Below are 72,089 nucleotides of genomic sequence, written 5' to 3' on the forward strand. Positions count from 1 at the left end.
ATGTTCGCCTCCTCAGCCATGAACTCTTTGGGAGTGGACTGGGATTATTTCTTTATCATGTTGCACTTAGATCTCACAAGGATTTCATTTTATGCCTGATGAATATTTCTTCAAGGAAACTAAGTAGGCTTGCTATTATATAATTGAAAGGGACCATCTGGTGATTTGAGCAATGCTACTTTTCTCTTCCATGATAAGGCAAAAGGAAAGACTAAATCCAAGTGTTAGCTACAGACAAGAAGGGAGAAGATAGTCCTTATGTGTACTCAGGAGGACTAGATAACTCAACAAAGTTCTTTATTTGTAAACCCACTGATGTGGACTGCAGTCAGCATATTCATTATATACATTATTATTAATTATTAATATAATAGTTATATTATTATTATCATTAGTATTATTATATCTTTTTGAAACTGAATCACCCTAAACTGGCCTTGAACTTGGGATCCTTCTGCCTGCCTCCACCTGGGATTATAGGCATGCAGGCCACTTTCAATAGATGCTTATTATTTATCTATCACAGACCTTTGTATATAATTGCTACTAGACAAATATATGTTTAATTAAGTCTGCTGAGAAACGTAATTTAGAAAGTTTGGAAGGGAAGGTCTGAAGTTTCCCTTTTTCTCTGTCTAAAATTTAAAAACATGCTACTGAACCACTGAACTCAAAATTGCTCTCACTCAAACCGAAGTGGTCTGGAATGTTTGGCAGGGAATGCTAGACTCTCTCTTCTCTCAGACTGAAACATGAAAATGTGTCAGGAAGCCATGGAACTCATTGACTTCAGCCAGAGCAGTACAAAAAAGTATCTAAGTACATGGGCAATGTCTTTCAGTGACAAGCTCCCCTTAGAACTTCCGAGTCTTGATTTACAATAACGAAGGTACCATGGTAGCATACTGTTTATTCCTTAAAGCAAAACAAACCAACACAGCAAATCCCACCTTCTTTTTCGCCCTCACAGGGTTTACTAGAAACTTCTACCAAGTCATTTGCGGGTACTGAAATTTAGGGTAAGATGTAAATAAAATAAGATTTTGATAGGATGACCTCTTATGATCAGTTTTCCCATTTAATTCAGTCTGTGATTTCTTCCTTCACAGTGTCTTCCATAGTCATCCTTTTTCTCTTATTTCCACTTCAAGCCTCGTAGGAACAAACTCTTATGATCTCACCCAGCAACACAACACATTTACAGCCAGCCTCCCTGTTTCCACTTTGTGTATCACATTGACCTGTCAGACTATCCTTCTGACTGCTGTTTCCATCATCATGTCAGTTCTTACCACAGAGAAACAAGAGATGTAGAGTGACTTCTCTGAGCTGAGCAACTGCCGACCTTGCTCCTCCTAATCTCCTCCCTCCTGGCTCCCAGCTTTGTATAGCAGGGATATTGGTATTCACTGTTGGACTCGCTTTTGATTGTCCCTTAAGGTATCTGAATTTGCATGCCATAGGACTTGGGATATAGTTTGCTGTAGTAGGAATCTTAAAGGTACTTACTAATAAAATCAAACCTGAGGCCAGTTATTGGGGTGAATGCTGGAAGATCAGAGAAGCAGAACAAGCCACAGCTTCCTCACCTCACCAGTTCCTCAGCTGGTCTTGTTTCCTCAGGCTGGAAGCTTCTGAGTCCTCCTCCATGTGAATCTCAGCTGAACTGTGATGCTCCAAAGCCTGAATGCTAAACCAGCCAAATGCTTAACTAACTCTGGTGCCTGGTTTTCACGTCTTATATATCTTTCTACTTTCTGCCTCCACTCCCTGGGATTAAAGGCTGGATTTCTGGGATTAAAGGCGTGGGTTACCATGCTTAGCTGTTTCTAAAGTGGCCTTGAACACACAGAGATCCACCTGGCTCTGCCTCCCAAGTGCTGGGATTAAAGGCGTGCACCACCACCGACCAACCTCTGCTACGGCTTGCTCTGACCCATTTTCTAGCCACCATTTCTGGCTCTGTTCTAGTGGCTGTCTGTTCTCTGACCCCAGATAAATTTATTTCAGGGAACATACAATATTTCGGGGGAACACAATACCACAGTTTGCTTTTGGATAAAACTAAAACTATTGTGTTGTATGCTGAAACAATTTAATCTTGACCCCCAACCAATGCTGCTTTTTGTTCATTTTTAGGGAACGGTGGCTGTTTACACTTAAAAAGAAGAAAGGAAGACAGGTAAATAGCAACTGGTAGTAAAAATAAACTTGAAACATTCCTGATAATAACTGTTATTTTTGAGAGCTTACTATGTTAGCACTACACAAATGTGTCTTATCTGCACAGTGGCCCAGGCCTATAATCCTAGTACTTTGGATGCTCAGGCAGGAGAATTGTGAGTTTGAAGCCTGAAAATCTGTCTCAAAAACACAAACAACATCATTATCATCATCATCAACAACAACAACAACAAAAAAGCTCATTGACTATCTGAACTCTAGAATAAATATCATTATTATTCCCATTTTGTAAGATCATATAGCTAGTAAGTTAAGACTGAAATCGAGGAATCTGGCTCCATACATTGGTTTTTAAACCACAAAACTAATAATTTGAGATGGAACCTAAAATCAATGTTCAGCCTGAAGACCTAAAAATGATTGATTGCTCTAAGACAGTAGTTCTCAACCTGTGGGTTTCGACTCTTTGGGGGATCAAAAGACCCTTCCAAAGTGGTTGCATATCAGAATTTATACCCAATTCATAACAGGAGTAAAATTACAGTTTTGAAGCAGCCACGAAAACAATTTTATAGTTGGGGTCACCACAACATGAGGAACTGTATTAAAGGGTCACAGCATTAAGAAGGTTGAGACCACTGGTCTAGAAAATAACCAAGGCTGTTCCAGACTTACGTACAAGAAGTAATTCCCTCTATTTGGAAGGGATTTTTTTTTTTTTTCTAACAGAATGATGTTCTAGCCCAAACATGAGGGCAACATGCTACGTAGCTAGCTCCTTCTCAATTGGCCTATTTCACAAAGAAAACCTACAGGTTAATAGGGTAACATTTCATCTCAAGGCAGATCATTCATTTCATCAATACACATTTGAAAGTGGTGTAGAATTAGTGAGGTGGGGGGTACTTGCTATGATCTTCTTGGGAATGTCTTAAGTAAACCAAACTTGAAGATTTCAGTGGTCTAAAATAATGGCCCAAGCCAGAAAGCCCATGAGAACAACCAAGTTCTCAGCATTTAAAAGAGAAGCTTTTGATAGAAATGCTACAATATATAAGTAGAGAACTGACCAGATACTCAAGAGAATACAGAAAATATCCATGCCTAGTGTTTCAAATGTAAAGTAACAATATATCTGGGTTGTTCCATATGTTATCTAGTACTATTGCAAACCAATAGTAAAACCTGTGCCCTACCTAGATTCAATGGCTCCATGGGTTGCCAGGCTAGTATTAGCCACAGTAAGAATACGTACCATAGCCAAATGGGAATGCTATCAATCAGGGACCCTGATTACTATACTAATGCATATTGTGACTCTTCAAATATACAGTGTTTTTAGATTTCTTTAGTCACATAAAGAGAAGGGTCTCTTCTATAATTAGTATCCCTGAGCTATTCTTCATAGAAACTGTTCCAAATGCAAACAAAGAAGGAAAAGGGTTCTTGACAGTGAATTAATTCTACTCATGCCAATCAGAATTAATTCCAGAAACAAGTGAAGCAGTGACCTTCCCACTTAAGAAAATGGGGATCCTTGGAGCAGACCTTCAAGACCCAACACGGCAGAACACTGATGGTGATTATTTTAAAAGTCAATAGTGCTTTGCATACAGAGGCTTAAAACACTTCAGGCAAAGATCTTTTATAACAGCTAATAATGCTTGAGATTTAATTATCTCAAATCATCAGTGATTGATTAGCTTAAGCAACAGATTCAAAATAAAGATCCAGAATAATTTCTTACCATTTTCCTCTCCAAACTAAGCCTAAAGTCCTTGGGAATTAGGGTATCGTTCAGCTTTCTGTTGCCATGAGAAGACACCTGAGAAATAAACTTAGGAGGAGGGAAATTTGGTTCTGACTCACAGTTGCAAGGTAGCCACTGGCGGTGTCACTTTGCTGATATGGAGCCTGTGGTGGGGAGGGTGTGTTGGGGCATACTGTTCATCTTGTGGGGCTAGGAAGCAGAGGGAGAGACAGGAGGGAGGGAGGGAGGGAGGGAGGGAGGGAGAGAGAGAGAGAGACTAGATAGATAGATAGATAGACAGACAGACAAATAGATATAGAGAGATCTGTGATTTCTCCTTCTGGGGCATACCACCACTAACTTCCATCAGTTAAAACTCTGTACCCTAATGTTTTACCACTTCCCAGAAGAGTCACAGGTTGATGACCAAGCTTTTAGCATATGAGCCACTGGGGGTGGGGTTTAGGATGCGAATCTTTAAAAGTACAACTAAGGTTATAGGTAATATTAGCATATTTATGGTAGATAGCTCCTAAGATGAGTTTTAATGGTCTACATCACCTAGTACACATGTCCTTGCATAATCTCCCTTTGAACTTGGACTAAACCTAATCACTTACTTGAGAAAAGTAAAGTAATGAGAAAACAATGGGTGTTACTTCCAACATTAGGTGACCTAAGACATTTGACTTGTGGGCCAGTGAGATCGCTCATCAGGTAAAGGTGCTTGCCATCAAGCCTAAAAACCCATATTTGATTAATCCCCAGGACCCACAGCAGGAGAGAACCGATTCCCAAAGACTGTCTTCTGAATCCACACTTGTGCTGTAGCATGCATAGGCTGCTTCCCAATAACTAGTATTAAAAAAGAAAATAAACTTTTCTAAAAAACTTCAGACTGACTTTTGGCTGATTTGTCCTCAATCTCTTGCTTGCTGACTCCTTGCTGTACACTTCAGGTCAGGCGGCCAGGAAGTGGGGAAATCCCCAGCCAGAACCTCTTGAGGGGTTGAATCCACTGTCTCTAAATGAGTATGGAAGTGATCCTTGCCCAGTTGACAACAGTACAGCCTTTGGAGAGACCTTGAGTTGAGAGGATCCAGCTAAGCCATGCCTAGGGAACTGACTCCCAGAAACTGAGAAACCCATTTGCTAATGAGCTGAGGGGGCCTTTTCTTGGGTATCAATGGATGATGACTACTGCAGTATTCAGAGAAGGCCAATGATGTCTTGCCTAAAAAGGCCTGAAAAGAACAAGGTTAAATCATGCGCGGAGTGCAACATTAGAAAGACAGTGGGTTAATTGTGACGAAAAACCAGATCTTTCCTATGAAATGTAGGTGACGAAAGTCTTTCAAGTTTTCACTGACACTTCTAAAGTAGATGCCCAAAATTTAAACTGTGGAAACTGATAATTCTGTGGTCACTGCAACAGGCCCGAGCGAGAGTTACGGTTTAGTGATGTCAACTGGTCTGAGATAAGAAGCAGCCTCCACATTTTTGAAAGCTGTTGCGGCAACATCATCATAGTGACCATAAGCAGAGGGATTATGGGTAGTAAAGCTAATGGGAATCTCCTAGCTAGCCATGGGGCCTCTAAAACTGACAAACCAAGTAATTGAAAACATGTGAAGTCAGTGGGGTTATTTAGGTCTTCCTTCAGTTTCAAATGCATCCATTCACACAGATGTGTATATCTGCAGATGTGGGTACAGCCTGGATTTTATAATACTTATATTTCTCAAAAAATCTGCATGTGAAACATAGACTAGGTAATTTCTGTTCTGTTCACATTTTCCAAAAATACTGATAAGAATCATATGAACTGGTTCCCTGCCAACAAAAGATGGCCGAGCGTTTGGAAGACATCAGTGAAGCCAAGTGTGGAGTACAGGGTGTGTGTCGTGAAGGAGTAGAGAGACAGTGTCCAGGGGACTATTCATCATCTGTTTCTTGAAGAAAGTGTCCTCTTGGGATTACTGAGGCCTGAGACAATGCTATGAACAAAGAAGGCTCAGAAGTTAGAGGAAAAATCAAGTTTGGGTGTTATGAGGAATAGAATTCTGACCCTGTCGTAAAATCATGGAAATAATAGAAAAACTGTAACTCAGAGACTGAAGAGATTTTGAGGCAAATGTTTGAGAACAACACTAGTATTACTGATTGAGAACAATCTTATGGGGTAACAGATTTGCCATTTAATAGTCAATGTGGTGTTTGCATTATCAATTCCATTAACATTCTTTTAAGGGGCTGGAGAGATGGCTCAGCAGTTAAAAGCGCTTCTGCTTTTCCAGAGGACCAGAGTGCATTTCCCAGCACCCACCACCACCTGTAACTCTAGCTCCAGAGGATCAGATGCTCTCTTCTTGCTCTCTTGGGCCTGCACATGCACACACACACACAGCATATATTCACACAGGTACACAACACACACATAAAAACATACACATACACAAAAACAGTATAAACAAATCTTAATTAAAAACAAATCACAATAGTTGACGTACTTCAAATACCTGCAGGTACAGAGGAGGCTTTCTTCAGAAGGCATTGATCACACAGATCATATACAGTATTCAAGGCATGTTCAGTGACTTTTAGCAGATCATTGTAGCACCTTGACCTTTGTGTACATTACCTCATGATCTCTAGAATTCTGAGTCTCTCTACAATCTATTGGACCAAGCTGTTTATTTTTTTTTAATACTCAGCTTATTTCTTGTTCTATTTATAAATATAGTTAACACACTTTCCTAGAGTCTAACCCTAGCCCAAATTTGGCTAACGGCAAGAGCTCAAAAGACAGACACAAAAGGCCAACAAAATTACAACATGGGAACAATGCCCTTTTATTCCAATCTAGTCCTGAAGATTTGTCCATTCTTTTTCTCAAAGGTATAAACTGCTTATCTTCAAAGGACTTGATTTATTTCTGTTTTTAAAACTATGTGCAGAGAACTGTATGACAAGGCCCATGATATTCAAGGGGAAAGGAAACGTGGAATGGGATTATGATTTTTGAAGCATATTTCAGAGCACCTGAGCTGATCAGGGAAGACAAAGATTAAAATGTCAGATGAGATGCATACAGCACAGCAACCTGGGGAGCTTTCAGTTTTTGTTTCTTTTTCTGAAAGCATCAAAAGGGAGGGATTTGCCTCCTCCTCCTCCCTTCTGGATGCAACCCCCACTGCTAGGCATGCTGGGAAAAGGGGAAAAGGCTGGGAATCCTGGTGAAATTCCACAGAAAATGGAATATCACCTGAATTGTTTCGAACATCTTGACTTTAGTGTCTTGCCAGTGTAGCAATAAAACCGGAACTGCAGCCTCTGTGTCACATTTGACTACGACTAAAATTAGGTGTGAAGGTTGAAGATGGCAATGCCCAGCTCCTCCTTCCTCTTTTTCATCTTCCTGCAGTTTATAGGAGAAGGTGGCTCACACAGCCAGAACCGCAACTGCCCGGGTGTCTGTGTGCTTTGAGCCAACTATATCTCTTCCGGGAAGTATCCAGTTCTGAAGTCTCAGTTATGTAGAGGTGGCAGCAGCTGGTGTGGATGCCTGTCTGCAGGGTATGTGAACGCTAACTCTGATGAACACAGCCCCACAGCAGAGCGCTTATTCAAGAAGTTAATTATCTCAATTTTCCTGTACTTTAGCCTAAAACTTCATCTTCACCAATTGTAGTTGGAGGTTTCTCCAAATGATGGAACTTGTTAGTTCTTAAACACTATATGTTAAAGGAAAGCAATCTTTTAAAAGGCCTAAATAATAGTTAAAATAGATGATAGGTAGGTATGTAGATAGATAGACAGATAGACAGACAGATAGACAGACAGACAGACAGACAGATAGATAGATAGATAGATAGACAGAAACATGTGTGCCAGAGATTGACATCAGCTGTCTTCCTTTATTCCTCTCCATCTTATTTTTTGAGGCAGGGTCTCTTATTGAACCCGGAGCTCACTGACAGATTGGCTGGCCAGCCAGTGAGCTCCAGGGATCCACCTGTTTCTGCCACTGCAGCTCTGGGACTATAGATATATGTCTGTGCGCCCAGTTTTGACATGGATGCTGGAGATCAAATTCAGTTTCTCGTGCTGGTCCAACAAGCACTTTACCAACTTAGGGATCTCCCCAGCTAGAGAATAGTTTGTGCTTATGTTTTCATGTCACATATTCACACACACACACACACACACACACACACACACTCACATACATCCTGTAAGTACTCGTGGAGCATTTCATAACTGTAACTTTGCTACTGTTATGAATTGTAATGCAAGTATCTGTGTTTCTGACGGTCTTAGGCAACTCCTGTGAAAGGGTCGTTTGACCCCCCAAAAGGGTTGTAACCCACAGGCTGAAAGCTGCTTCTCTAGACTTCTCAACACAGCCACAGTACCTTGATTCACAGCTTAGTTAATTAAAGATCACACTATGGGCCGGGCAGTGGTGGCACACACCTTTAATCCCAGCACTCGAGAGGCAGAGGCAGGCAGATCTCTGTGAGTTCAAGGCCAGTCTGGGCTACAGAGTGAGTTCTAGGAAAGATGCAAAGCTATACAGAGAAACCCTGTCTCGAAAAACCAAAAAAAGATCACACTATAGGAAGAGGATATTGTTAAAACAGTCTTTCTTCTGTAGTCATGGATCAAGAACTCTATACATTCGACAAGTTTATGTCAGTTGTTTCTTATGGTGCACAAGACAAAATCCCCTACCTATGGCAGTTTCATGTGAGGCAGACAGACAAGAAATACTTAAGCATACGCATACCAACATAATCAGGTGCAGACAAGCACAATTAACTGCAGTGCTCTGAGGAGATGACTCCATGAGATCATGCTGAAGAACATGAGGTATTTAAGCTGTGACCTGAAGGATGGAAGAGAGCAGCACAGAGCTTCAGAAAAGACCACCACATCAAATCTTCCCAGGAGTTTTCCTGTGTCCCGCAGTCATTTGGTCCCAAGTAAACACAGAGACTTACATTAATTACAAGCTGTTATGGCCCAGGCTTATTACTAACTAGCTCACTCATCTCAAATTAACCCATTTCTATTAATCTATGTATTGCGCGTGTCTCGTGCCTTTTCCTGTGTCTTCCTGTGTTCCATTCCATCTTGTTCCCCTGGCGCTCTCAGCATCTGTGATTCTACCTTCCTTCTCCCTGTGTCTCTCCTGGATTTCCCATCTGGCTATACCCTGTCTTACCATAGGCCAGAACAACTTCTTTGTTAACCAATGGTAGCAACACATATTCACAGCATACAGAGAGACCATCATCCCACAGTACTGTGCCCGCACATCTATTTCTTTCTATTGAAAATAGATTTCTTTTCATACAATATATTCTAATCTGGCTCCTCCTCCAACTCCTCCAAGGTCCTCACCACTTTCCTTCCCAGCCAAATCCACACCCTTTCTGTCTCTCCTTAGAAAAGAAACAAGCATCTAAATAATAATAGAATAAAATGAGATAAAATGAAAACAAACAGGATAAAACAGAAGAAAAAAGGGCCAACGAAAAAGCAAGAGAAACACATATAGATGCATGCACACACACACACACACACACACACACACACACACATACGTTCATATAGTCAGGAATCCCATAAAAACAAAATCGGAAGCCATAATATATACACAAAGGACTTGTAAGATTAAAAAAAGAAAAAGAAAGAAAAAAGAAAGAAAGAAAAAAAGGAAAGGAAAGGAAAAGCCCTGACAAATTTCCAGAACCTCCAGAGTCCATTGAGTTCGTTTTGAGTTCGTTTTGTGTTGGCGGTCTGCTGCTGGGCATGCCCATGCCCTCACATCTTCACCCGCTCCTGTCTTCTTCCCAACCCGGCCTCCCTCTGAAGACAACTTGGTGGTGGACTGTGTGCATCCCGGCTCCTCCAGGCTGGCTGTGCTGGGGACAGAACACTCGGGGTCTCTCCGGTGGGTAGGTCTGCGTCCAGTGAGCTCTCCACGCCAAGACCGAGGACGCCCCCCGCCGCAGCGCGGCTCACAGCACTGTCCAGGAACTCGCTGCGCCTGTCTCGCTCCGGAACCGCGGGAGCCACCGACCGGACCAACCACTAACCCGACGTGTTTCCCTTTTCCTGCTCTAGCCACCTGTTTGTTTTTCCAGACCGTGTCGGTAACCCTCAGTGCCAGGAAGGTCAGAAGGTCAGCTGACAACTCCACCCACACTCTTACCTGGCACGTCTCAGACACGGCTGGCAGCACGCTCGGGAAAGCGGAGAGCTTGGCTCAGCCCTCCACTCCGCCCTCCCCCCACCCCACCTTCCCGGCGGCCCGGATGACGTCACCCGGGCGGCGGGCTCCGCGCGGGGGCGTGACGTCACGGGGCGGGGCGGGCCCCCCGCCGTGAGGTCACCGGGTGGGCGGGGCCGGGCTCCAGCCCCAGTGTCGTCACGGGCGGGGGCGGGCCTGGAGCGTGTCAGCGCAGCCGAATCAAAACAAGCCCGAGACCCGCCTTTTCCCTCAGGCTCCCCGAGCGCCGCGCTCCGCACCGCTCCGCACCGCTCCGCTCGCGGGGCCCGTTGCGCCCCGCGCGGCTGCGAGCCTCGGGTGGCCGCGCCGGCTCCAGGAAAGGAAGCCGGTGGTCGGGGGAGAGGGCGCGGCGCCCGGGATGGCGCGGCGCGGGCCGCACGGCGGGGCGGGCGCCTGAGCCAGAGCGGCCGGCCCGCGCTCTCCCGGGGGCGCCGCGGGGGAGCCCAGCCTCGGTGGGCGCCGGGTCCTCCGGGACAGCCCTCGATCGGACCGGGGAGATGCCCAACCCCAAGAACAGCAAAGGCGGCCGCAAAAACAAGCGCGCCAACAGCAGCGGCGACGAGCAGGAAAATGGAGCCGGGGCCTTGGCGGCGGCGGCGGCGGGTGCGACAGGCGCGGCGGCCGGAGGGGCCCTGGCGGCGGCGGGGGGCGGCGGCGGCGGCGGCGGGCTGCGGGGCGGTGTCACCGGGCGCGGGAGGCAGCGGCGGCGCGGCGGGCCCCGGAGGTGCGGGCACGGGCGCCGCCAACGCCGCCGTCGCTGCGGGGGCTGCAGCGGCGGGAGACGCCAAGAACGGTAAGACGACCGTCGCGGCGGGGCGAGCGCCAACTTCCTCCCCGACGGGCGGGCAGGGTGGCGGGGCCCTGGGTGGCGCGGGCGGCGCGTGGACAATGCGAGTCAGGAAGTGCTCGCCCCGCCCCTCCGCCCCGCCGTGGCTGGCCCTTGGCGGTCCCCACGCGGAGCGGCGTGCCGGACGCTTCCGGGGTCCCCCGCCGCCGGGCTTCGGGGTTCCGAGGGGCGCCCGGGGCTCTGCGGCCGAGCGGTTAGTGCTTGCTCCCCTCCGTGGTGTGTCTTGCTGCGCCGGGCGGAGTCCCGGAGTGTCCCGGAGTGTCCCGGGCTAGGGCGAGCCAGCCAGCGAGCGTGCGGGCGAGGAAAGGTGACCAAGTTAGAGGGATCGGACTGAAAACTTCCTGCTCACCCCTGACCCACCCGCCTTTGCCTCCAAGGAGGAGAAGCCTCAGTTCCCAACAGATCTAGGCCCGTCGCCTTGATGGCCACAGGTGGAGAGAGTGCCAGAGATTTTGACTGCAAGAAGTGTGCGCCCTCCAGCTTGCTCTCTGGCTGTCTCTCTGTCCCTGTGTGTCTCTCTGTCTCGTGTGTGTGTGTATGTGTGTGTGTGTGTGTGTGTGTGTGTGTGTGTGAGATGAGGGGAGTGTTCTTCTAATTCTCTGTCTCGCTTGAGGAAGGAAGAGAATCTGAACTTGACTTCCGTTCCCAGCCTGGAGTTTAGAAAAAAAAGAAAAGAAAAGAAAGTCCCCTGTATAAATAGTTTCACATTTGTTTTCTGAAAGAAGCCTGATAGTATTAGGAGCGCCTGAATGATCCTTTCGAGGGAGGGGCATGTGGGTGATAGCTGAGATGGGGGCAGGATTTTCGGATATGGAGACACAGATTTCGTGACCTGGTGTTTGACATGCATTTGGACAGTTTTTAAACTTTTTCCTGTCAGGCAGGGAAGAGAGTGTATATTTTAATGTGAGTGGATGAGAATAGTTGTTAATAGCTACCTCTGTCCTGGAAGACAGTTTTCAGTTGCTGAAGCCATGCTCTGTATAGATGGTCTCCCTTTAAACAGAGCGCAGCACTCAGAAGAACTCCACAGGGCTTCCATAGGAGGCTACGGGCTGTTGGAAACAGCCCCACTGGCTGTGCCCCTGCAGTTTGGAAATAGGAAGTTTTATTTATTTATTACCAGCCGCAGACTTCCCTGTTTGTGCATGTCTGATAATACTCTTGGCTCGCCCGTGCCTGGTCTTGCTTCTAGTTCTAACCTCTTGATACCAGTGTGGCAGAGGGGAAAGTATTTAGACTTTGTGGATACTCTCGACTCTGCCCTAACCATTTAGAGCTCCGATTGCTGGGGAAAGGCCAGTTTTTCTGACCCTCAGTTTCCTCCTGTACAAACTTGATGGGGGTCGGGGAGCTCCGCTGGTCCCTTAGAGGGTTATTGTGCAGGATGCTTAGAGTGAGCCTTTACTATCAAGTTCCTGGTCCTTGTTATTTTTAAAGGCTTATCATGAAAAGGTCAGTAAAGCTCTTGCAAATACTAGATGATTGATGAATAGTAGCTATTGGTTATTCACTATTAATCATTTGAAGTGTTAACAGTACTGCACATTAACTAGGGACTACGCTGGTGGTTACAAGTTAGGGCATCCTTGGTTCTCACAAAGCCTTCCTTCCCATACTGGTTTACCACACTCTGACAGATTTAAGTGTTTTATAGAGTGATTGAGGAAGTTTTTATTTGGCAGGTGGTACCTCCTAGCTTGAAAACACGAAGCCAGTTATGATGCTCCTGTTATTCTTTAGAAGTAGTAAACTGGCAAATTTAGCAATACTGTGTAGACCTGTGTAAAGCTGTGCATTTCTGATAAGAACTTTGTTTTATTAGACGGAAAAAGGAAGAAATGGGGCCCCACGTTGCCATAACCAGAGTCTCAGAAGCTGCAGATTGAAGAACAGTGAGCTGAGTTTTATGGCACGCGTTGTTGGTTCTAATGTGGGTGATGCCTTGGTGAGTGGTTCACCTTACCTGGAAAAACCATCCCCGTGCTTCTGAAGACAGTACTATTAATGTGATTCTGAGGCCTGCACAAAATGAATAAAGAAATTGCAAATGTTTTTGAAATTTTATGTATATTATATTTTTATTAAAAATATCATATATTAAAAATATATATGACACATATATATGTGAATCTCTACAGGAAGGGGCAATAGACATGTGTGAACTATTAAGAATCAACAAAGGCTTACTTTTTTCCTTTTCTTTTTAACTTCCATGTGTGCTCAAATAGCATACCTGTCCAGGTCAGAAAACAACTTCCTGGAGTTGATTCTCTTCTTCCATCTTGTAGATTTCAGGTATTGAACTCAAGTTGTAAGGCTTAGTGCTCAATGCTCTTACCCACTGGGCCATCTCATCAGCTCAAGACTTAATTATTTTTAAATTTCAAAATTACATTAGTTGGACCACTTTAGTATTTCTAAGTATATTTCAAGTTTTTACTTGTGATACTAGATCTTATTATTATAAAAATTTCAAAGCAATTATTAAGCACGTGTTGATGAGCCAAAGCCTTAGCTGTATAGCTCTCAGGCTGGCCTGAGCATGTTTCATAGCTATTAAAATTTTAAATGGTTTGTTCTGATCAAGCCAGTTTTTAATATATTTGCATGTAAACTTAATGGCCAGCTAAAACTAGTAGTTGTTCAAATTTATAGAGTGGTTTTATGTCCTGTAGGTTAGGTGTAGGGCATTGTAGTTATACCAGAGCAGGGTAACATTATCTCTTAACTGTCCATTATAAGTATAAATAACTCCTTACTCTATAGAGTAGCTTGCTAGCCAGGGGAAGCTTGGGGAAACTGCTATGGCTGAGTCCAGGCAATTGAACTGGTCGCTGTTATGCATTTGACTAAAAATGCAAAGGATATCGTGCCCCTACTTTTTAGGTATGAATTTATGAAGCCTTTTGCAAGGATTGGAGAAAACAAGCTAATGTGAGGAAGTGCCATGGTCTTCCTACCTAATGAACATCTGTGTGCACATACTGGAACATTATGACTATAGGTGGACAACATTTGCCATTATTTTTAGAATCGAGCAATCAGGCAGTAGATCACAACTGGTTTCATTCTGAAATTCTGACTCCATTAGGCCTCTGCTTTTTTTTCTTCAGCTTTAAAAATATTTGAAACCTTGATCATAGTATATCCAATTTTCAGTGGGCCTGAGTTATACTTTTATAAATTTCTGTTTCGTGGCTGAACAAAGTTCACCACACAATTCATTCTGAATGCAACCTTTGAGCTAACTCTACCTTAAGTCACTTAACAAGTCTGTGTAGATGTAGTTAGGGTTTGCCTTGCATTTTAAATTAGTTCCTCAGATTTCCTTGAGCAAGTTATTTAAGTTCTCTAACTCTAGTTTCTGCATATGTAAAATGAGATTATAGTCCCGACCATAAACATGAAGCAAGATAGCTGTTAAAGAGGGTATATTAGGACAGTTCCAAGGAGTTTATAGTGGTAGTGATTTGTCTTAGATCCTGGAAAATAACCTCTTGAAAGAGATTTATGGGCAGCAGGTTTATTGTGGAGTGCTCTTCTTTAGTGAGAGGGGGAAGGAGGCGGGATTGGGCAGAGGGAGAGTTGACCTGTGCTGTAGGCACACCAGAGAGAGGGCGGCTTTCAGTGTATTTAAGTATTGAGCTGTGAGGACAGGGCTCTCTCTCTCTCTCTCTCATCATTGGTCATTTGGATTTGGTTTGCTCCTCCGAGCATGGTAGACCTTGAGGTGGCTTCTCTGCTAGAGAACGTATGTGGAGAGGAACTTGTTTCCCTGGCATTTTCCAGGTTCTTCCCTTAGACTACCAGTGCCATCACAAAGGGCGGTGTGGCATAAACAAACACATCTCACAACTGCTAAATAGGTGTTGTGGGCCACACTGGGGATAACCACTGTATAGCTTTAGTTTGATGGGAAGATAGGTTCTGAATCATGTATCAGTTTATAAGGACACTTTTTTGCGTACCACCTGTTTTCTATGAATTTATATTTTGCTTTATTTTTTGATCAGTAAATAAGCATAACTTAGAGCCAGATTTGTAGTATATTTCAAATGTGTTGCCCTTTTTAGACATTTATTTTAGTCATACATTTTTTAAGTTACCTGGATGAATTAGAAGGAAAATAAGGAGTATTTGCCTGTTCTTTTTCTTTTCTTTTCTCTCCCACTACCATGTTTTTTTCTTTTGAGACAGTCTTGCTTTGTAGCTCAGGCTTTCCTCAGTTGGGTTTTTCTTGCTTCTGCCTCCTGAGTTCCCAGTGCTTGGGTCACAGGCGTGGTCACAGCACCTGGCTGGACATTGTCTTTTGAAGTTCCCAGTGCTTGGGTCACAGGTGTGGTTGCAGCACCTGGCTGGACATTGTCTTTTGAAGTTCCCAGTGCTTGGGTCACAGGTGTGGTCGCAGCACCTGGCTGGACATTGTTGTCTTTTGAAGTTCCAATCGAGAATTCCAGCAAGCTGAGCTACATAAGAATCAAAACCATCAACCAAACCAAAAACTAGGAGACAAAACTGCCAGTTATCTTGTAGCTTAGTCTTCTTAGGAATTTCCTAATTTAAGCTTTTAGCTGTGCACAGTTAATTCGTTCAGTTAAAGATTGTGAAGGTAACTGAAGGATAAGAGAGGGAGAAAATCTGGCCTGAGGATTATGGTGACCATGTCCCATACATTCTGAAGAGATTTATTTAAAATAGTGGTTCTCAACTTTCCTAATGCTGTGGCCCTTTATGTGGTCCTCATGTTGTGGTGAGCTCCAACCATAAAATTGTTTTTATTGATACTTCATAATTGTTAAGAGTTGTAATATAAGTATCTTCTATGCAGACTATCTGATATGCGATCCCTGTGAAGGGTCATTTGAGGTTGAGAAGCCCTGAATTAGAACACTGTGTTAGCTTGGAGATATAGTCCAGTGGTAGAGCACTATGGAAGGGGAAGGAGAAAAGGAAGGTAAGGAGAACCGGAGATAGCTTAGCAGGGAAGTTGTTCTTGCAGAGGATCTGTCTTTGGTTTCAACACCCATAAGATGGCCCACAACTGCCTGTAACTCCAGTTCCAGAGCATCTGACACCCTCTTCTGGTCTCTGAGGGCACTGAATATGGGTGGTACACAGACAAAGAAAGATGCCAGCAAAATACCCATATACATAAACCAAAAATACATCTAAACAAATTTTAAGAAAGAAAATAGTTGTGATATTCTAAATTCTTTTCACATTTCTAGTCAAACATATAATCCCACCACTGAGAAATCACTAATGTTAGTATTTTGACATACCTTTCAAGCTTAATTTTTTTTTTCATATAGACTTTTTTGCTTAGGAAGAGCTATTTAAGTTTTCTCTTAAAGATTTTTCAAAAAACATTTTAATCCCATATTTGAATTATAAAAAATAACACTAAAATTAGAAGAACTAAGAAGATTAATGCAGAAATTAAATATATGAAAAAGAAAAATACAATAATAAAAGACTCAGGTTTATAAATTCATTTAAAAATAAGTGTGTTTACCTGTAATCCTCTCCCCAAGACTTGATCATAATTCTTTTATTATTTTTAATTTAAATTTTATTTTATATATATGGGTGTTTTGTTTGCATGTGTGTTTTTGTATACCATTTGCATTCCTGGTGCCTGCAGAAGCCACAAGAAGCCATCGGGTTCCCTGGACCTGGATTAAGGACAGTTGTGAGCTGCCATGTGAGTGCTGGGGATCAAATCTAGACCTCTGCAAGGGTAGCTGGCACTCTCAACTGCTGAGCCCTCTCTCCAGCCCCTACAGTTCTTTTGTTGTGAAGCAAAATATGTTTGTGATTGCATGAAATACTAATTCATAAGAAAATCTATTCTAGGACTAAGAACTGTTAATGCAGAGTTGATGAAGGTCATTAAGTACACAACACGATTGGTCAGCTACTATTCTGTTTTCTTTTTTAGTTTTCCCAAGGAAAATAATTAAATTTTACCTTCAGCACAGTATCCCTTATGTGTACCTATAAGCAAAATGAGCTTTTGTGTATATAGTTTCTTTACTGTTCCTAATTTTATTCTGAATGCCAAATTTACCCAGACTATAATTACCATATTAACTTTGTGCTGCATAATTGTGTGCTATTCTTCAAAGTAGTAATATAGCCATCAGGTTCTATTTCACTTGGAGCTTAGTAAAAATGCTCATGTATTAACAAATCTATCGTATGATATTGGCTAATGTGTAGTGTCTAAGTTCTAACAATATAATATATGGAAATAATAAATAATAAAAATAAAAGTAACTATAATATATAATATATAAGGTATAATATAAATACATTTTATACAGATATGCATATATATCATTTTTCTCTTTGGTCAAAGGGAGTTCTTCACATCTTAACCTTGCCTGGCTAAAACTGAAGCTTTAGAAACTTCATTGCAAGGCCATGTTGTCAGTGATTTTTTTTTTTTTTTTTTTTTTTTTTTTTTCGAGACAGGGTTTCTCTGTGTAGTTTTGCGCCTTTCCTGGAAGTTGCTCTGTAAACCAGGCTGGCCTTGAACTCACAGAGATCCACCTGGCTCTGCCTCCCCAGTGCTGGGAGTAAAGGTGTATGCCACCACCACCCGGCTTGTCAGTGATTTTTAGTTTGCTTTGAGCAAAGGCTTGCTCAGGGTACCTTTTATAATTCACCAAAGTCGCCAGGCGGTGGTGACGCACACGTTTAATCCCAGCACTTGGGAGGCAGAGCCAGGTGGATCTCTGTGAGTTCGAGGCCAGCCTGAGCTACCAAGTGAGTTCCAGGACAGGCGCAAAGCTTCACAGAGAAACCCTGTCTCAAAAAACAAAAACAAAAACAAACAAAAAAAAAAATCTCACCAAAGTCAGCAAATAGGAGTCAGTGATGGCAGTTGTGTAGTGGCCTTATTTGAGTTAGAAGCACTGATCCTTTGCCTTGCCTTTCTTTTTTAATTTCTTAGTAGGGATTATACTATAATTACATCATTTCCCCATCCCGTTCCTTGCTCCAAACCCTCCCACACACCCTTCCTTACTCTCTTTCAAATTCATGGCTTCTTTTCCATTAATTGTTGTTGCATGTATATATGTATATACTTATATATTCCTAGTATAACCTTCTCAGACAGTATAATGTTAGTCTAAATATGTTTTCAGGGCTGACCATTTGGAATTGGGTAACCAGTTAGTGTACTCTTCCCTGGGAAAGACTATTTCCTTCCACTTTCAGCATTCCTTGGTTCTTTATGCAGGGCTCAGGCCTTAGGATCAACCCTCACCCTTCCGCATCCATTTTGGCATATCTCTTGTTGCCCTTGTTGGGCTCATGTTGGTGAGATTGTATGGGTGTAGTTTTTGACATTATTAGGAGACACAGTCTCACAGCAAACTTTCTGATCCCCTGGTTCTTAGAGTCTTTCTGCCCCCTCTTCTGCAAGGATCCCTGAGCCTAGATGTGGGACTTGTTTTATTGATCTATCCCTTGGGACTGGGCTCCACAACTGCATCTTGGTTGGTTGTAATTTTCTGTAATGGTCTTCAACATTACACAAAGAAGTTTCCTTGATGAGGGGTGAACATTACACTTACCTGTGAGTATAAGGATACAGATTTAGGATGTGGTTAGAGATTATGCTGCTTGAGTAAAGTGATGGTTGTAGGTTCTTCTCCAAGATCCAGGACTTCACTAGACCTGAGTAGTTGGCTAGGCTTCTGGTACCAAGCATGATTTCACTCTTGTTGAACAAGTCTTAAGTCCAATTAGAGAGCTATTGTATGGTGGTATTTTATTTGTGCTGAAATGTGATTTTTATTTGTATGTTAGTAAATAAAGTTGCCTGGGGATCAGAGCTAAAAGCAAGCCATTTAGCAGAAGTCCAGTGGTGGTGGCACATGCCCTTAATCCGTCATCTGGCAGGCAGAGTCTCTCTGTGTGTTCAAGGATACAGCCAAGCGTGGTGACCCGAATCTTTAATTCCAGTACCAACCATAGGGACCTGGAGGTCTGTGTAGACAGGCAGTGATGAGGAAGTCATGTGGTTGGGTTTACAGCCAAATGAGAAGGTAGAACAGGAAGACAATAAAAAGACAGGTCACACAGGAGAAGGTCTCTCTCTCAGGGGAAGAGTCAGGGGAAGTGACTGGTAAGCTAGTGGTAGTCTTGGGCTTCGCTAGTGCTCTGATCTCTTAGGCTTTAACTGCGTATCTGGCTCTGTGTTTCTTATTTGCTGAGACCATTTAGAATCTTGACTGCGCGACTGGTTATTGCCAAGGGGCGAGTGGCACTGTGACCCTGAAGGGTCATCACGCCATATTGGTTGTTGATGTCATTCATAGTGTCATAGCTGGGCAGAACTGTTGCTTTGCTCCTTTGGACACTTTCATGGTGACTTCTGGTCCTAGTTCTCAGGGAAGAAGCATTCAGGTCAGTTCCAGCCCAGGAGCCTCTGGGTCCTGTGTCAGAAATACATGATGTCTCCAGTAATAGGAACTTACCTTCCACCTCTAGGAGCAACCAATGGCAATAGCAATAGTTTGTAATGTTTGGAGAGTCTCTTGGACACTTCCTGGTCAGGGCCTGCTCTATGGATTATGCTTTTTTTTTTTTAATCAAAGCATCCCCAAAAGGCAGAAAAGATAGAAAGGGTATACTTACTCTGTCATTTTTCTAAGGTTATTAATCCCATCTATATTGTTAATCACCTAAGCACTAGCCAGTTTCTTAATGCTGGTGCATTGGAAATTAAATTTCAACAAAAGTTTTAGGGGAGATCTAGGTTGTGTTTTTGTTTGTTTGTTTGTTTTGAGACAGGGTTTCTCTGTGTAGTTTTGGAGCCTTTCCTGGAGTTCACTCTGTAGATCAGGCTGGCCTCAAACTCACAGAGATCTACCTGCCTCTGCCTCCTGAGTGCTGGAATCAAAGGCGTATGCCACCACTGCCTGGCAAGACATAGGTTTTTAAACTACAGCTCTGGTTTACCTATGGACTTGGTATGTCAAAAGATAATCGTTTCAGGTATGTTGGTGTATACCTTTCATCCCAGTACTCACAAAGTAGAAATAGGTAGATCTCTGTGAGTTGAAGGCAAGCCTAGGCTATAAAGTGAGACCCTGCCTTTAAAAAAAAAAAAAGTAAGTCTATTTTAAATGAATTTTAATACACAGATTGTGCCATAGGAAAGTTGTGCCACTTAGATATTGCTCTGCATGGTGCCTTTTCTCCATGGCCTTTCTAGTCCCTGGGTCTTAGTTTTACAGGCATGCTGGAGAATTTTTCATACCCCTAAAGGTCTCAACAACAGAAGAGTGCTGTTTGTATTCAGTGCTTAGAGCAGGTACTGTTGTGCTTAGGAGAAGTTGGGGATTTGGTAGCTCATAGGAATCAACAAATAATGTATTAATGGCAATAATGAATTAGTAACGTGATAATGAAGATACAAGCATAGATGTTGAAATTCTGTCTTGTACCATTCTAGTGTAAACGTTGAAGATGACTTTGGCATTATATGGGTTTTTATTTAGGCAATGCTTTGACTATAAATAGTCTTTCCTTCTGCCATCATTTCTCTCCAGTTTAACTGGAAACAGATCAGATGACTGAGGGGAAAAAAACAAGGTGTAAAACAGTTATGTCTTCCTTGTACAAAAATAAACACAGTAAGTTATTGCATTGTACTACAGCAGCAGCAGCTGTGAAATGAGGAGCATGTGTAGTGATAGTATAGTACTGCTTTAACTACAGGGACTGGAGGGGAAGATGGAGAGGTGAAAGGAGATGTGGAGTTGATGAAGGTTGATCTATTTAGGCAACAGCCAGAGTTCATTCCATTAGTGTGTTCCTTGTTTTATTCATTTACCCACTACTAGACATTTACTGTGTTCTAAGACTGGAAGTATACTCTTGGGAGCACCAGAATACACATTCGCAAAGATGTTCCAAGTTGGAGGAAGTGAGAAAGGGCTTTTAGTTGCTGTCACTGTAATAGGATGGGGCTGAATAGTTGATTTGGTTGTTTGGTAGCCAGTGAACTACCCACCGTCAAACAAAGATTTTAACCAGGGACAGCTACAGAAGTCATTGATAAGCTTGTCAAGTAGTTGTATAGTTTGACAAGATGATTTTATTTGGATACAGCAAGTTGGTATTTGGAAGTCAAGTCTGCCATGGGTCTTTGTGATTTTTCAGAATGGCAGTAGGCATGTGACATCCTGTGTTCTCTGACCCATGAAAGGTCAGCTGGTTGAGGTTAATGCCAGAATTAAATGCCAAGGGTGGAAGCCTAGGACCTTGTACCCCAGAGGATGGGCTTGTCCTTTTAGCATATTTTTTGTCACCTTCATAGAAGGTGGCTATCCTTGTGTGTAGTTGGAATAATTTGTCATTTCATTTTATTATCATCGTCTTATTAGTTCTAAAGTAGTGAATTCCACTGAGAGGCAGTGCCATTCTGTAAAGAGTGATTTTGTGTGTGTGTGTGAGTGTGTGTGTGTATTTTAACTTCATTTCAGAAGCCCCCATTTCTCAGTGTTTAATAGATAGCAACTTTCTCTATCTTGTCACTGTGTGCTTTAGCTTGATTGTTCTTGAGAGCACTTTTAAACTGTAAAAAGTGAGTAGTGTTCCTAATACTTAGCAATTACATTGTAATTCATCAGATGTGGAAAGGAGAAGCTAATTATTTGCACTCTTATACTTAGAAAGATAAAACTCGAATATTCTAAGAAGAATATGTTAAGAGCTTTAACAAGATGACTTAATGAGGAAGTATGAATGTTAATCATATAATTGCTTAGACTGCACTGCATAATTTAGAATGGTTCTCAACTAGTCAATAAAGTGAGTTTATGGTGAACTTGTCAGGGAGGAGAAACATTTCCTGTACCTTCTTAGGTTCAGGCCTTGGGCTGCAAATTAGATTGTCACAGAAATATGTGGAACAAAGTCATGGGTAGAATTTGAGGCTTACTACCAATTTAATGGTAAGGAGTAAGTGGGGAAGGGGCACTTTGGGGAAAGTCATTTGTTATTTTTGTGGAATGATAAATGGGCTCTTAAAATATAGGGAAGATATCAAAGACTTGTGGTGGTGTCTTGTTTGTGTGGTGTAGAGATTCACTTCTGGTGGTAAAAATCGGCCTCATTAAGGAGATTGTTGGTAATTGAGTTCTTTTGGTGGGAGAAGGGGGGATTGCTCTGCTTTTAGACAGATAAGAGATTTCCAAAACTGAAAGCTTTCAACTCAAAATACTTTTGTAAAGAAATTTTTTTTTTTGCTGTAATGGCATATGCTGGACTTTGAAAATTCATTGGCACTAAAATTATATTACCCTCCCTCCCCACAAAGAGCAATTACAGATAGTAAAAGATAACCCACATGTCATAATTGAGAATTTCTATTTCTTTCATTTCATTGACAATTTACCAGGTGCAGAATGCCTTAAGGTATAAGCTTGTATAAAACTAATCAAGAGGATGCATTCTGGCTAAAGTTAAGGGGACATCAGATTACTATTGTAAAGTAAGGTGGTCATACTTTAATGTATGTTTTTCCCTAGAGATAAGTATAGGTTTGCTTGTACTTTATATAATATTCCTTCAGGTTATAAGAACATATCAGGAGGGCCTTTCTGGTGTTGAGATGGAATCACAAGCTCTGTTTGACATTACGTAGTGAGCATTTCTGAGTGTGAAGATCAATCATTTTGATGTGATAGCTCATAAAATTCGATTATCACAAAACTTACTACATGTTATGGCTAACACTGTCTGGGCAGAAATGGAAACTGGGCAATGTACAGATTAAGTTCTAGCTGTTTTTTACTGGGAGCAGATGTCATCTGAGAGACTAGGCCTGGGATAGTTGGTAGCGGTTGTTAACAAACAAATATGGTCAGTCTAGAGCAGTGATACCAGAAGTCACGGAGAGAGCTTGGCATTGAGAGGTAGAAGTGTCCTTCAGTGCTTGAAGAAGAAATATGCATATCTAACACATGGGGCAACTCAAAATTCTTCTTCCAAAGGATTTTTAGCTCCATCTATGTGTTCTAACCCTGTAGAGCTTATGGTAAAGTGGCAATAAAGGCCCAGTAGGGGAAAGCTTCTGGTCAAGAGAATAGAATTTCTTGTCTTTTCTCCCTGTTCTCTGCTCTCCTTTCTCTCCTCCCTTGCTGGGGATTGAAGCCAGTGCCTCCTCATACTTGCAAGGTAACCATACACCACTAAACTATACCCGCCTGTGGAATATTTATTTCTTCATATTGTCTGGCATGAATTTTGAACACCATTTTTTTTTTTTTTCAGTTTCACCACTTCAATATTGACATGGAATTCCAGCCACTTTGAGAAAGAACAGTCATCCAAATTGGAAAGGAAGGGAAAATGTCCTTGAACATTGATAACATGCCTTAGATATGGAAAAATCCTAGTGACTATACACCAAAAATTAAAATTAGTAAATGAATTTGGTGAAGCTCCAGAATATAAGATCAACACATAGAATACTAGCATTTTTACACACTAGCTATGAACAAATTAAGAAGGAAATTAAGAAAAAATTCATTTATAATACCATAAAAGGATTTCAATATTTAGAAATAAGTTTAACCAAGGAAAAGAAAAGCTTAAAGCCTGAAAAATCACAAAATACTGCTACAAAAAAACAAAAAATAAAGAAGACAAGTAAATGGAAAGCCGTTCTGTGTTCATAGATTGGAAAATTCTGTAGTAAAATTGAACACCATTTTTATCTTTGACAGTCACATAAGTGAAAAAAATCACATCTCATTTGCATTTGTAGGATTGTCAGTGAGTGAGCATATTGTCTGTCTATTGGTTATTTATATTTCCCTGTGAGTGGGTTGGGTTTGTTTGTTTGTTTTGTCTTACAGGTTTTTGTGTTTTATTGATTTTCACAGTCTTTGTATATTCAGGATTTTATTTTGCATCTGTTTATTCTATTTTACTATTTGTCTTTCAGTTTTAAGTTGGTCTGTACTAGCTAGAAATGTTTTGTACAATTATATACTGTCTACATAAAGACAGAGCATCTGGAAAAGCAGGAGAAAGTTTGAAAGTTTGTGCATAGCATAAAGTTAATGACACTTGAGACCTTTGGCTATAGGTTGCACAGTAATGCTTAAGTTCATGGACTTCGTTGTACTTTGGGTTTGCCAACTCTACTGATCTTACTACAGTTCCTACTGCCCTCTTCTGTGACCCTCTTCATCCCAGGCCACTACAGTCTTCTAGTGGACAGCTGAGCTCAGTGCTCAACATCTGACTCTCAGATTCTCTGCAGTTTTATGCCATCTAAGTAGCATGTTACAGCTGTAGATAAGGCTCCAATTCCCTCTTCTCATGAGCCAGGTTGCAAACTGAGGCCTCTTAAGGCCAAATTGCCTATTCTTGGTTATAATAACAAACTTAAATTCACAGTCAGAAGAAAGGTTTTGTTTTTCTCATTTAGGGCACTTAAACTGAAATGGCATGTGTGTGTTAATAAAATAAGAGCATGTGCTCAGTTGAATCAAGAGTTTATTCATGCACTGTGCATGATGCTGATCCAGGCACCCCCACACCTTCTTAAATCTTACTGCATATTCTAAAGAGTATGAGATTGAGAGTACAGGTTAGAGTTTTAGAGTTGTACTTTGGTGTTGCCATTTTGCAAGATTACTGAACCTTTCCAATCTACTTTTTTTTTTTTTTTTTAAGCTGAGGATCGAACCCAGGGCATTGAGCTTGCTAGGCAAGCGCTCTACCACTGAGCTAAATCCCCAACCCTCCAATCTACTTTTTAAAAGTAGTGCATCTCTCTCTCTCTCTCTCTCTCTCTCTCTCTCTCTCTCTGTGTGTGTGTGTGTGTGTGTGTGTGTGTGTGTGTGTGAATGAGAGAGAGAGTATTGTTTTCTGATGTGTGATCGAACTCAGGTGGTCAGGGTGCATCATTGGGTGGCAATCACCTTTACCCACTGAGCCATCTCACTGGCCCAAACCTGAATTTTATATAGAGAAAGTGAGGGTAACATGATATTGCTTGTGATGAGCCCTCTGCAAACCATAAAGCTGTTTGAGAACGCTATTTGTTGAGCCGTGATCTGGGGGTTTAGTGCTTTCTAGATGGGTTTTTCCTTCTCAGTTTGTGAAGGAGGTGGCTGCTTTCCAGCTAGTGATGAATGCATACTCTGATTTGTTGGAAGTATCCAGGACAGACCTTGGCCTTCCTCCAAGGAGTTCACAGTGAATGCTAATCTTCCAAAATTCATGCGTTGCTTTTGTAGGGGGAGGGGACTTTTGTTTCTCTACAGATTTGGATATGAGAGCTCTTACTGTGTAGATTTCCCTAGAGAACCTTCCTGTTGGTCTCATATAAAACCAGGTTACTTGAGAGAATCTTTCTAGAATTTCTACAAAAGGCTTTATGGTACAATTTAATTTCTAGATTTTTTTTTTTTTGTTAATTAGTTTATAAATGATTCCTCATTTTTTTGCCCCTTCAGTTTTGAAATGAATAAATTTGAATGTTGGAGAATGCCCATAATACCAAACTATTTCTGTTCCACAGAAGTTAGGAAATAAATGTTTAGTCATTGTAGCCTCCATATCTGAACAATGAGTGGGAGTCTATAAGCTTCGAACATTTTATGGATTCCTTAAAGGTTTGTATCGTAGCAGACTGCATTGAGTGTCTATGGTGGTAAACTGCTAGGCCAAGGGGACATCATCAGGACTGATGCTTGGGCGGTTTCACATTCACTTAAGTGGGTATAAGATTGAGATGTGCCCTCTCCTCTACAAGTCAAACCTTGTTGTAACAGACTCCGAGGACTTGTTGGCTGCTGATAGTGCATTTGAGAACTGTTCTGATCAGTTTGGCTCTAGGCAAAGGCTTGTGTCCTAAGAGATGACTGTTAGGCTGATAGCTAGAAAGTTCTTACCAGATTAGTTTGAAGGGAAAATGGGAGTAGAAAGTATGGTATTTTGGAGCTTTCAGCTCAGCACAATAAGTAAATAAATAAAAGGTTTAAGATATGGGTATAGTGTAGAGGAAAGGCATTAACTATTTTATGATAAGATTGTATTGGTTTAAACTCAAATCTTTGTTAGAGTTGGTGTGTTAACACAACAGGAAACACTTTAAAGACACTGAACTTGGTGTCAGTGCCCAGTGCTTTTTTCCTCCTAGTGGCTAATTTGATATTCTCCATACTGACAGAATGGTGTTTCTTAACTTTCCAAGGAAAATTGTTTTTCTTCTCTATTGAATGAAAAGTGAGCCTTTGTTTGTGATTCTTCCCCCCCCCCCCCAGTCTTGAATTTAGCAGCTCTATTAGCTAGGGTAGATTTACCTCCTTGTCTTTTTTGTTTATATATATTGAAAGGTTAGCGTCATTAGGTTTAATAGTTCTTTAATGTAGTTTAGCTTAGAAGTTAGGTGAGTTTGGGTGTTTAAGTATGAGCACTGAACATTTGGAATAGACTATTCTTAGTTACAGAACTTTATGTGTCATAGTCTATCTGGTTACTCAGAATTATTTATCACTGTCTCTGTGCTTTTTATTTTAAGGGGTACTAGGGATTCAAACTAGGGCCATGAGCATGCCAGGCAAGTATTTTACCCCTGAGCCATATATATCCCTAGCCCAGCTCTTTATTAATCTATGTGCTAATGTGTAGGGTTGGAAGAAGGAAGGCCACCTAGAAGCTGAATGCCCTTGAGTGTATGATGAAAGTATCCTCGCTGTATTCAGGAATCATTTGTAGACTCTGCATGAAGCGCTCGCCTTATTTTTATTCTGTGAAACTATGTTATTTTTAGAGAAACATTCAGAAAAAAGCATGGATCGTTTTCTCCATTCTGATACACTAAAGCAGCCATATTTTGGGTCTGTGTCCATTTGGGTCTTGATATGGCTTATGTTAGAAAAAGAAAATAGGACGGGTGGTGGTGGCACACGCCTTTAATCCCAGCACTCGGGAGGCAGAGGCAGGCAGATCTTTGTGAGTTCGAGGCCAGCCTGGGCTACAAAGTGAGTTCCAGGACAGGTGCAAAGCTACACCGAGAAACCCTGTCTTGAAAAACCAAAAAACTAAAAAAAAAATAAAAAAAAAAAGAAAAGAAGAATTTTCCATCTTAGGGAGATTATTGATGTATCTTTCTTACTGATGTCAGCATGTTGGAGCCCAAATGGGAATTTAAAAATGGGTAAAATACCGTTCTGTATTTAGTTTGAATTTGAAGCTAGGTTGACCTTTAGGTTTTAATTGAATTTAAGGAAAGAGTAGGCCTATATGGAGAATAGAGTGAATATGCTGAGATAACATTAAGTAGTCTGTGATGTTAAATACAGTTGAAGATGTGCTTGGCATTGGGTTTCTTGTTTCTGTTTATTTGGTATGTGAAGCTTCCATGTTTATTTGTATAGAGTTGGTTACCTGAGTAATAACCTTGTATAAATCTAACCAAAAAACATGGTTGTCAGAACATAATTTTTTTCTCCTTTTTTATTTATTATACTTGTGTTTTAATTTTACACATCAGCCATGGGTTCCCCTGTCCTTCCCCCTCCTGCCCCAGCCCCTCCCCTCCATTCCCATGTCCTCCAGGGCCAAGACTCCCCTGGGGATTCATTTAAACCTGGTGGATTCAGTCCAGGCAGGCAGGTCCAGTCCCCTCCTTCCAGACTGAGCAAAGTGTCCCTATGTAAGTCCAAGGTTCCAAACAGCCAGCTCATGCACTAAGGACAGGTCCAGGTCCCACAGCCTGGGTGCCTCCCAAACAGTCCAAGCCACTCAACTGTCTCACTGCCTGATCCACCTGGGGGCTCCACAGCCTTTGGTTCACAATTCATGTGCTTCTGTTCGTCTGGCCTTTCGTCCCCGTGCGTTTTCCAATCCTGGGCTCTACCATTCACGCTCCCACAGCCCCTCCTCCTTCTCGACAACTGGACACATGACACATGTAGCTCCACCTGGGGCCTGGCCAAGGATCTCTGCATCCACTTCCATCAGTCACTGGATGAGAGTTCCAGCCTGACTGTCAGGGTGTTTGGCCATCTGATCACCAGACTAGGTCAGATCAGGCTTTCTCTCCACCACTGCCAGCAGTCTACAGAGGATGCATCACTGTGGACCTCAGGGGACCTCTCCAGCACTCTGCCCACTCCTGTTCTCATGTGGTCCTCCTCCATCATGTTCTACCATTCCTTGTTCTCCCTTTCTGTTCCTGATCCAGCTAGGATCTCCTGCTCCCCCAAGCCTCCCTTCCCTCATACCTTGCCCTTCATTTCTCCCACTCTCGTCCAGGTTGTTCATGTAGATCTCATCCATTTCTCTGTCATTGGGTGATCCCTGTGTCTTTCCTAGGGTCCCGTTTTCTAGGTAGCCTCCCTGGAGTTGTGTAGCAGTCTAGTCATCTTTGTTTTACATCTAGTATCCTCCTATGAGTGAGTACATACCATGTTTGTCCTTCTGAGTCTGGGTTACCTCACTCAGGATGATTTTTTCTAGATCCATCCATTTGCCTGCAAACCTCATGATATCATTGTTTTTCTCTGCTGAGTAGTACTCCTTTGTGTATATGTACCATATTTTCTTTATCCATTCTTCAGTTGAAGGGCATCTAGGTTGTTTCCAGGTTCTGGCTATTACAAACAATGCTGACATGAACATAGCTGAGCAAATGCCCTTGTGGTATGATTGAGCATTCCTTGGGTATATGCCCAAGAGAGCTACAGCTGGGTCTTGGGGGAGATGGATTCCCAATTTTCTAAGGAAGCGCCATATTGATTTCCAAAGTGGCTGTACAAGCTTGCATTCCCACCAGCAGTGGAGGAGAGTTCCCCTTGCTCCACATCCTCTCCAGCATAAGCTGTCTTCTGTGTTTTTGATCTTAGCCATTCTGACAGGTGTAAGGTGGTATCTCAGAGTTGTTTTGATTTGCATTTCCTGGATAATTAGGGATGTTGAGCAATTCCTTAAATGTCTTTCAGCCATTTGAACTTCCTCTGTTGAGAATTCTCTGTTTAGTTCTATAGCCCATTTCTTAATTGGACTGTTGCGCATGTTGATGTCTAATTTCTTGAGTTCTTTATATATTCTGGGTATCAGCCCTCTGTCAGATGTGGGGTTGGTGAAGACCTTTTCCCATTCTGTAGGCTGTCCCTTTGTCTTGTTGACCGTGTCCTTTGCTCTACAAAGGCTTCTCAGTTTCAACAGGTCCCATTGATTGATTGTTTCTCTCAGTGTCTGTGCTACTGGTGTTATATTTAGAAAGTGATCTCCAGTGCCAATGCATTCAAGAGTGCTTCCTACTTTCTCTTCTATCAGGTACTGAGTAACTGGATTTATGTTGAGGCCTTTGATCCACTTGGACTTAAGTTTTGTGCACGGTGACGGATATGGATCTATTTGCAACCTTCTACACATTGACATCCAGTTATGCCAGCACCATTTGTTGAAGATGCTTTCTTTTTTCCATTGTACATTTTTGGCTTCTTTGTCAAAAATTGTATGTTCATAGGTGTGCGGGTTAATGTCAGGGTCTCCAATTAGATTCCATTGGTCCACATGTCGGTTTTTATGCCAGTACCAAGCTGTTTTTATTATGGTAGCCCTATAGTAGAGCTTGAGGTTGGGGATTGTGATGCCTCCAGAGGTTGTTTTATTGTACAGGATTCTTTTGGCTATCCTGGGTTTTTTGTTTTTCCGTATGAAGTTGAGTATTCTTTGCAGATCTGTGAAAAATTGTTTTGGTAATTTGATGGGGATTGCATTGAATCTGTAGATTGCTTTTGGTAAGATTGCCATTTTTACTATGTTAATCCTGCCTATCCATGAGCATGGGAGGTCTTTCCATTTTCTGACATCTTCTTCAATTTCTTTTTTCAGGGACTTAAAGTTCTTGTCATATAGGTCCTTCACATGCTTAGTTAGCATAACCCCCAAGGTATTTTATATCATTTGTGGCTATTGTAAAGGGTGATGTATCTCTGATTTCCTTCTCAGCCTCTTTGTCTATTGTATATAGGAGGGATACTGATTTTTTGAGTTGATCTTGTATCCTGCTATGTTGCTGAAGGTTTTTATTAGCTGTATCAGTTCCTTGGTTGAATTTTTGGGGTCACTCATGTATACTATCATGTCATCTGCAAATAGTGAGAGCTTGACTTCTTCCTTTCCAATTTGTATCCCCTTAATCTCCTTATGTTGTCTTATAGCTCTGGCTAGAACTTCAAGTACTATATTGAATAAGTATGGGGAGAGGGGACAGCCTTGCCTTGTTCCTGATTTTAGTGGTATTGCTTTGAGTTTCTCTCCATTTAATTTGATGTTGGCTGTTGGCTTCCTGTAGATTTCCTTTATTATGTTTAGGTATGTTCCCTGTATTCCTGATCGCTCCAAGACCTTTATCATGAAGGGGTGTTGGATTTTGTCAAATGCCTTTTCTGCATCTAGTGAGATGATCATGTGTTTTTTTTTCTTTGAGTTTGTTTATATGGTGTTTTACATTGACGGACTTTCATATGTTGAACCACCCTTGCATCCCTGGGATGAAGCCTACTTGATCATGGTGGATAATTGTTTTGATGTGTTCTTGGAGTCTGTTTGCCAGAATTTTATTGAGTATTTTTGCATCCATGTTGATGAGGGAGTTTGGTCTGTAGTTCTCTTTCTTTGCTGCATCTTTGTTTGGTTTAGGAATCAGGGTAATTGTAGCCTCATAGAAGGAATTTGGTAATATTCCTTCTGCTTCTATTGTGTGGAACAATTTAAAGAGAATTGGTATTAAGTCTTCTTTGAAGATCTGGTAGAATTCTGCAGTGAAACCATCTGGTCCTGGGTTTTTTTTGGTTGGGAGACTTTTAATGACTGATTCTATTTCCTTAGGGGTTATTGGACTATTTAAATGGTTTGTCTGGTCTTGATTTAACCTTAGGTATGTGACACCTATCCAGAAAATTATCCATTTCTTTTAGATTTTCCAGTTTTGTGGAGTAGAGGTTTTTGAAGTATGACCTGATGATTCTCTGGATTTCCTCATTGTCTGTTGTTATATCCTCCTTTTCATTTCTGATTTTGTTAATTTGGATGTTCTCCCTCTGTCTTTTGGTTAGTTTGGATAAGGGCTTGTCTATCTTGTTGATTTTCTCAAAGAACCAACTCTTTATTTCATTAATCCTTTGTATTGTTCTCTTTGTTTCTATTTTATTGATTTCAGCTCTCAATTTGATAATTTCCTGGCGTCTGTTCCTCCTGGGAGACTTTGCTTCTTCCTGTTCAAGGGCTTTCAGGTGTGCTGTCAAGTCACTAGCGTGAGATTTCTCCAGCTGCTGTATGTGGGCATTCAGTGCTATGATTTTTCCCTCTTAGCACTGCTTTCATAGTATCCCATGAGTTTGGGTATGTGGTGTATTCATTTTCATTGATCTTTAGGAAGTCCTTAATTTCTTTCTTTATTTCTTCCTTAACCCATTGGTGATTCAGTTGAGCATTATTCAGTTTCCATGAGATTGTAGGATTTCTGTAGTTTTTTCTGTTGTTGAAATCTAACTTTAAACCATGGTGGTCCGACAGAACACAGGAGGTTATTCCAACTGTTTTGTATCTGTTGAGATTTGCTTTGTGGCCAAGTATGTGGTCGATTTTAGAGAAGGTTCCATGGGGTGCTGAGAAGAAGGTATATTCTTTTTTGTTTGGGTGGAATGTTCTGTAGATATTGATTAAGTCTATTTGAGCCATAACATCAGTTAAGACCATTATGTCTCTGTTAAGTTTCAATTTGGCCGATTTGTCCAGAGGTGAAAGTGGGGTGTTGAAGTCTCCCACTGTTAATGTGTGGGGTTTTATATGTGATTTAAGCTTTAGTAATGTTTCTTCTACATATGTGTGTGCCCTTGTGTTTGGGGCATAAATGTTCAGAATTGAGACTTCATCTTGATGGATGATTGATTTTAGTTTGAAGTCTATTTTGCTGGATATTAGGATGGCTACACCAGCTTGCTTCTTAAGACCATTTGATTGGAAAGTCTTTTCCCAACCTTTTGCCAGTAGTGGTGGCGCACGCCTGTAGGATTTGCTGAAGGAGTGTTTTATTTTTAAGTGGCGAAAAATTACTCCAACTTATGTGAAAAACTTTAAATCTGTTTAAGTTTTCACTTTTAAAAAGCTTACCCGTTATTAAAGAGAGAATCCTTAAATACGCAGTAGGTTTGAGGTGTGCATGGGCACTGGGGGGTGTCATTGAGCTCCTGTGTGCAGTTGTCATCTGGGTGCTGCAGTGAGTCAGTCACAGGAGGCGGAGCCAGCACGGCTCTGCTTACTACCTGCTGGTGAGCTGACCAATGGGAAATGCAGGCAGCAGCCTAGTTGTAGAGTTCTTTGCATATAATCTAAAAAGGACTGGTGCTTTTAGTCTGACCTCCTCAGATTTCTAAATGTGTGTGTGACATGATTATAGACCAGAACAGTAATTGAACTTCCGCTGTGTGTCTCTGTGCATTGTAAGTTGTCATCCCCAGTGTTTGGAAGGTTTGAGTAGATGGGAGGACAGCTGCCAGTTCATGTGAGCATTGTCATTTTCACATGTTTAAACAGAATCTAAGTGACGCAGTTTGACAACCATTCACAGCCATGGATGGTGGCTAGTACAGAGAAGGAGGGTTGTGGGGCGCTCAGCCACATATGGGACATCTGTATCATGGCTCCTTACCCAGAGCTGAGACTACCCTACAAGAGCGGGTGGAAAGACTGTAAGAGCAGAGGCCACAGAGGACTGAAGCAAAGCAGTCTTCCGGACATGCCGGGACTCATGCGCTCATGAACTCAGAGCAGCTGGGGTTGCTTACACAAGATCCAGCCAGACAACAGTCTAGCATGGAGTGGAATCCTTTCATGAAGCCTCTCTCCTAACTGAGGTTAACTTGCAATGAGAATAATAGCAAAATTGTCAAGATCAAGTTTTCAAACTCTGGAAATTAACCAAAGGCTTTCAGTAATTCCAAGAATGCTTTTTCAATAGAAGTAATTGGATCAGAGTAATGTGTTTTACCTTGTCTTATTCCATCCTTTTTTTAAATCTCCATGTCAAGGTAGCTTTCAAAACTTATATAGCTTGGTAATCATGGAAGGTGAGATAGGTTTGGAATTTCTCTAAAAATCCTAGCCTGCTAAATTGTCACTATTTAATCTGTCTAGAGCAGTGGTTCTCAACCTTCCTCATGCTGTGACCCTTTAATATAGTTGCTCATGTTGTGGTGACCCCCCCCAACCATAAAACTATTTATTGCTACTTCATAACTGTAATTTGGCTACTGTTAGAATCATAATGTAAATATCGGATGCAGGATATCTGACATGCTGCTCTTAAAGGGGTTGTGACTCACAGGTTGAGAATCACTGGTCTAGAAGCTCTCTGGTAGGGCATGTCCCCTTGACCTGCTCAGAGTTCACCTATTAGTGAAAAGCCTTGTTCTTGAGATGTCTGTTGAAAACACTTGCCAGCAGTTATTTATTATTGCAGCTGCCAGAGGTGACAATAATAATAGTTGGGGCTGACAAAGTTCATTAGTCCATGAAACTTAAAAAAGAAAATCTGGGGAATGAAGTATCTTTATGGGGTCTTACAATCTCAGATGTAATCTTAAAATTCTTGAAAACCAGTCTATGGGCAGGTAAGTATGCATGCCTTGAAAACCTTTTAAAGTAAGGCCCCATTTCTGTCTGTGGCTAACCTCCAGGTTCCACAGGATCAGAAAATAAAGGTTAAAAGAGAATTTTAAGTTGCCATGCCTTTTGAAGGTATGCTTCAACATACGTACACATAACCTTGCTTCAAAGGGTATTATACTTAATTCAAGTTACTTAAGGAAGTCTGTGCTGGTACACACTAAATTCACTGAACAGAGAAACTTTAGTGACTGCATAAGACAAAAACCTTCACCAAAATTACTTCAAGAATATTATCTAATCTGTTTAGCAATAATAAATAGCAATAACAAATCTTGGAAGAAAAGGAAATCAACATTTGAGTTGCTACCCAATTTTAAGCATCCGACTTAAAAAAATACAAGACAAACAAAAAAGGGAAGTATGATTTACTATTATTTATACTGTGTTCAACCCCTATAACCAACTCCACACTGGATATATATAACAGTTATTTAAGACATTTCTTGAATTGGCCTACATCCTCAGCAGCTGATAGGAATTAGAGTATTTTCAGAGATGCCATGTATTTTCTTTTCTTATACAGTGTGGTAATCATGTTTTGTCACTGCAACAAATTCTTAAGACAATCTATTTATAAGAAGAGACTGGGTGTGGTAGCACATGATTTTACCCCATCACTTAGAAGACAGAGGCAGATAGGTCTCTGAAGTCAAGGTCAGCCTGTCTGCATAGTAAGTTGCAGTTTCAGGCTACATAGAAGACCCTATTTCAAAAAAAAAAAAAAAAAAAAAAAAAGGAAAAAAAATGTTTATTTTGGCATATGATTTTATAAATTGTAGTTTCTGTAACTGTACATCATCAAAACGTGGTAGACCTAAACCACTTGTATAATGGCTAGAAAGTGAGAAGGAGAGGAAACATCTGGTATCCCACAAATCCCCACTTTCTCAGTGACCTGAAAGCCTTCCATTCGGCCCCCATTTCTCAAAGTTCATCACCTCTTGTTAACCAGGCTGAGCGTTAAGCCTTTAACACAGGGGCCCTTGGATTCCAGATCAGAAATACATTACATGTTGAAGTATTCCATCCTGAGATGAACCAATTTACTACATCTGACTACAACCAACCAACCAACCAACCAACCAACCAGTCTAGCTACACTAAAGTAGGGGTCAAGTATGGTGGCACACACTTGTAATCCCAGCTCTTGGGAGGCTAAGGCAAGAGGCTCAAGGATTTTGAGTTCAAGGACAGCCTGTGCTACATAGTGAGATACTCTCTCAAACTGCACTCCCCTTCTCCCCCCAACAAAGGTGGGGGTAGAGTTCAGGTAGAGAGTAGCTGTGCCATGCCCTAGGCTTCCCAACAAAGAAGGAAGAAAAGGGAGGAAAGGGAAGGAGAAAAGGAGACAAAGAAATGAGAAGGGGAAGTGGCAAGCACTGATGTTGTCAAATTATCAACATTGCCAGATGCTCATTTGTGTTTATCTTTCTGTCTTCCATACTATTTTGCTTCAATACAAAAAAGATGAAGTAAACCTATTAGACCGGCAGGGTTTGAAGTTGTGTGTTACTGAAAGGAAAGGTGCTCACTGAATTGGCAATGAGGCCAACCAGGGGGCACCCCTCTCTGGCTGACTTTGAAAAAAGAGAGCCAGCACTTTGGTACCTATCAAATACAGGCTTTAATTCATATTTGGGTAAACTGAATTGGAAGTTATGAAAGCAGGTGGTGAAGAGACTTGTTTTAGTTACACACTCCTTTTCCACAATGAATTTAAATTGGCCTTCAAAAGAATACACAGTAGAAGGTAAATAATTAGAGAGAGCATTAGTAATAGGGACATACTTAATAGGCAAGATAGTGCTTTTCCTAAGCCATTAGTAGAGCTAGGTCACAAATTTAGCTTTCATATTTTTAGTACAAGGGGAGGAGGCAAACATAAGTAGTGGTGTTATGCTCTAGTCTTTATTAGATTAAAAACAAAAACCAGTCACTTAACTATAAGACATTGTAAAACGGTGAACAGTGTTAAGGATGATATCATTTTTGTAAATAAACTACATTTATTTTGTCTGCTCCCATTATTAAAAGCATTTTGTCCAAGGAATGAAACAGTGTGGCCCAGTAACTAGCTCTGAGACATTTGGCTTGAGAGGTCTATTTTATTTTGCATAGGAGTCCTACACTATGATGTCTCTGGTGTCCATATCCTATAAGAAAAATCCAGGACTGATTTAAGATGACACACTGTAGGGCAGACTGCCTATTGGAGAAATTTTGAAGGATTCTTATGCATTTATCTATGACAGACTTGTTGAGAAAACTTCCTTAGAGCTCTCTGAAGTATTTCCTATGTGAAGTTTACAGTTTGACTTTTAAAGCACTATTCTGGTTAAGATTTTGTCAACTTGGCACAAGCTATAGAGTCATCTGGGAAGAGGGAACCTTAGTTGAGAAAATGCCTCCAACAGATTGGCTTGTAGGCAAGCCTGTAGGACAGTTTTTTGATTAGTGATTGATATGGGAGGGCCTAGCACACTGTGGGTGGTGCCATCCTTTGGCAAGTGGTTCTGAGTTATATAAGAAAGCAGGCCAAGCAAGCCTTGAATGAGCAAGCCACTAAGCAGTGTTTCTCTGTGGTCCCAGCTTCAGTGTCTGCCTTGAGTTCCTGTCCTGACTTCCCTCAGTGAGAGTGGGAACTGAAAGTTGTAAGCTGAAGTACACCTTTTGTTCCTGAAGTTGCTTTTGGTCCTGGGCTTTTTAAATCACAGCAATAGAAACCTTAACTAAGACAAGCATTTACGAAATATATTATGCTTTTTTCCATATGTCCTTGTTTTAGTTACTGTGATTATCATATCTATGAAATGTGACTTAAAATTACTTCTCAGTTGAGCTTCTAGAACATACTGAATAGTAGTGAATATTGGTTGTATTTTCTGTCAGAAAGCTGGTCTTTACTGCTCACATTGCCAGATAGTCAGACAATCATGCTTTATCTGTTGGACAGCTTAGGGAAGAGATAAACCTCTTTGCATCTCCAGCCATAGAAATTCCAGAGTTGGGGGAGGTCAGGGACCTTCCTATGGGTTTTGTCCTTCAGACACCATTTGAGGACTCATCAAGGGAGAGGAAATACATTTTGAGGTGCTGCACTATAACTTACATGGTAAGTGGGAATCTGTAAAATAAAGGCATTTGATTTAGGCCAAATTTTACTATTTGTTACTGACAAAGGGAATATTGACAAAGATCATCAAAACCAAGCTTGCTTTCTTAACAAAAAGGCTTTAAAATTGTAGTGTAGTGCTATAAAATGGCATGAAGTCTGTAAAAATGAGATACGATGTTTAACTGTTCAAAAAGCTCTCTGTAGATAATCTACATCTAGTTTTATGATGTGGTGTAGTTTAGAGATCTGACCCTGCTTTTCCTTCAGAGGAGTGCTATTAGATCATTTAGATCCTCAGGTCCCATGTAGTTTTCTAGTATCCTTAAGCTCTAAAGCTGAGCAAGGGAAAAAGTAGCCTGCACATTTATTGTTTAGGACAGTATGAGCCTATTATATAAATGTAATTATACAAATCTCAAATAATGACATAAATAATAATTAATAAAAGCTTTACATTATGTGCAGAATTTTAGCAAACACATTCCTCCAAATTTCTCCAAACACATTTTATATTTCTAAAGCTGGCATGTCATTGAGTTATAAGTATACTTTGTTACTCAATGATCCTGCCTTTTTATCTTAGAACTATTAACTTTTGGCATTGTTATTATGTGAATGCTTAACCTTAATAGAATATCTTCAAAGATCTGGGTGACATAGTGTTATTTTGATGTTTACTGTTATAATTTAAAATTCTATACCCTTGGGTGAATTGATATTAGTGTTTAAATCATTGTGAAAGTTAGTAACTTTGGAAGAGATGGGATGAAAGATATTATGACCTGTCACACTGTTAATTTATGAGATACACTGAAATATCAGTAGAACTAAAGCTGATAAAATTTAAGACACCTATGAATCCAGATACAACACAGTGATTGCATATTTATGTGTTTTGAGCATGTTTTCCCCATGCTTGATCCCAGACTTAAGATGATTGTTTTTTGTTGGGACAGGTCTTTAGGACCAGCTTCATGAATAAAATTTAGTTTTATGCTTTATGAATCCCTGTCACCCAAGTGTGGAATAAAAAGGCTTAGGTTGGAAAAAAGGCATAGCAAAGTACTTATTTTTCTGACACTGAGAACATCTTTAAGGTGTTAAAACAAGTCAATTAGTGAAATGTTTGGAGTGTGCCATCCTGCTTTGTTTGTTGTAGAGAAAAACACACTACCACCACTTTATTGCTTTGTACCCTTTATACCACCGCTTAAAACAAATGTGAAAAGTCCCTACGTTGAAAGTAGTGTGGCAAGATAATGGTAGCAGTGCGACTGGGAGCATTCAATGTGCTGCTTGGAGACTCTCTGCAGAGAGACGGCATAGGCTGCAGTCAGGAGCTTCTTCGGTCTAGGAGTTTATGGAGGGATTTGAGGTTAAGAGAAAGCTAAGAGGAACCAGGTGAGAAAGGAGGGCGTGTACTTGTGTGTAGTGTAAGGGATAAGTGAGAAGGGTTAATGACACTGCTTGAAGTGCGAGCTATACTCCCCATCTCCCCATGTGTCTAGGCAGGCTGCCTGAGTGGAAAGGTTGGTCACCGTTGTGGAGCAGTGTTACAAACTTAGTTTCTTGATTTTTTTTTTTTTTAACATCAAGTGTTGTGAAATTAGTTTTTTTTTTTTTTTTTTTTTTTTTAGCAATAATGGCTTATAGTTAAATGAATGTGTTAAGCTCTATTTGAACTATTTCAATAACTTTTATTACTCATAGTGACCCTTTGAGGTAGGCACTGTTATTTCTACCATTTTACACGTAAGAAAACAGTGGCACGGGAGCAGCAGTTAAGTGTCTTCTTGGTCAAGGCCTGAAAACTAATAAATTGAGAACTTAGTGTCATAGCTACATAGATTGACTCCCACATCTGAAGCTAGAAAATGAAAACAGTTATCAGTAATTTCATGATGTGAGAGATACTATTTTGACATGGAGTTGTTCAGAAATCCTGAAGTTCATGTTTGGTGTCCTGAGTACAGAAGGCTGGACTCATAGTTGTTTGAGGAAGTGAGGTGATAAAAAGGGCTGGGTACTGTTCCCTCCTTTCTGTCTCAGTTCACTGTTGCGGGAATTCGTTTCCACCAATGGCTTTGGGAGTACAAACCCTGGGGTGTGGCTTTCTGTCTGCATAGGTGACCCCTTAAGAGCAGAGGGAGTAGTGGTGTGCAGACAGAAAGCCACGTCCTAGGGTTTGTACCCACTAAAGCCATTGGTGGAAACGAATTCCCACAACAGTTCACCAGTAACTCGGACAGTAACTCAAATGAGAACTGCATTTGCTGGGTGGGTTCCTTCCATCAACAGAACATTTATTACACAGGGTCATGGGTGTGCAAGGTTACATAAGACCTTGTCTCCACTGTAGACTTTAAAGGTCTAGAAAACCTTTAGAACTTCAGATGATCTTCCTGACCCAGCCCCACCTAGCTCTCGGTCTGCTTAGGATTCTTGAAATTGTCTTAAGAGTGCTGGAGAGAACTCAGTTTTACAGTTAAAGTCCTGAAAGCAGTACTACCCTACTTGTGGCACGGTTAGTGTGAATGGGAGCTTTAAGGTTTTGTCAGGTGGGATTTACAGGTGAGCAGTCAATGACTACTTTTTATTGTTTTAAATTTGTTTTTATTTTTTGAAAATTTCATACATGAATACTATATCATTTCTACTCTGGTCTCTCTTCCTTCCAACTCCTCCTGTGTGCCCCCCCAACTCTCTCTCAAATTCTTCTCTTTAATTATTATTACACACACACACACACACACACACACACACACACACACACACACACACACACTGCTGAGTCCATTTAGTGTTGATCTTATGTATGTGTATTTAGGGTTGACCATTTGGGATTAGATAAATCTGTCAGGAGGCTTGTGCCTGGAGAAGACTAATCTCTTGCTCTTAGCAGCCGATGATTGCCTGTAGCCCTCATTTAAGGGTGGGGCCTTGTGAGATTTTCCCCCACCCATATTGGCATGTCAGCTAGTGTTGTGTTCTGCAGATTTTGTTTAGGTGATGATATTGTTGAGATTTCACGGATGCAGCATCCTTGTAAGAATAGAAGACACTGTCTCATAGCAGAGACACCCTGGTCCATTGGCTCTTCTACTCCTCTTCTCCATAGTACTCCCAATTAGATGTAGGACTTGTGTTGTAGGTGTATTAACTAACTGGGGGTGGTCATCACATAGTCAGCTGTTCTATGCATTTTGACTGTTCCCCAGACCCTTTAAAAGGTTATTTATTAGGCCTGAAGTAGAGGCAGTGTATAGGATGAGGAGTTTGGGGAAGAGAAGACAGATGGACAAGAGACTTTAGCCCTGTTACTATTTTAGAGACTTGAAACTCTTCAGGGTTTTGCCCAGAATGACCAGACCCTTGTATATTTTCTCTTGAGCATGGAGAAATAGAAACTGGGTCCTGAATACTTGATGATAAACCTATGAAAACAGACCCTGGAAGGTTATATATGTGTTTTTGGTATGTGTATGGGGGGATAGTATATATGATGTGTGGTGTGTGTATGGTATGTGTGTATACAAATTTGTGTGTATACACCTGTGTGCATGTGGAAAGTCAGAAGTTGGCCTTGGGAGTCTTTATTGGGCTTCACTTTATTTTTTAAGATAGTGTCCTATTAAGCATGGAGCTCACTGATTGGTTAGACTGGCTAGCCAGCAAGCTCTAAGGATCTGCCTGTCTGCCTCCTCCCTGCAGTCCTGGGGTTAACAAATGAGGACCACTGCACCTGGCTTTTATGATGGTTCTGGGGATTCAAACTCATGCACTCGTGGGTGACAGCAAGCACTTTACTAGCTGAGCTGTTTCCTGAGCTCTGTAGACATACATGTATTTTTTAACATTGCTGACTGTATAAAAGAACATTTTCAGTATCACTTGTTAGGTTGTTATAATTTATGTCCCAAGAGATGTTTCTGACACATGCTTTTACTGAATGTAGGGTTACTCTTCTTTATTAAAGGGCTTTAGTTGTACCTGGCTAGTTCATCCCATTTTTATCTTTGTGGGGCTGCTATTCTTAAGAAGTATGAATGTTAAGTGGTGCACACCTCTAATCTTAGCACCAAGTTTATCTCATGAGGTTGAGGCCTGCCATGGTCTATGTAGTAAGTTCCAAGATAGCCAGGGCTATGTAGTGAGACCCTGTCTCAAGACAACAAAAGAGTTAGGGATTTTATGTATAACTAATTTATTGTAGATATGATTTAGAATGCTATTGGTGCTGTTTTCTTAGAGTCACAGAATCTTTTCCTAGAAGTTTTGGTTAGGAAATGGAGAATGATGTGGCATCACCCACTTAATTAATTTCTAAGCACTTACTGTATGGTAAATCCGAAACAGAAAAAGTAGGAAATACGATGGGGCAGTTTGCATTTAGTTGGAGAGTGAGCCTCTAAGGTTATGGTAGAAGTAATAGAAAACAGTCAGAGTAGAATGGAACTGTACAGTTTAGAAAGTCTACATACATCTGAGGTGAATAGGCAGATGTTTTCATCTTGGCAGATGGTAAGTGACTCAGGGTAGGTCAGCAGCAGAATTAGCACCTGCACTCCATCTCTCTTTCTCTTCTCTGTTGCCTGTCCAGTGGGGACAGGGGAAGGGAAGACTGCACGAGAGGGGAGGGCACCAACAGAAGTCCCTGGGCTGTTCCTGATGTGCTCTTCCTTTTACTATTTCTGGCCCCTATTGCTTCATCTGCTTTCCTCCCATCCTTCCATCCTCCCTCTGAGGTTGGAGGTGTGGCACAGAGTGAGGTGTCTGCTGCATTTATTACTCAACGGTAAGCAGGCTCTTGACTTTGTATTTGTTTTTGTGGCCTAGTTACAAGGCCACATTACAGTGGCTGATGTGTAAGCATGTAGGACTCACAGGGTAGAGTGGTAACTTATACTAGTCAGCTTTCCTTGCCACAGAGAAATACCTGTGGCAGGCTGCCTCTGATTGTAAATGCCCTGGGTTAGGTGGTGCAGTTGGTGTCTGGAGGTAGGCCTTGAAGCAGTAGGCAGGAGGAACTAAGGTTTTGTAGATGTCACGCCCTATCTATTTTAAGCACCACGTGTATGTGCATGTATTTTTCATCATTAACAGCCAACTATTGTTTTTATCTGCATTTTTCACAGAAGAAACTGACAAGAAGTAACTTGTTCAAGGGTACTTAGCTTGTAAATCACATGTTCTCAACCTGTGGGTTGTCACTCCTTTGGGGGTCAAACAACCCTTTCACAGGGGTCAACCTAAGACCATCAGAAAACACAGATACTACATTATGATTCATCACAGTAGCAAAATTACAGTTATGAAGTAGCAACGAAAATGGTGTCTATGGTTGGGGGTCACCACAACCTGAGGAACTGCATTAAAGGGTCACAGCCTTAGGAACGTTGAGAACCACTGCTAGAAATGCTACTGGTAGACAGGCATTCTGGTGGCAGAATTAATACTGTGACTTGCTCTCTTGTGTAAAATGGGATTTAGACAAACGAAGATTAGGATTTAGACTCCCAGGGGCAGCTGGAGAAACCACAGTAGTCACTTAGGGCTATTTTGCTCAGGCCCTGTCATCCCTCTCTGAAGAAGGTAATTGGAATGCAGGAGTCGGAGCTAGTAGTATTTGCACAGGCTTACTGTAGCAGACTTGCTTGTGCCATCCTTGGTGTGAGTACCTACTCTCACAACTTTCTTCCCAGTCCCTTGTGTATGTTCACGTTTTGTATTCTCTTCGCATGTCTCTTGGGTCCTAGAAGTTTAACCTGCGTCTCTGAATGTGTGGCTCCATCTCTACTCTGTCTGAACTCTCCTCCATCAAACAAGTCAGACAGGGAAGTCAGTCAGATCGTTGCTCTTCTGTGTCTTCTGCACTGACAGCTCTCTGGCATTGCTCCCTGAGTTCAGGCTTTCACGTTCCCTGATAGTGTGCTCCTTTTCTCCCTGTCCCAAGTTTCACAGTGCCAGCACCGTAGGTATGGCATCTAAAACAACTTTTAAGTCGCAGAATGCTTCCTTAGCATCTCATTTATAGCAGATGGACTTTAAATGCCTCTGTGTAGCGCTTGGAACCTTTTTGATCAGACCCAATGGTTCCCAGTTGGGTAGAGCTGGGGGTGCAGCACAGTGGTAGAGCACTTTTCCTAGCATGGGCCAAGGCCTGGGGTCCAGCCCCAGTAGCCCACCCCCAAATCATAGGAAGTTGAGGTGGGTGGAGTTAGTTATACAGGTCAAATGCTCAGGATCCAGTAATGTTAACTTCCTGTAATGCCAGTGTTACAGTCACGCTCCACAAAGAATTGTCCAAATGCTTCTAGTGCCCTGGTTAAGGACTAGCAAGTTTGCTTTTAGTTTTACTTAGGGAAGTGAAGAGAGAAATGCTGAGCACTAGTCCTGGCAGGAGGCAGAAGAGGAACAGCATGGAAATGCAGACTGGAATCCAAGGGGAGTTAGTGAATTAGGTTGAAAATTGCGGAAGTGCAGAGACCAGTTGGACTAGCCTGTTGGTTTGTTGTTTGATGTGCTGGTCTTTTCTGGGCAGGTAGTCACACTTAGCCCCTGCCCACATACCTGGCAACTGCTAGTTTGGGCATCATGTCTTCTTCCTTGGCATGGCCAGAACTGCGTCTACTCTGTTTCTGCCCTGCCAGGCTCGTAATTTCCCTCTTTGAATACACAATTTTACTATCTCTTGTTTAGACCCTTCAGCTATTACCTTACAAAGCTTCTAAACAAATAAAAATTATATAAGCTGTGTAGTAAGGATTCCATTATTGATAAGAACACCATTAGTAAGCTTTATATGCTAGGTACTGTGAACTCTCTAAGCATCAATTCTCACTAAAAATGATAACCCATCTATATAATATAAGTATATACACACATTTACCTCTTAAGAAATGGGTCTGCTTTGTTAGTATGTTTTATTCGTTTCTAAGAACCTGTTAGCTGTTTGGACCCTGCATAAGTAACATATTTAAGACTGCAGAAATACCTCTTTGTTGTTTTCTGTCTGTATACTTTAAGAGAATGGTTGAGTCTCATGCTCTACCAACTTGGGGTGGCGGGGGTGGGGAGTGGGGGTGGGGGGGTAATGGAGGGCAAGGGTCAGGGGAAAGAGAGCTTAGGGGAGCGGGAGGTCCCAGCTGGATCAGGAACAGAGTGGGAGAATGGGGAGGGAGATACCATGATGAATGAAGACCCCAGAGGAATAGGAAGAAGCAGAGTGCTAGAGAGGTCCCCAGAAATCCACAAAGATACCTCCACTGTGGAGTACTGGCAGTGGTCGAGAGAGTGCCTCAGCTGACCTGCTCTGGTAATCTGATGGCCGAACACCATGGCTGTCATGATAGAACTCTCATCCAGTGTCTGATGGAAGCGGATGTAGAGATCCACAACTGAGCCCCAGGTGGAGCTCTGGGAGCCCAATGGTGAGAAAGAGAGAGGAGGGATTGTATGAGCGAGAGATATTGAGACCTGGAAAGGTCTCATGATTGGAAAAAGCACAGGGACAAATAGCCAAATTAGTGGAAACATATGAACTGTGAACCAGTGGCTGAGGAGCCCCCATGGATAAGTGGGACAGTTGATTAACTTGAACTGTTTGGGAGGTTCCCCAGGCAGTGGGACCGGGACCTGTCCTTGGTGCATGGGCTGGCTTTTTGGAGCCTGGGTACTATGGTGGGACACTTTGCTCAGCTTTGGTGTAGGGAGGAGGGGACTGGACCTGCCTTGGCTGAGTCTACCAGGCTGGGCTGACTCCCTAGGGGAGACTTTGCCTTGGAGGAGGTGGGAATGAGGGGTGGATTGGGGGGGAGGACTGGGAGTGGGAGGAGGGAGGACAGGGGAATCCATGGCTGATATGTGAAATTAAGTTAATTATAAAATAAATAAATAAATATGATAAAAATAAAAGAGGAAAAATTTGAAAAAGAGAGTGGTTGTTTTCTTTCACAACTGGACAGTGGAGTTCTGTTTGATCCGACATCCTGCCATTAGTGTCTGATGACGCTAGAAGAAAAGTTGAGATGAGGCTGGTCTCTTTTCTCAGTGATATTGCTGTTCAGGAAAGGCTAAAACCCCTGATAGAGCGAGCACTTGAAGACGCCGCCACAGCGGGTTGGTCTGATGTCTTCATAGTGATCCCTAGTCGTCCTGCAGTGACTCACTCTTAAAGAGTTCCGGAAGTGCCTGTTCTTACACCCACATCCTGAGCGAACTGTATACCACACTGTCATAAGGCCTGAAACACAATTGACTTATGAAGGATTTCGGTGTCTTGAAACTTAACAGTATGTTTTTCAGCAGATAGTTAATAATAGAAAGTAAATTCTTTTGGGAAAGCATCATATTAGAAGAAAATGGTGAATGTTTCTAAATCAGCCTGGTGTTGGTTCCAGTCATGGTCTAGCTGGGCCGGTGGGGATGGGTTGGTGCCCCCCCCAAGGGGGGGGGGTCCTCAGAGCCTCTGTACTGACCGTGCTCTATTCTTCTTTAGAAGCTCCGTGTGCCACGCCCCTGATCTGCAGCTTCGGGAGGCCGGTGGACCTGGAGAAGGATGACTACCAGAAGGTGGTGTGTAACAACGAGCACTGCCCCTGCAGCCCCTGGATGCACCTGCAGTGCTTCTATGAGTGGGAGAGCAGCATCCTGGTGCAGTTCAACTGCATCGGCAGGGCCCGCAGCTGGAACGAGAAGCAGTGCCGCCAGAACATGTGGACCAAGAAGGGCTACGACCTGGCCTTCCGCTTCTGTTCCTGCCGCTGTGGGCAGGGCCACTTAAAAAAGGACACAGACTGGTACCAGGTAAAGCGGATGCAAGACGAGAAAAAGAAGAAGTCTGGGTCAGAAAAGAACACAGCGAGGCCTCCAGGCGAGGCTGGGGAGGATACAAAAAAATGCAGGCCCCTGAACAAGTCCCAGAAAGGCCTGAACCACGACCTCCCCCGGCGGCACTCCATGGACAGGCAGAGCTCCCAGGAAAAGGCAGTCAATGCTGCAGCCTACGGGGCCCGCTCCCCCTGTGGCTCCCCTGGCCAGTCCCCACCCTCTGGTTACTCTATCCTCTCCCCGGCCCACTTCAGTGGTCCCCGTTCCTCCAGATACCTTGGGGAATTCTTAAAGAACGCCATTCATCTTGAGCCTCACAAAAAGGCCATGCCCGGGGGCCATGTGTTCAGAAATGCCCACTTTGATTACAGTTCGGCTGGTCTGTCTGTACACAGAGCAGGGCACTTTGACACCCCTGTACAGTTCCTGCGGCGACTGGACCTCTCTGAACTCCTTGCTCACATCCCCAGGCATAAGCTGAACACTTTCCATGTTCGGATGGAAGACGATGCCCAAGTGGGCCAAGGCGAGGATCTCCGGAAGTTTATTCTTGCAGCCCTCAGTGCCAGCCACAGAAATGTTGTAAACTGCGCCTTGTGCCACCGGGCACTCCCCGTGTTTGAACAGTTCCCACTTGTGGATGGAACTCTATTCTTAAGCCCCTCAAGACACGATGAGATTGAATACGATGTTCCTTGTCACCTTCAAGGTATAGGTGTTGATTCACCTTGCCTGCTTTCTGTTTGTTAAAACCCCAAAAGCAAACATGATGGAATTGCATTATTTTTTTCTTTTATTTAATTGTAACTGACATGTTTTTGTTCTAGCCAAGGGCTATGTAACATGAGTATTTCAGCTTCACCTAGTGGGCTGGTGGTTTTTGTATTGTGATGTCACTGTACTGGGTACAGTTGTTTTTGTTCTGTGCTAATTTGAAGAAAGGATCACTAATGCTTAACTTTTCACAACAGGGTAAAAATTTAGAGAAGGAATTGCATTATTCTCTTTACTGTGAAATAGTTTGAATCCTTGAATGTGCCTAGCAGGCTGTGATCCTTGTAAAAACAGGGAAAGCAGGAAACAGGAAGGGACAGTTTGACTTCTTATTAACTGAATTAATTTGAAAATTGTGGAAGACAAGACTGTTGATAGCATCAAAAAGAAAATGGGGGATGATTGAAAGCCCAGGCATGACTTTGGTTGGGGGAGTGTAGTGGTCAGTTTATATGTATGACAAAGACTTGGGCACATTTTAGCCATAACTTGAATAGCAAGGAGTTGGTCAGTGTAGGTGTGAAATTAAAACTGTTGAACTTCTAAAAGGAAAAAATGCATGCTATATAACAGTTTATAACTTTAACAGAATGCTACAGCATCAGATAAAAATGACTCCTGTCCTCTTTCCACTAAATTCTGCTGTCTCCACCGCCAGAGTAGAACACTTCGAAATGCTAACTGATTCTTCAAGAGTTTTGACACCAGGATTTTATATTGTTCTTTTAATTCTCCAGTTTTAGGTACTGTCTTTTGACTAGACTGGTATTTAAGGTGGATGACTATATATCTCCCTCTGGGGAAAATCCCTAGTGTTTCTGCTGCATGTCAATAGTGTTGAACCAAAATATATATTCCCATATAGAAACAGTTTTGTCAAGGACACTGTTGTAAATTAGAGTTCATTTCTTCATGTTTCCATTGCCTTAGATTTTTTATTTTGCTTTTTGGAGGCAAAGATCTCACTGTATAGCCCAGGCTGGCTGCAGAATCACAGTTCTCTGAAGACTGATACATTGAGAGCTAACTGTCGGTGTAGAATCTGAAGGTTCAAGTGCCTGAGTGGTGGTTTTATTTTTTGTTTTAACTTTGGAAGGTTGCTCTCTTCTGTCAGATTTGTAAACCACTTCTACACACTTAGCATATTTTTTGAAGTTTTTTTGCTTCTTCTGTAAACATCTCTTTTGAAGGCTTTCATCCGACCATGCTCTATTCTAGCCTGCTGGACATGAAGGAAAAAGCCTTTTGTTTATTTCTCATATTTTAAGACTTGTCTCCTAACCCCATATTTTCTTTTCTTTATTTTTTCCCCTCAGACATTCTCAGAAGTTGAGACATTGGAAGTTTGAGAATACCTTCATTCATGCTTAAAGCTCGATTGTTACGTTGCTGGGTCATGTAGTCCTTTAAATTACAGATATTTTCCTTTAGAAACTTAAAAAGTTTCTACCTTATACTGTTACTGTCTTGATGTCTAATATTCTTATTCTTCTCCCCTCTCATCTTTATCCTCTAGACTAAAGGGTTCAGTTTTTCTCTTAAAGTCTCTGGTGTCTTGAATCCCACCATGATGTGGTTCCTCAGCCCCTCCCTCTTCATTTACTGTGAACTGTGTCAGATTATTGAATATATAAACTTAGATCCTCACTTTAGAGAAACTTTACTTTTGCATTATTTCTTTGATGAACTCCTCTCTTTACACTTACAAAGTACTGGAACTCTGTTGATGTGACATGGTACCTCTTAGATTGACATTCCCAACTCCCCTTGATGGGAGGGAAAATCCTTTTGTTTATCTCTTACTTATCTCTATTATTCTGTTACACTTGCTGGAAATGGAGCACATCCTTGGATTTGCCTTCTAATACTTTGAATTTCCAGGGGCTTTTTGTTTGTGTTTTGTTTTTTGAGACACTCACTATGTAGCTCAGACTGGCTTTACAGAGATATGTCTGCCTCTTCCTCCCAAATGTTGGGTGTAAAGGCGTGCGCCACCAAGCCTAGTTCCAGGGGCTTTTGAATGGTACCACATTCTTGTTTCTCAGATGTAGTTTCTTTTATTATCTTTCAGAATAAGAAAAAAGAGCTGTAGTGAAGAGTAGTCTTGTTTGGGTGTTTTGCCTGATTTTCTGGAGTCCTTTAGCCTTTGTCATGAGGTGGGACACCCCAAAGCCTAGTGGCCACATGGGATTTAAAGCCCTCTCACAGTTCCATGGCAGGGTTGGATAGGATGGCTTCTACACATCCAGCAGGTGACAGGCTGGTTGGCTTCTGGTGCTCCAGCTGGAATGGGCTCTCTGTTATCCGTGTTTACTCTCGTCTTCCACTAGTCAGTTTGGGAGTTTTTAAAGTCGTGTTCTTAATTGAAACACAATTGTACATACTTTTGAACCGTAGTGGAACATTTTGATGCTTGTTTATATTGTGTAATGGTAAGATTAGGGTACTGAAGATACCATTCACCTCCTATTTATAATCTCTGGTAAGAACATTGAAAACTCTAGTTATTTTGAAAAACACTACATAGTAGTGTTGCCTATGGTTGCTACAGTACTGACATTAGAACTTTCCCTCCTCCTAACTGTATGTAGTTGTGTGTCCTTTAACACGCTTCTCCCCTGCCCCTTCCTAGCCTTAGGTAGCCATTGTTCTTACTCTATACTTCCATCAGTACTTTTACCTTCCACAACTATGTGTATCACATGGTATTAGTCTTTCTGCCCCTGGCATATTTTTATTACTTAATGTAATGTGTTCAAGTTTATCCATTTTATGGCAGTATAATTAAATTTCTGTTATGGCTAAATATGTGTGTATATGTATATACACAAAAGTATTTTCTCTGTCCAGTCAGCGTTTTGATGGCCCCTTAGTTTGATTCTATAGCTGTTGTGAGTATTGCTGCAGTGAATATGGGAGTACAAATACCTCTGACATACTGACTTCATTCCCAGTAGTGTGACTTCTGGATCATATGGTAATGCTAATTGAAAATCTTTTACACAGGTCATTACATATTCTTTCTTTATTATTAGATCATTCATAATTTTTTTGTTTATGTATTTCTTTTAAAAACACGACCTTACTATGTAGCGTTGGCTGGCCTGGGAACTAGCTATATAGATAAGGCTAGCCTTAACCTCAGAGATTAGCCTAGCTCTGCCTCCAGAGTGCTGGAATTAAAGGTGTGAGCTACCATACCTGGCTCAATTTTTAGTTTTTTTGAGGGAACTCTACTGTTTTCTGTCATGGCTGTATTGCATCTCATTGGTAGTGGGTGATGATTCACCTTGAACTTACTCAAATGGATGAAGCTAGAGGACATAATTAAATGAAATAAGCCAGCACAGAAAGACGAAACCATATGATCTCATTCAGCTATAGAGTTGAAACAACTGATTTCAGAAATATACAGTGGAATAGTGCTTGGCTAAGGCTGGGAAGGGTAGGGGACACCCTTCCTAGGGTAGGAAAGAGAATGGCCAATGGCAGAAATAGAGTTAGATGGGAGTTAGACTTCTTCCTGTTTTATAGAGGTGAGTTTGTGTTTTCGTTACTCATTTAGCTTAACTGCTAGTGATTTTAGGGGGAGTGGGTAGAAACACCTTTATTTCTACACCTTTAAACTTGCACCATACTTTACAGAAATGAATTAGGGTACTTACAATGGACACATTTATTTTTATGTCCATCAAGTATTCGTTTGTTAATCATACTTTGCACATGTGCTAGATGAGGTCATCAACGTATATTCTTGGTATGTAAAATGCATTTTATAAAATGTAATTAACTGTACTAGGCCTGAGGCTGTAACTAATAGCATCACACATGGAATCAGTAAATAACATGTACACATATGTACATATTGTACATTGAGCATTCTGAGATTCCCAAGGAGGAAAGGGCCACTTGGGTTTGGTTCTTCAGGAGGCAGTATGAAGGCAGTATGAGGGATGGTGGTTAAGAGAAAATCAACTAGGTTGTGATCAGGAGATGAGGAGAACTGTTTGGTTGGAAATGTTACGGAGTAGAAAATGAATAGATGTGGAGAACAGGCTGGGGCTGAGGAGGCATTCTTTTCAAGCCATCGTAGAAACCCTTTACCCTGTGATTATGAATTGAGAAAATTTTCAGCATTTAAAAAACAAACATAATAATATACCCAAAAAAAGTTGCTTGAAAGGTTTGGGACCTAGAGACAGAGTTGAAACTGTCACATTTGTATGCATGAAGATAAGAAACTACTGTCTGAGGCAGGGAGACTTAAAGGAAGATAGCTGCAGGAGATTTATTTAAAAGGGAAGTTACAAATTTGGAGACTGGCTGTAAAAATGAAGGGTCTTCCTTAGTTCCCCTTGAATCCAGACAAGATAAATGATGCTTTCACAGGTGGGAGTAGATAAGGTTGGGGGAAAAACCTGATTTCATGGGAAAGAAGGTAGAGGTCTTTTGTATATGTTTAGTTAATTTTCTGTGGCGATATCTAGCAAGCACTGTTAGAAACAGGCATTTGGGTGAACACGTGGGAGCTTATTTTTAACATTGGTGGCTCAATCTTGGCAGTAAAAAGCTCTTAAATGAAGAGAAGAGGAAACGGCTGTGATAGAGCTCAAGACTAAACCCCGAGGATGTTGATCAGGGAGGGGATGGAGAAAGGCAAAAATTAGATAGGCCTGAATTACTTACATGTCTGTATGCACACTGGCATGTAAGCATACACAGAGATAATGGTTGTTGTGTTCAGTGCATGCTACAGAGGTTCTGACAACTAACTTCTGGTTTTAGAATCTGTGGTCAGGGGGGTTAATGAATACTAGAGAAGTCATCAGTACCACAAATAAGGCATTAGTCATGGGTCAGTGTTTCTATTGTTGTACCTCAGAAGTCTAGGTGATCTTATTTACAGCAAGCTCTTATCCCAACCACACTTTTAAAGCATTCTCAGTTCCAACAGAATGACAACATTCTAGGCCATGAGATTCCTCAGTTCACAGTTGATTATATGTTGCTGAGATGTGTACTGTGTTCATTGGATTCCCTTGCTCTGCCCCTTAGTCCTTCTGGCCCTCCCCAGCTCTGCTTCCAGCCCCTGCTCTCTGATCCAGAAAATGGATTTGTTTGGTCTTCATAAGTAAGATTGGTCTAGTTAAGGGGGACTTTTTTTAGACTTCTTTACTACTGTCTATCATATGTGATTGTCCCATTAGGCCTCTGCTTACAGAATCTTTCCTGTGTCCCAGAAATTCTCTGTATAGGACATGGTGGAATAGTAATGGAAAGCAAATCCAGAAGCTAAGGTTGTACTAGGCTTCCCAAGAGTTTGCTTGCCTGTAGGGTAAGAGTTAACATAGCCATGAATTGGGCCTGATCTTGGCTCCTTATTTTCTTTGTAAGCTTTCTTAAGCTACCTAGTCTCTTTAAGGCTCTCTGCTGTCCCTCCTGTTTGAAATGGAAATAACAATTGCAGTGATAGTTAAATGAATTAATTGATAGAGCACTTACAGCACAGGGCAGACCCTTGGTAAGTGCACAGTGAATGTTCCTTGCCTCGGTCATCACAGCCATTGTTACAAATACTTTCTGTGTCTGGTGTTAACTTTCACTAGCAGCATTGATGTGTCATAGAACATTATTCCAATTTGGACCAAGGAGGAGACTGGAAATGAAGTGTTCCAGTGGCTCATAGATAATTGAGTTGACTTGTGGGTATGGTCCCAGGCACTCAGTGGGTATGGCATGTGAGAACTTGTTTTCGCTGTTTCAGAAGAGAGGTATTGCAAGAAGCCCTTCTCACCCTTCCTGAGTTTGCCGTGACACCCCCCAGCTTGTAGTGTCATTGGCTGTCACCATGCGCCATCCATTCACTCAGCACACAGAGCTTTTCACATTGCTGATGCTGTGCTGGATACTGAGTTGAGAAGGATGAATGGGGTATGTCTCCTGCTCTGAAGGAAAGAGAGGTCTATGAAAGCAAATGTAATGAAAAGGTTCCCTCTAAAGAGGACCATTAGGTGCCTTGCAGTAGAAAACAAAGAGCTGGTCCTTCCAAGTAAATGGTAAAAACCCTCAGTCTGACTTTTGGCAGTGAGCAGCACATTCTGAATAAGAAGCCACTGTGCAGTATTCTGGGGTGATGTTCCCTGTTCTCAGCAGTGTTCTGGAGTGCTCCTTGTGCTTAGCAATGTTGCTGTTACATACTGCCCAAGGAATCCTGGACATGCTGACTAATTATTTAAACCTTTACCCTTTCATATAATTGGATGACCTCTTTCCTTTATAAACATTGAATCCTTGGTTAACAGTGTAGGAATGAGGTTGTGACTTTTAAAAGCCCAGTAAATAATATTTTGGACTTCTAATATCTCACAAGTAATATATAATTCTAGTTCCTAAATTAGCTGTGGTGATAGCAGTTTTGGGAATGAGGACAGTTAACGTAGTAATTGTGGCTGTGGCTAAATTCTGGGCTGTTAATATGAAGTCAGACATTTTTGGATGAAATTGTTTGTGGGTTACAACTCATCAGACCAGTGTTGTTGGTCCATGTCGGTTCGCTATATGCCACACATAGACTCTGGAGAATCCTGGTGATTACACACTGCTTCTAACCATGTGGTTTTATTATTTGGATTTGGATGGACACACAGTATAAGCTGGGCAGCACATTTTAGAAAAGTAAATTAAAGCAAGTGTCCATTTTAAATAGATTTGAATTTGTCACATTGATAGCAACCCCTCACTGTTATCTTACTAGGACAGTTTAAGGATGTATGATAGAAACCATCTGACTTGCTTTTTCTGTTTATTCAAATGATAAAATGTTTGCTTTGTGTTGTTGATGAGGGAATTTTGATTGCAACTGGAGATGAAGGTGCCTTCCACCGTAGCCACCACCTGAGCCCTGTGCTTTCTGTGTGCAGGGAGACTCATGCATCTGTATGCAGTGTGTGTGGACTGCCTGGAAGGGGTTCACAAGATTGTCTGCATCAAGTGCAAGTCCCGTTGGGATGGCAGCTGGCACCAGCTGGGCACCATGTACACCTACGACATCCTGGCTGCCTCTCCCTGCTGTCAGGTTGGTATCCACTGAAGCTGGAGTGCAGTGGGTGGCATTGCGAGTTAAAGGCTGCCTTGTGGTTACTTGGAAGGAGTCAGGAGCCTTGGAGAAGGTGCTTCTAAGGGTGAAGAAGGAGTCGGGTGCCTTGGAGAAGGTGCTTCTAAGGGTGAAGAAGAACTCCGATGCCTGAGTTGTTGTTACCTTGAGGTAGAACACTATGTAGTCAGAGGAATATATACAATAATAGGCTTGGGGTATTTTTCATTTTTATGTCAGAAAAGGGTTACAAAAGAGCAGAACACCTTGTTTCCACTTGTAACTTCGCATGGAAAGTGCCCTGCTGAGCTCTGCCACTGGTCTCTGGCCTGGGGGTCAGATTCTGTGTAGGGTTTCTTCAATGTTCTTTTTGTTTGTTGTAGTTTTCTCATGTTGTGTAACTAAATTGTAGCAAAAGGTTATAATTGAAACTCAGAAGGAAAGCTTTACTTTCTAGAACAGACAAAATTTTCCTCTTGCTTACTTTCTGTGAGAGTTGGCAAAACCCCAGCCTCTCACTCTTAAGTTGTGTGAGGTTGACCAGAAAGATTGGTAGTTCTTAAAGTGCTAGGAAAGCAACATTCTTCTCTGGCTCTTAGGAGCACCTGGAGGGTAGCTGTCAAAAGGAACGGAGGGAGGTGTTGACACAAAACCCCATTAAATAAGCGAGTAAGAAGACCCAAACCCCAGGAATACCTGAGTTCAGTATTCCACATGCTTGTGGAAGAACTTGTTACATAACCCCTGGCAGGCAGGCCTTCCTGTGTAGCAGAGACGTCTTCTCCTTCTATTGCCAGTTTGTTCAGTTGATGACCAGTTTCTGTTGAGGTCAAAGGCTGCCAGAGACGGTGATGGTAGTTCAGCTCTTTTTTGGTTTTGGTTTTGTTTGGTTTTGGTTTTGGCCATTTTAGTATTTTCCAGAAGAGAAATCTGCCCATGAGAGAGTTAGACAATCTCCTTTTTCTGACTTCTGGTTTTGGATAAGGCTGACTACTTTTCTGCTCTTGTGGTATATTGACTACATTTCCAGATTCAAGGTTAGCTTTGACAATGAGTTACCATAATCTTTTAGGTAATCACTGTCATGCTCTGCTGTGCCTTGTGTCTACTGCTAAGATGAGAGACACCAAAGGAAGTGTCACCTTTCTTTGCACATATGTGATCTAACAGGAAGGCTAGCCTTTGAATTAAGGAACTGAGGAAGTGAAAAAAGGCCTGGGCCTGTTAAAACTCATGGGACCTTGCAGAGCTCACTCACCTTCTGAGTTGTTGCTTGTAATGGATGACTCAAATTTTTGAATGTTTTGCCCAGGTCTGCACAAATTGTGTCACAGCTGTGACTAAAACCTGTGATTCCTATTTTGGTCTTCTTTCTACTACATGTTGAAAGGCCATGGGATTTCCCTATCTTCAAAGAGAAATACACAATGGCATCCTGCCCACCAGACCTTTAGTATACAACTGCATATTTATTCTTTAAACTGATATATGCCAAGGCTATATTTTCTGTTCCCCAACTGAGATGGAAAACTGTTTGATTACTATTATTAATCAATTGAATATATTCACTGTGAGGATATAGTAGTAGACACTACTGAGGATTCCAGGTAAGTCTGAGGCAAAAATAAGCAGTAATTGGTTATCAGAAAGGAATAAAAGGTTAAAGAGAACTTTCTACTCAAGACTTAGAGGGATGAAGTAGTTAAAAGGGAGTTCATTTTAGGTTGTAGAAAGATAGTCCGTATGTTGCTGAAATGTGCACTCTGGAGTGCATTTAGTTTAAATCCCAGCTGTTCTGCTTTCTGTTTTCTTGGCCATGGTATTTATCACTGTGTGCCCCTTTTCATCATCTGAAATGCAGATTAGACTCCCTCACAGGAATGCTTTGAGGACAAACTTGTTAGCACATTTTTAGGAAGGATCTAAATTAAGACTGTTTGATCTGTAATTTCTGCCTATCCACTTCACTCCCAGATCTGTTGCTGAAGGGCTCCAGGATCATGGTGTTAGAGGCCCAGGCACAGGTGAAGATGTCATATGCTAGTGAGTTCTACAAGTCTCAAGATACACATACCACTCCTGCCTGGATTAACAATTTTGATTGGATATTTTAGAGAAATTCTATTTTTATATTACAGAAAACAGTGTTATGTGGAATCAAATGAAGGTGTATATGAGCTTTTGAAATAAACCTGGACCCTTCAGGAAAGTATTCCATGTAGGTTATGCCATTTGATTAAAAATCAGGGAATAGGTAGTTGCTGTTAGGTAACTGGTGGAGATGTTCAGGTAGTATAGTTTAGAGTTCTCTCATTGATAGGCACCTCCTATTAAGATAGAGCCTGGGAGACTGTTATCTTTAGAAGGATGATGATGAATATCCGAATGTGTATCTTAGATGTGCATACCCTGATTCTGTTAATAATGGAGATACCTTACTGAATTTCTTTCAGTTCAGTTTCTTGCAATCAACACTTTGATTAGATGGCTTTTGATTAGTATTGTAAAGCCAGTGGGACTGTGGCTCATGATGTCTGTTTCCCCAGGCTCGTCTGAACTGCAAGCATTGTGGCAAGCCTGTGATCGACGTACGGATCGGAATGCAGTACTTCTCTGAGTACAGCAATGTCCAGCAGTGTCCACACTGTGGGAACCTGGACTACCATTTTGTGAAGCCATTCTCCTCCTTCAAAGTTCTCGAAGCTTATTGATGAAAGCTTTGCTTTAGTAATAGCTATTTTATTGATATTATTACTTTACTACATATCTTTTATAGGGGAACGTTCTGTGACATTAATTTGCTTTCTAATTTAAAGCAGAGTTTACTTTGTATATTTGTGCCACTAAAATGAGGGCTGCCCCTTGCCCTGTCTTGGTTCCCAAATGTCGTGTGGTTAAGACTAGAGCCCAAATGGGAAATGGTGCAGATTTTTGGTAGGGTTTTAGTCTCACGCAGAATCTCTGATGCAGTTCTAAGGTGATAGGAAGGATGGGTGTCATTTAGGTGTGGGATTCTGTGGTGAAACTAAAGGTGTGGGAGTTGGGAGGAAGCCTTTACTAATCCGTTAGCTCTCTTGAGACCCACTGTTGGATGCTCGGGCCTTGGGAAGAGTACATGACAAGTGACCATAAGTCGGACCTGGAGAGCCAGCACTGCCTTAGGCTACCTGGACGGGTCTTCGGTTCCTGTTAGGTGCATTGTCCTCCCACTGACAGGTGATTTGAGAATAGAACTGAGTGAGTGCTCTTTCTTTGACTGTTTGTACAGGTTAACAGCTTTCATACTGGAAATAATATCCAAATCATATGACACTTGGAAACTGTTGCTGTTGCAGTTTTAAATGAGCTGAATATAACAGGTCTTGTGAAGTGAAATTAGAAATGATGCACACTGGATCACGAAGGCAGGAAGGCAGAACTTGGTTATTTGAATTGTGTTGTGTCTCTAGAAGCTGGTCAAAGAACCTACAGAAAATCTGCACATGCTGTGGTGGGCATCGCTTACAGAAGGCATTGCTCAAGCAATTGCTTGCTATCCAGATCTTCTCCGAGATAATCCTCTAGCCTAAGTGCTGTGCTGCAGAACTAGTCAGGCCACACTTCTCATTCTGTCTATTGCCACATTAACCCATTTAATACTGACTTTCCAAAATCAGAGGTGATCTCAGGAAGGAAGGGCAAATTGGTTAGAATGATGAAGAACAGTTTTATTCTCTTTAAAGTATGTCTCATTTTGGTAGCAGTAATCCAAAGAGCATATCTGAAAATAGGTCATCCTAAAGAGTCCCATGATCCCTACTGTTTGTTTAAAAAAAAAGTTTCATACAGAACATCACATATTCTAAAACCAGCCCCTGTTCACTAGAATTTGGAGACTTAAATGTGCTGAAGACATCTAGAATTAGAATTAGAGATTACTTCTCATGAGTAAATTTGATAATTTGATAAAAAGTATGATACAGAAATCTACATTAAAGGAGTACTAAAAATAATTCATTTTATGCATAGGTAAACTTGGGGTTTATGTAAATATTTTATATCACTTGGTTTATGCCATGACCCCAGGGTTTTGTTTTGTTTTTTTCCCAATTGTCTAAACATTATTGCCATTGAGTCTTAAGTTCTTCAGAAGTGCTTGGTGTTTTGTTTCAAACAACAGCATTAAACAAACAAACAAACAACCCAAGCTAAACTAAAACTCTTCATAAACAACCCAAGCTAAACTAAAACTCTTCATCAGTTGGTTTGTTACTTCTGGTTTGGTGTTTGATGATCTGAAAAGTTTCACATCTGCAGGAAATGCTCAAGTTGCGTAAGACAAGCAATAATTATTATTGGTCAGATGATGTTTAATACAACTATGTTAGGTCTATAGGACATAATACTTGCAGATTTGTTGATGCGCAAGCTGCAACTGTGAGTTAGCTGTACACTCAAGTTTAAAATTTTGTTAAGTTTCTATTCAGATACCATATTTGTCTTTGTATTTGTTTCTGATTTTTAAAATAAAATACTTGTAATGCTGTTCTTTAACCTATTGACGTTTTCTAGTAAAATTTCATTCTGTTGTTTTGAAGTCAACCTATCCATTGCACCCAGTGAGTTCTTTAGATGATTAAAAAAAAAAAAAAGAAAGAAAGAAACAAAAAACTGTGGGACTATAAGGCACATTCTATTCTTGCTCCTTTGTTTGTTTTCTGCCCCCTAAATGAAGAGGTTTAACTTAATTGGATAAGATTTGCTTTTGATGTTCTGTTGATGATAAAGTAAGGCCTATAGATGTGCGTAGTCCTATAAAAAGAGAAGCATGAGCCCAGTACTCTTACTTACCTTTTGCCTTTTAGTGCATTGATTGCACTTTTGTCTGAAAGGGAAGATTTGGCTGATTTGAGAATAAAATACAGTTGAGCATACAATACTTACTTTAAAGGTAACTCTTACTTTGGAAATCTGCTGACTTTAATGTTTTCACCAAACTGCCAGAACACATTGGTTAGATTTGGGAAATGTCAAGAACGATTACCATTTTTTGTTGTAGTTGGGATATTAAAGGGCATCAGTCATCCAGGAGATCTAGCTTCTGTTTCTCTCATGAATAGTGTTCAATAACTCATAGTTTTAAGACAGACTAATAATTTAAAGTGATTTTTATCTACTTCAACATTTTTAGTCATTTATTTTTAAAGAGTTCCATACTTTGAGCAAGTAAAACTGTCTGCTTCAGTTTTGAGAGAAGCTAATTTCTGATCATTTTTCTCTTCAGGCCATCTCAGCTCTCTGCTTTCATCTGATCACCTGATCACAAGGGAAGCACTTGATAACATGGGGCTTACACCTTTACAGGTAGACTTTATTCCATGGAGTGGAGGAATGAAGAGATTGTTTTCTAAGTACAAAGGAGCTTCCCCAACATGCTTTAATTTCCAATTTTTGTAAAATAGATTCATTTATGATTTCTAAGTAAAGGAAATTTTCATACCTTTTTGGGGAAAATTCATGTATGAAGAAAGAATATTATGTTTAAACTTCACAGGTAGATCCATACCTTGGTAGACTACCTTCCTGAGTTCTTCATGTCATCATACAATATCAGTGCTGACTGCAATCTGCTCTGTGCCTGTTTCCTAACCTCTTTGCTTTTCTGTTGAATTCCTTGAAGCACTTGTTGAGTAATTTTAGTTGGAAGATTGAGGAAGAGATTGAGGAGAGAGCACTTTTGTTTAGGGTGTGGTCCCCATAACAGGATGCTGCCTAACCCAGTCCATCTTTACATTTTGTTGACTTCATTGTTTTTCCAGGTAATTGAAGAAAATATAATGAATGGACACCATGAACACCAGCTAAAAAATACATTGTTGTCTATAAAGGTTTCTTGTCAAGATGTTTGGATTGCACTTTTGTTGAGGGAAGCCAATGTAAATAGTTGAGGATGTTGAAAATTGAAGCATTTGGGTTATGGAATCATGTGTGATGTTAGAGGGTTTCTGTATATGAAAGGTATGTATTAAGAATAATAAAATTTTAGAAACAAATACTGAACTTTGCTTTAATGTGTTACTAGATTTTTGTTGAAATTTTTTGAGAAATGGGGTTTTTTGGTAAGAAAAATAGTAGATAAGAAGGGATATTCTCAAGAGTTAAAATAATATCCAGAAAACCATTCCAGAGTCACTACTGCAACTAATCAAAACTAGTGAGATGGCTTAGCAGGTAAAGGCACCTGATGCCAATTTTAACAATCTGAGTTTTATACCCAGAACAACACAGTGGAAGGAGAGACCAGCTCCAGAAAGTTGTCCTCTGACCAGAACATGTGTGCTCTAGTGCATGCACACTTGTGATAGATAAATGTGAAAAGGGGAAAAGGAAGAGTGGACACCACAATTACAAGTTCTTCACTTGTATAGAAGTGTGTATCACATGTGAGCTCCCTTTGCAACAAAATAATAGCCTTCCCATTGTTTCGTGTGGGTAGTATAAAATTATTCTGTTTATAAAGAATTCTGTAGTCTAGAGAGTGCTAAGGAAAGATTGAAAGAGTGTGTTTTGATACACCCCAGACCAGCCACCCACAGTGTTCTAATGCTGTCAAGAGAGATCATGACCAAGGCAACTTTCATGAAGAAAAGCATTTAATTGGGGCTTGCTTACAGTTTCAGAGGTCCAGTGTTATCATGGTGGGGAGCCTGGCAACAAGCAGAAAGACATAGTGCTGGAGAAGTAAAAAGTTCTAGAGCTGGATCCACAGGCAGCAAGAAGAGAGAAATACTGGGCCTGGCTTGAGCTTTGGAAACCCCAGAGCCCAACCCCAGTGGCACATTTACTTTAACAAGGCCACACCTAATATCTTTCCAGTAGTTCCCTAATGATCAAGCTTTCAAATACATACCTATTCAAACGACCACATTCCACTCCTTGGCCCCCATAGGCTTGTAGCCATATCATAATGCCAAAATGCGTTCAGTCCAACTTCCAAAGTCCCCATAATCTGCAACAGTCTCAAAACTATTTGAAAGTCCAAAGTCTTCCAAGACTCATGGCAATCTCTTAACTATAATCTGGGGGAGGAGGGGAAACAGATCACATACTTCCAACATACAATGGCACAGGTTATACATTACCATTCCAAAAGGGAGGAAAGGGAACATAGAAAATTCTGGACTAAAGCAAGACTGAAAACCAGCTGGGCAAACTCCAAACTGAAGAAAGTGAGCCTACTGTGGAAAGCAGTGTTAATCCTATAGGTCTTCCAGTAGGATTACCTCAGTAAATCCCACCTTCCAGCAGTGGTGCATGGGATGAAATATATGACAGATTTGGGGTGATGTATTCATATGGAGCAAGCACGTTTAGAAACATTCTATATGTAGTTTGTGGCGGGGAGAAAATCTACTTGAAATAGAGTGTCTTTTACCTGTTTTTTTTTTTTTTTTCCAATGATTAATTTGTTAGCATCTCTTCCCATCTGTTAAGATAGGTTACTGCTTGAGGAAAACTGGAGAGAAGGCAGCATTTTAACAGTCTACTTGAAAAACTCCATTTTTTTCACTTTGGGATCTTTGAGCTATTTTTGGATTCATACATGTTGAGCTGTTGGGTTTGATATACCGTTGGTAATATCCAGTTTGGTCAGGGTTTTGCTTTTTTGTTAACTTTTTGGATAGTTCTGTTACTTATGTTCCACTTCCAATTTCTCATGATCTTTTCTGAAATGTTCATATCCCAGTTTGAGGGTTACTGTACTTGATCATTGTATTTGAGCCTCTTCAAGCTTTATGAGAAAAAAAAAATACTGTTTTACACATGTTTTAGCTGACATTTCTCATGCTTTGGGGGCTGTGTCAGTTACTTTTCTGTGTCTGTGGTTACAACGCCATGACTAAAAGAACTTGAGGAAGAAAGTTTATCTCTTACTTATGGTTCCAGAGGCCTAGCATCCGTAATGGTAGGGAAGGCAAGGCATGCTGACAGGAGCAGGAAGTTAGTCACATTTGTGTCCACAGACAGGAAGCAAAAAACAATTAGGAAGTAGGATGAGGGTTATACCCTCAAAACCTGCCCCTCCTGCAGTGATATACTTCCCCCCACCATGGCTGCATCCCCTAAAGTTCCCATAACTGTAGGTAAAAGTTTCTCTGCCACCTGCCTGTTCCCCAATATCCAGCAGCCACTTCCCAAATAACTGGCTGGGGGCCTAATATTACTTATAAATGCTTGGCTGGTAGCTCAGGCTTCTTACTGACTAGCTCTTACACTTAAATTAACCCATAATTCTTATCTATGTTGAGCCATGTGGCTTTGTACCTTTTCTCAGTCCTACATTCTCATCTTGCTTTCTCTGCATCTGGCTGGCAACTCTGTTTCTGCCTTTCCCTTCCCAGCCTTCTCCTAGTCTGATCACCCCGCCTGGCTACTGGCCAATCAGTGTTTTATTAAACCAATGGGAATGACAAATCTTTACAGTGTACAAGAGCATTATCCCACAGCACATAACTTAACCAAACAGTGCCACCAGCTGGGAACCAAGCATTCAAATACATGAGCCTATGGGAGACATTTCTCATTCAAACCACTAGAGAGTAATTTGTGATAGTGTAGTAACTGCAAACCTATGGGGTGGCAATCAGTGTTGCACATCTTATTCATCGCGTTAACTAGTCCAATTTTTCTGAAGCTCTGATATAGCAGGTTGTTAGGGAAACAGAACAGAAGAAGGCCATGGACAAACATTTCTTTGATGCCTCAGAATCCTATGGTTCTAGAAAGAGATGACTGAATATTTTAGAGAGCTTAGTGGAGATCATAAGGTTACCACAAGCCTGCACAGGATGTCTGAAAGGTCATTTTACTTTGTGCAAAGATTATAGCAACTATGGCTGTCTCTGATGGTGTAGAAACCCTAGTGGAAGTATGTGCGTTTGATGGATAATATATAAGAACATAAATTAATAATTACTGACAGTTTTGTAGACTTCTTTGAAAATATGAGCAGGATCTGTTGAGTGGGAGGTTAGTTTCTGATGATGGCAGAGTTGACAAATGCCATTAATATGTCCCCACTTTTTTCTAGACCCTTTCATTTATTGAAATGTTTATCATGTTTTCTTTACTTACCATCTTTCTCCTGTCTTTCCTCCTTCCTTTCATGTGGCATCAAGATTCCTATCATCAGGGTACAGTAAAAGGTCCCAGATAAGCTGTAGTGTGACACTGTTCCTGGAGAAACATGAATAAAGGGCTACTCACCCCAGATAGGGATCCAGTGACAACCCAAATACAGATCCCATCAAAGTCCAACTTAGCCAACCAATGAGTTTTATAGGAGTTACAGGAACAGAAGTGATGCAAAGCCAAAAGCCCACCCCAGCACACAAAATCTGGAAACCTAGAGCACAAGGCACAACAGGCAAGCAGTTCAACAGGTTGGAGAGTATCTGTTCTAACTAGTTCAGTTGATCTGGGTACCTTTCAGACAGCTCATCTGGTTTCTGTTTCTTGTAGGCAGCTTGTCTGAGTGTCTCTCGGCTGTCCTTACTTGTTTGTATATGCTTGGAAAGGCCTAGTGAATTGGTGTGGGAAGGTTTTTGCTGACTGGTAGAAGTGTCAGTCTCCCTATGGCCTGGCAGCTTATCTCAATAGCTCTGCAATCTGGGGGCTCCCTCCCTCCAGCAGAACGTCCTGCCTCTACCTGCCCTTACTTATCTGGAGAATGTCCCTGGGTCTGGAGGACTGACCTTATCTGAAAACTGTCTCTGAACCAGATGTCTGTTTCTAAATCAGATGTCTGACATATCTTTATCTTGAACCTTGTCATAAATTCCTGCTAGAAACCTTTTCTTTTTTTAATTAAAAATTTAAATTCATTTTACATACCAACCCCAATTTCCCCTCCCTCTTTCCCTTCTGCCCCCCCCATCCACTCCTCAGGGTAAGGCCTCCCATTGGAGTCAACGAAGTATAGCATATCAAGTTGAGGCAGGACCAGGCCTCTCCCCACTGCATCAAGGCTGAGCAAGGCATCTCGCCATAGGAAATAGATTCCAAAAAGCCAGCTCATGTGCCAGGGACAGATCCTGGTCCCACTGCTAGGGGACCCACAAACAGACCAAGCTATACAACTGTCACCCACATGCAGAGGGCCTAGGTTGGTCCCATGCAGGTTCCCTAGCTGTTGGTCCAGAGTCCATGAGCTCCTCCAAGCTCGGGTCAGCTGTCCCTGTGGGTTTTCCCATCATGATCTTGACCCTCCTTGCTCATATAATCCCTCCTTTCTCTCTTCACTTGACTTCTGGAGATTGGCTCAGTGCTTGGCTATGGATCTCTGCATCTGCTTTCATCAGTTACTGGATGAAGTTCTAATGATGACAGTTAGGGTAGTCATCAATTTGATTACAGGAGAAGGCCAGTTCAGGCACCCTCTCCACTATTGCTAGGAGTCTTAGCTGGAGTCATCCTTGTGGATTCCTGGGAGTTTCCCTGGCACTAGGTTTCTCCCTAACCCCAGAATGGCCCCCTCTACCAAAATACCTCTTTCATTGCTCTCCCTCTCCATCCTTCCACCAACCTGGCCATACCCATCCCTCATGTTCCTATCCCCCATCTGCACATACTAGGAACCTTATGATAGGAGTGTGCCACTTAATGCAAATTAGGGTTTGTCCCCAGGCTTCCCAATCCTGTATATTCCTTATACTCTGGTATAAAGTTGAGCTGATTAACCGAAGAAGTCTGTTTCCTGGAGAGCTGTCCCTCTTCTTGCTCATCGGCCACATACAAAGCTTGCTGTCGCCATTACTGCCTGTTGCCCTTTCGACCTGGTGGCTAGCAGGCCAAGAGAGAAAGAGGACCCCCCACAAATCTGGGTCAATTTCAGGAACTTCCTGATGCTTTTAAGTTTGCCTTCTGATCTCAAGGAGCTTCCTACAGAATGGAATGTTTCACTTCTTAGAATAATGGTTCTCAACCTTCCTAATACTGTGACCCTTTAATACAATTCATCACATTGTGGTAACCCCCCAACCATAAAATTATTTCATTGCTACTTTGTAACTGCAATTTTGCCACTCTTACAAATCATAATGTAAATATATGATATTTAGGATATCAGATATGTGACCCCAAGGGGTCATGACAGGTTAAGAACTACTACCTTAGAATATTCTGTTGTTTTACCTCTCTGTAAATACCACATATCTTCAGGAGCTTCATCCTTAGAATGTCCTGCAGTTCTACCTCCCTTTTAACATACTATCTTAAAATACCCCATTTCTTCACCTCCCCTTTAACATCCTGGTTTAATTTTTTTTTTTTCCAAGACAGGGTTTCTCCATGTAGTTTTGGTGCCTGTCCTGGATCTCACTCTGTAGACCAGGCTGGCCTGGAACTCACTGAGATCCGCCTGGCTCTGCCTCCCAAGTGCTGGGATTAAAGGCATGCGCCGCCACCACCCAGCCTAACATCCTGTTTTAAGAAGCTTCTTTTCAAAATGGAAGGATTTAATCTTGGAGAAAACTGCTGCACAGTACAAGGCCCGATGTGAGTTGGACCAGAAAAATTAAGAAATTAGTTAAAATTTAAAAGTAGATATGTATAACCTACTAAAAGTAAAACTGATCAGTGGAATAAGAGAGTACAAAAATATACCCCCACATACATACTAGGATTTTTACAAAAGCACGAAGAGCATTCAGTAAATAAAGGCTATGTAGCAAATGCTACTGCAATTATTTAATATTCATATACCCCCAAATTAAAATCCAGTGCTAGATCCATATACCATACTGAGAGTGAATTATATGTAGATACAAATATAAAACCCTCAAATTAATAAAATTAGACTTTTATTAAAATTAACTTCCCAAAAGATACGCCAAGAGAATGAAGACAAACCACAGACTGGAAGAGAATTTGATCTAGAATAGCAAATACCTCCCAACTTGTAATAAGAGACAAAACGACCATTTAAAGGTGGTGGCAGACAATATTGTTTTCCAAAATGAAAGCGATTACAAACATGAGGTTCTAGGCATCCTTAGTCATCAGGGAAATGCAATTTAAAGCATGGTGAGAGAACTCCCAGCCCTTGTACTCTCTAGAAAGACCACGAATAGCAAGTTCAGGCAAAGATGGGGAGTACTGTTCATGGGAAACACTTTGAGTTAGGCCTCACCTGTGTTCTAGCTATTTTACTGATAGTCAAGAAAAATGGAAAAATTTCTGTTAACTTTGTAATGATCCTAAGCAGAAACTGCCCAAGTATGTAGTGGATAGCCATTCCAGCCTTGGCCTGGAAGTTCCAACCCCCATTGAGGCTTTGGTAATGGTCATGCCCACAATGGAATGGATAGGTGTAAGATATGATAGACTATCATATACATTAGTAAACAAATTTAGTAATATAGCAGCCTTTGCACTGTTATGAATTCTTATATGTTGATACAAATATAAACTTTTTATATTCCTATTTAAGATAATTTATATATTGATACAAATACAGAACTATGTTATATTGTACACATATTTTTACTCTTATTTGAAATATTTGTATATTGATACAAATGTGAATTTATATCTGTCATACTGTATGTATGTTCTACTTCTGTTTAAGATATTCTGTATACTGATATATATTTAGGATTATTATCATATTGCATATTGTACTATATATTCCTATCTCTGTTAAAGATATTTTGTGTATTGTCACAATTTAAAGTCATTGTCCTTTTACTGTATATTTGCTTACAGACTGCCTTATTTATAGGAAGCCTTAGTCCTTAGGTTGTTTAGGTAGATAAGACTTACAGAGTTATTGTCACCTATGCTTGTCATCTCTATAATTATGTTAGTTAGGTTATCCAGATTTATAAATACACAGGTCAGATGGACAGGTAATCTTCAAACACTTCATGGACCTAGAGAATATGGCATTTAAATAACTTAGAATTCTGTTGACGTGAGACACAATTGCTCCTGGCAGCACCAATTTGATCCCAAGAGAATGTTGGGCTTCTAAGACATTTCCATTTGGAAGTTTGTCTTCTTGGCACAAAATGGCCTACTGGGCAAAGAACTGCCCTTGCCTCAACTGCTGACAGTACAAATGCTACCTTTCTGGACAAGCGGGACACAAGGAAAGTGACCACTGTATTTTGCCAAGACAGGGTAAGATGGTCTTTCAGAATTCCTGCTTCTGAAAATGGTCTGTCAGATACTCTAGGCCTGTAGCCAATTTGAATGTACCAACGATGCTGAGAAACATTAGGTGACTATCCAGGCTGCCAGCTGTCTCTGTCTACTCTTGCAAGACTCCCAAAAGTTGCTTGCGTCCTTCTCCCATTTCTCAGGTATTATTATATTCCTTCTCAGGTCTTTGATGAGGTTGGAGATTAGCAGTTATAGTTACAACTTAGTATATATACATATATAATATCTTAGATAGAATATATTAAGTATTAGACTCAGGTTCTTTAGGATAGGACACCTTTTGGAATGATCTTTGTAACATGCCACCTATCCATGCTCTAGACTTCCCTGGATTTTACTGTGTGTTTTTTGCTTGATATTGTTTGCACTTATTGTAATTCCAACTTATCTAGGTCATTATCCCTCATTACTCCTGGACAATATTTGATAACCATCTCTTTGTATATAGTATTGTATTAGGTTAGAACTTTCTTATTTAGACAAAAGGGGGAGATGTAGTGGATAGCCATTCCAGCCTTGGCCTAGAAGTTCCAACCCCCATTGAGGCTTCGGTAATGGTCAGACCCATAAGGCGGGGCGGAGGAGGAAGCGGAAGACCCAGGATCGAGAGGAGGGCTCTCACTTGGTGCTGGGACGCTGGATGCAGGAGAGGTAGACTGAGCAGAGTTCTCCAGAGAACACCGCTGGACTGTGTGATACCTTTGCCAGACCCTACAACCTATCCCTTCATTTGTAAGTTACCCCACAAAATAAACCTCCCTTTTAACTATGTTTAGTGGCCTTAATAATTTCACCAATACAAGTATTCATCTACAGAAGAATGAACAAAAGTACAATATCTGTAACATAGAGCACCAAGCAACAAAAAGGAACAAGCCTTTGGTCAACAGTGTGAATGAACCCCAAGTAGTTACACAGGAGTAAAACAAAGTTGTTGAATTAAACAATGGAGGGAGAACAAATTTGTTAATAGAGATCCTAGGAATCTAGGTAGATTCTGTTATTTATACTGTTTCTCCTGTCCAAGCAGGAAATAGTCTTTAAAAAAAAATGCCTAAGGGCCAACTAAATGGCACAGCTTATATGGCTACTGGATATCAAATCTGATGACCTGAGTTCAATCCTCTGACCTCCACAGACATGCCACAACACATGTGCACACTCACATAAATATAAAAACATTTTAAAATGTGTCATAAGTGAAGATTTTGCGTGAAAGGCTTTATAGCCCTACAAGTAGAGGGGTCACCAATGAAAATAGTCACTGTACATTGCTGATTTAAATTTAAGTTGTTTTGTTTTGTTTTTTGAAATGGTTTCTCTGTGCAACTGTTCTGGCTGTCCTGAAACTCGCTCCATAGACCAGGCTGGCTTAGAACTCACAGAGACCCATCTGCCTCTGCCTCCTGGGTGCTTGGGATCAAAGGCATATGCCACTACTGCCCAGTGTAATTTAAATGTTTCTGGTAACTTATTCTACTCTATGGAGAAATTGGTACATATAATTTCCTAAGTGTTGACAGGTGCCTATACTTGTAAAACCATCACCACAGAGATGACTGATTATATGGTCAGCCCCATGAATTCTTCTCCTCCCCATTAATATCCCGTCTCCAGGCAACTACTCATCTGTCGTTAGAGGTGCTTGACTTCCAAGAGTTTTACATAAATGTAATCATGTTGTGCTTTATTTGCTCAAAGCATCTTACTGAGTTACTGAGAGTATTTCATACTTGTTTCTTTGGTTATTTTTTTATTATTAAATTTCATTGTTGAAATGACAAGCATAATTATCAAGAACAAGTTTGGAAACAAGCATGACTAACTGGTAAAGATACACCTGGGGATTATATATGTAGAATATGCATAATGCTGGAATTAGCCTCTTAACCTCAATCACTTGCTAAAGTCATTATTATGTGGGCAGGGTTTTTTGTTGTTGTTTCCTTGCTTGCTTGTTGGTTTTTGTTGTTGTTGTTTTGTTTTGTTTTGTTATGTTTTTCAAGACAGGATTTCTCTGTGTAGTTTTGGTGTCTGTCCTGGATCAAACTCACCGAGATCTGCCTGACTCTGCCTCCCGAGTGCTGAGATTAAAGGTGTGCGCCACCACCACCTGGCATATTGTGGATAGTTTTATAAAATGAGTTAGAGTCAGTTAATTTGCTAGATTAGTCAGCTGATAGAAATTCTGCTCAAGTTCTCCTATCCTCATTTCTCGTGTGTGGAGGTTGATTCATTCCCTGGAGGTGGACTATTTCCAGGGGTTAAATGAAGCAATGTAAATAAAATGTGTTACACAATCCATGGCATGTAATAAGTGCTGAAATTTTTCTGTATTGAGATCATATGGGTAAGTTATTGCTGGATGCACTTTAATATAACATTAGGAAAAGAAAGGTCTGAGGGATGGAGTCAGCACAGATAAAGAGACTGCCTCAATATAGACATTGCCTCAGAAATAGGATTAAAGGTGTTTCCTGTCACCAATAAGTGGGTGACCTCTGGAAGGAAGCATCCCAAGGAGAGGCACTTGTCAAGGGGTCTTGAAAACCTGAAGAGTTCTCTTAACAGTAGGGGAGGAATTACAGATCGCCTGGCATCTCATACGGCATCTGAGCTGCTTTTGTGGGCAGCCTCATCTGAAATGAGTGAGTGGGTTAATGGAGTTCAAACTGACTTCCATGGGAATCTCCAAGATAAGTGGGTCAAGAAGGTTGTAGGACTCAGGCTGATAAAATCTATCTCTGAAAGATGGGTTAGAAATTCTTGTTCTGCTCCCTTTGGGGGATTGTCAGACTAACAGTGGGTAGTTCAGTGGTACAGTCCCTTGCCTAGCATGTTAAAGGCCCCATTGTTGTGAAACAAAACCCGTGGTTTGTCATCACAAAACTAATTTTTGACTTAAAAAAAAAACCAATCCATTTCTTTTCCAAGGTGTGAAAACAGTCACTGCCTCTCAGCTGAACTACTAGTGGTTTGTTTGTTTGTTTGTTTGTTTTGTTTGTTTGTTTGTTTTCATCTGAGGTATGACTTAAGGATGGCATTTATACTTCTGACTTAGTATGGTGAAAGTCATTTATGAACAATAAGCCTTGGAGTGTGATTGAGGCAAATTATGGCCATAAGGCCTCTGGCAGGACCCATGTTTTCCTCTACTTACATAATATGGCTTTGGGGGTACACTGATCTGACTGTGTGTACCACAGACTCACGTGTTGAACTTCTAGCCTCCAAGGTCATGTTAGTAGGGAGTAGAGCTCTTTTGGAAGTGATTGGATCATGAGGACAAAATCCTCATGAATGGGATTAATGTCCTTACAAACGAGGTTCATGGGAGCTTGGCTGCCCCTTTTACCATGCGAGGAAACAGCTAAGCAGGCACCATGTGTGAGAGAAAGTGCCCTCACCAAGCAACAAATCTGCTTGCCTTCAATTTTGCAACTTTTAGAACTGTGAGCAACAAATTTCTGTTGCTTATAAGTTATCCCTGCTAAGATATTTTCCCATAGCAGTCTGAATGGACTAAGAAGATGTGTGGTTTTCATGACAACTGATAAAGTGCCGACTCAAGTTTTCCAACCCTTGATCAGGATCTGCGTTTTCTTAGCTAATCAGGTCCAATGTGATGTTCTGTAACAGTGCTGGTGTCAGCCAGGTTACACATTCAAGTCATTCAGCCTTTTGGATCATGTTTTCTGTTCTGAAAATACAAATAACCTTTCTAATATTCTTACTGTATGCTTTAATGAACCATCGGCTGTTTTGTAGCAATTTTCTCCAAATTGAAGTATCCTCTCTTAGAAAAAGGAGGAAAGTTCTTTAAGACTCAAGAAGCCAACAAGACACACAAGGCTCAGGAAGCTCCTGAAACTTAAAAGGTTGACAAGGTCCCTCTCCAGGGTTGTGAAAAACAGATGCTGAAGGAGGAGACATGAGAACCAGCTAAGCTACCTGCAGGTGGTAAGGAGTTCCAAAGGATGCAGTTCCAGGGATGCAACTCTCATGGGCTGTCACCTGTGCAATCTCAGTGATGCATCTGCATTTGAATTACTCATGTTGCCTCTAAGTAACTAACTCCTCACCAGTGCTCCTGTAAGTAGCACCAAAACACTCACTAGTTCAATAAGCTAGGCTTGGGTAGAACCATTTCTTTGGTACATTGTTGCTACCCAATCTTGAGATAAATAGATATTTTCTCATATCTTCCCAGGGGGAGTCATAAAACTTAATCAAAAATAATTAATTAACTTGCTATGAGAAATAGACCTGTGGAATTATGAAAACAAATAATTTAGTTACTCCATTTATTTCTCTTTTAGTAAGTAGCATATGGCTCAGATACCTCTGATCTTTGGATTTAAACAGCTATGCTTGTCTTTCCAATTATTCTTTCCACATGTCACACTCAACATTCCAAGGGTGCTATTCAGTTCAGCATTTCAATTCACTGTATACATATTATCTGCAGTTGTAAGAGTTAAAATGCATCATGATGACTCTTTTCAGAAGACTAATCATTTTCAATGTCTTTAAAATCATTTCCTGAATGTTTGTTGAATTCTAGTCTTGACATGGCTGAATTCTCTGAAAAGATGTCAAGATGCCCAGAGTTGTATAGAGTTAACATAGTTCTGGCTGTGGATTGCTGTGCTCATCTGAAAGAAAATTTTAATTAGATCCATTTAAAAAAACTATTTGCAAGTCTAACCAAAATTTCACTTATAAGATTTATACTTTTAGGTTAAGAATTTTCTTAGACTGAAGAAAGTTCTGAACCATTTCATTTCTGACACGTCTCTAGATTACCTTTTGTTGGGTTTGTTAATGCATGTGTAGTGCTCTCTGTGCAGGGAAGCAAGAGCTTTCTGAGGAGTGATGTTGGGATCTCAGTTATTTTCCAGGTGTCTTTAATCTGGTCTTCTTTGTTGATGGAACATGAGCCATGCAGAATATACAAACACTCTTTTGAAATCGAGGTTTGAACGTTAAGCATTCAAAGATATGTCATGTAAGAAATAGTCATGTTTTGCTGTATGTTTCACAGTGAAAATGTTGTAGTGAAGGTGACAGACATGTTGCTGAAAACAACAATCTGTTTTAAACCTGATACTTTTTCAAAAAATATTTATTTATTTTTATTTTACGTGCGTTGGCTTTTTGTCTGCATGCATGAGTGTGTCAGATCCCTTAGAACTGGAGTTACAGACAGTTGTGAGCTGTCATGTGGGTGCTGGGAACTGAACCTGGGCCCTCTGGAAAGCAGCCAGT

The 72,089-nt window shown here is 41.2% G+C and overlaps 1 protein-coding gene across 1 annotated transcript; it reads left to right on the forward strand.

The window, feature by feature from the left end:
* The first annotated feature begins 10,413 nt into the window (after positions 1-10,413).
* Heca (hdc homolog, cell cycle regulator) lies at positions 10,414-57,652 on the forward strand. The gene is given in 5 exon segments (XM_036168935.1): positions 10,414-10,867; positions 10,869-11,025; positions 45,420-46,460; positions 53,446-53,600; positions 56,165-57,652. Coding segments are annotated over 5 exon segments (1,656 nt in total). The 5' UTR covers positions 10,414-10,729; the 3' UTR covers positions 56,330-57,652.
* Positions 57,653-72,089: the final 14,437 nt, after the last annotated feature.

This window comes from Onychomys torridus, chromosome 19 (assembly GCF_903995425.1).
Source record: "Onychomys torridus chromosome 19, mOncTor1.1, whole genome shotgun sequence".
Taxonomy (NCBI): domain Eukaryota; kingdom Metazoa; phylum Chordata; class Mammalia; order Rodentia; family Cricetidae; genus Onychomys; species Onychomys torridus.